Source organism: Melopsittacus undulatus, chromosome 6, assembly GCF_012275295.1.
Source record: "Melopsittacus undulatus isolate bMelUnd1 chromosome 6, bMelUnd1.mat.Z, whole genome shotgun sequence".
Classification (NCBI taxonomy): domain Eukaryota; kingdom Metazoa; phylum Chordata; class Aves; order Psittaciformes; family Psittaculidae; genus Melopsittacus; species Melopsittacus undulatus.
Genome location: NC_047532.1, coordinates 73,727,413 through 73,797,291, shown reverse-complemented (window position 1 = coordinate 73,797,291; position 69,879 = coordinate 73,727,413). Strand labels below are relative to the sequence as shown.

The following is a 69,879-nucleotide window of genomic DNA, read 5'->3' as shown; positions in this document are numbered from 1 at the left end:
CAGATCTTAGAGCTGGTTGCAAAAGCTGCCTGCTGAGACAAATCCCTCTGTTATCAGCTCAGTTTCCTACATGTTAGAGTCCCTATTACAACAACAAAGCTGCACACAGCAGCATCAGGATACACAACAGAATACATACTTGACCAGAACTCACAGGAATCTAAACGACTTGTGAATATGCTCTGGCACCGGAAAAAAAGTGAAGGATGAGGTCTCTGGAGCAGCTTTATTGAGGCTTTACAAATAGTTTGCGTGGACCCCAGGCTTTCTGGTTGATCAGGACACTGCACATATACCTCTGGGGTAATTTTAGGAAACAGCAAAGTAGCATCACTGAATCTTCACCCAGTGAAGGTTCAGCAGGCTACAGTGATTCTGTTCTTACACTTTGTCTACAGTAACTTATAATCATTTAGTCATTCTACTAGTACAAAGAAAAGGAAACTAACAATCTTAATTGTTTTTTGTTGTTTTTTTTCAAACCCAAAAAAAGCCTTAGTTTTCCCTTGAAATAAATGCCTTAAGGAAAAAGGAAAACCACAAACCCAACTTTGTATCACATTTATCCCTGAAACTTCATACTTTACAACAGAACCCTTACTCCCAGGACTGCCCTTTGCCAGTTCTTCAATAGCACAGAAATCACAATTTAACAGAAAATTAGACTTCAGTTCACGTAGTAGCCAACCAACTTTCACTGACCAAGGCAGCCTGAACGCTAGCTTCTTCCCCGACTCGAGAGAAAGCGGGAAGGAGCTTGTTCCTTACATGCTGCGCGGGCCGACACGGGATCTGCCGGCGGCTACAGCCGAAGGCAGCCCCGGCGGCGGAACCTCCCGGAGTGAGACTGCACCGACGCCAGAGCGTACAAAGTCCGTACCGTCAGCAGGCGCTACCTCGCCTCCGCCTGAGCTCCGCCCGTCCCCCGCGCGAACCGGGCCACCACACTGTGCACCTGCGGGCTGCGCCCCGGTCGCACCTGCAGCTGGCCCCGCCGCGCTCCACCGGCACACACGGAGTCAGAACGGCAGGATCCCACCAGACCTCCACCCCACCACAGCGCGCCCCTGCCCGTCCCACCCAGCACCGGTGCCCCGCAGTCTACCCCGGCCGGGTGGGGGCTCAGCCTCCCGGTGTGCCGAGCCCCGGGAGCGTGGGGGTCGGGGCAGGGAGGCTGCACGTACCTGCTAGGCGGGACAGGCTAGCCCGGGACACAGCCCCACCAGCGATCCCTCCCCAGGGACGCCTCAGGCGAGGCAAGGCCCTTTAAAGGAGCCCGCGGAGTCACGTGGCCGTCCCTCACCCCCCCCCCCCCCCCCCCCCGGGAGCAAAACAAGTCACGCTGTTAGGAGCCGGGCGGTGCTAGAGAGGGGGCGGGGCTTGCAGGAGATCACCAATGAGCGAGCTCCCTGGGTCGCGGGCAACGCCTCTCGTGGCGTCACGGCCGCTGTTGGCCGCTCCGCCCTCCCCGGCCCGTTGCACGAGTGCGCTGCCCGGCCTGAGAATGCGGGAAGGGTTGGCGCTGCCTGGCGGCCCCGGCGCTGCCCCGGGCCCCGGCTTCGCTCCGGTACCCGGGTTCCTGGCCAAGCTCTGGGCGCTGGTAGAGGACCCGCAAAGCGACGACGTCATCGGTTGGAGCAGGGTGAGGGGCGGCCCGCGGGGCCTTGGCCCGGCCGGACACCGCCACCGCCATCCGCGGGGCGGAGAGGAGAGGGGAGCAGAGGGGTTGGGGCGGCACGAAGCGGGTGGCGAGCCAGGGCCAGGATCGGGAAGGCACCCTGGGGAGGCTGCTGGGAGCCCCGGAGCGTTTGGGATGGAAGCGCTGGGGCGGCGCTGCGGGGCTCTGCGGGCGCGGCGGAAATGGTGGCTCCGCCGCGGGGAGTGGGACTGGCCAGGAGGCGGGGCCGGGAGGGGCAGGAGCGGTGGCTGGGAGGGCACCAGGCCTCTGGGAAGCTGGCGGGTCTGGAGTCCTTCGGCCGCCCCGGGCAGCAGCGGGGTGTGACGGCGTGGGCTGACGCTTCAGCGGGGGGGGGGAACTTGTGGCGGGCGGAACCTGTGGGTTGAGGGGCCGGACGCGACCCCGCGGCGGGGGGCGGGCTCTGCCTGTACAGACGCCACGGGGGGATCGGGTCCCGGTGCCAGCATTCCAAATGGCCCTCCCCCAGCGCAGAGCCGTGACGTTCCGTGGGAAACGCACTTTAAGAAGTAATTAACTTGTAACTTTCCCTTCCTGCCATAGGAAGGTTGGGCCGCCTTAGCCTGAGCGCCTTCGGGCGCTGTACGCCTGAGATCTGGTACAGGCATGGCGTTATTTTTACATCCCTTGGAATTTCTCCATTTGTTTTTCCCCAGAGATTCAGCCATTACAAAGGCAAAGAAGAAAATAACCATTTTTGCTCTTTTTGCGACCAACATAAAACTGCCACAAGAGACCTGCCGGGTTTCAGGAAGTTTGAGTTTGAGAATAAGCAAAATCTGAAGCTGCTTCTGTCGTAGTTACACTTCCTCACCGCTGGGCTGTGTGGTCTGAACTTTCTGTAGCTCAGCAACGCTCCTTGATTGTTTTGACTGGTGACATAGTCTTTACAATGGAAGAATCTTGTCAAGGTCTGAGCAAACTGACCGAGGAGATAAAAGCTCTCTAGTGGCATGACTTCCATTGTGCTGGAGCAATAGTTACGTTTCCTGTGGGCAAAGAGAGTGACAGATACACGGGGGTTTCAGAAGGATTTTACTATGGCCTAAGACAAAACTTCAGGGGCTTTAAAACTTCAGGTTTTAAAAAATGCCCATTCAGTAGAAATATTCCTTGTAACTGTCTTTTTGGATCCAACTTTTTTAGTACAGTCCCAGGTACTCCAAAGTGCTCACACAGACTGTTTTGCTCTGCCGTCCCTGTTGATTTATGGTCTTGACACCTTAGAAATATTGTGTCTGTTCTCTGTTACTTCCTAGAATGGTGAGAATTTCTGCATTCTGGATGAGCAGAAGTTTGCCAAGGAGCTACTCCCCAAGTACTTCAAACACAACAATATCTCCAGCTTTATACGACAACTTAACATGTGTAAGCATCAGCTGTTCTTATGCTTCCTTTCTGCCAAGTTCATTGCTATGTGGTATTGATTTGAAATTCTTTAAACAAAACAACTGATTTGGCAGGTCCCTGAAAACCTGAATTCTGGTCTTAAGTTTGCTTTGCAAAAGAAAAGACCAGTAAAGCCTGGCTTAGTTTTTGCTTTCTGTGTTTTGAGCAGTGACTGTAAAAATGTTTAATGTGGTGGTACCTAAAACTTGGATAGTTTTCTGGGCTCCAGTGATAGTGTTAATGGTACCTAGAGGAGCAGAGACTATATCTACACCCATGTATTTAGAATATATTTAAAACAAAAAATAATTGCCTAGATCATGCTGTTGCCTGCATTGCTGTGTTGAAACAGTATTAGTGACGCTGATGGATTAAGCTGGACCGAGTTTCTCATTATGTTTTCTGTGCTCTACATCTGAGCAACATGTAGCATCCCATTACATGTGTACAACTTGTACAGGCAAAGAGCTGGAGGGAGGAGGTGATTTAAAGATGCAGTACAATGTACAGGGCTGCCACACAGCAGGAATAATTTTTTTACAGCAAATAGCCTATGGGCTGAGTGAAGGTACAAACTGCATAGAAGATGGCCATCTTGCTTAGATATTCCATGTGGAGTAAGGGACAGGAACTCTCTGTTCTTACCCAGTAGGTTTGCATGGCTCTCTGACTGATGCCTGTTTAGATTTTGGCTGACGTGAGAAAGCTTACCTTTAGCCTCTTGACACAAGGTGGATGTTGCTGTTTGTGTTAAGTGTTAAGCCTTCATCATTTAGGTGTCAAAGGATAATGCAAACAAGCAGCTGTCAGTTGCCTTGCAGCAAGGGCAAATGCTAGAATGAAAATATTACTGTGAATACATGCAGTGTGATGGCAGCCTCCTTTTCCTGCTGGACCTATTTTAGCTTCAAGTAAAGTTTTCTTATGGTAGTCCTGTTGGGGCACAGTGAAACAGAAATACTTTAACTACGTTAAAATCTTGAACGAGAAGAGATAGAAATTGGTCTGTCAACCGTATTTTGTGTCTACCCTGTGGTACTCGAAACAGGGTTGCAGTGATGGGAATATAGCTGACAATGTCTTTATTTCGTGCAGGCAGTCTGGTATAGAGAAGGTACTCTGTGTGCATGTGTTGCATAGGTGGAGAACTGATTTTTCCTTTTTACTTTATTCTGTAGACCCTGGTGGTACATGACAGCATTTGTTTTGATTTGCAGTTGTTTGGGATTATAGGCATGAAAAGAAAGTTGCACTGTTCCACTGCACCCACTGGGGCAAGATTTTATTCAAGATGTCCTTATAACTGATCTGTAGCTCACTTCTGTGGTTACTAGGACATCACTGTCTTGCTGCAGACACTAGCTGGCCTCTGCCATGCATGCTGTTTGTACGACCTGTGAGGTCATTTGATGGTATTGTAGACATGTTCTCTAGCTGTGAAGACTGGAGCAGTCAAATCACTGAGCACCAAAGAAAAGCTATTTTGGCTTGTTTCCATAGTTCCTGCTCCCACTGACTCTAGTGCTTCAGGTGTTTCAGTAGCCTTGGGTTTTTTTTTAGCTGTATGCTATTACATTCAGCTTTGCACTGGAAGAAATGACTTTGATATGTATCCACAGATGGGTTCAGGAAGGTGATTGCCCTGGAGAATGGTATGATTACAGCAGAGAAAAGCTCAGTCATTGAGTTCCAGCACCCTTTCTTCAAGCAAGGGAAGGCACATTTGCTGGAAAACATCAAGCGCAAGGTATAATCTAAGCATGTATTTACTTCACTTTGCTATGAAAAGTAGCTGTTAAAGAGCATGTCTGGAGCCTTCAAATACTTTACAGCCAACAAATTCCATGGGAACCAAGGTTGTGCATCATGATGCAAGACTTTGTAACTCCATCCTGAATGCCAGGCTTGGCTTAGCCTCCTTATGCCAGCATTTAGACAAAACACACCCTACAATTGGCAGTGCTCTGGAGTAATGCCACATCTTCATAGCTGTCATTCTAGAACCCCTTTTCCACAGAGAATTCGTATACCCACTTACGGCTTAGCATGGTCTTCAATTCTGCCATCATAGAGCTGGTGTCACTAAGTGAAAGAAGCAAAAGAAAATACAACCCTATTTGGGGCTTCTTATTGAAAATTAGCAGGGCATCAGTAATCAGTTCATTTGTGTGACTTTGCATAAATTGCATTATTTCTCCAAAACTGTATTGCCACTAAGCTACACCTTTATTAGTACTTTCCAGTTTTATCTTGTACATTCAGGCCTTGTCTGACCTGTTCGAGCACAGATATTTATCCTCTGTTGGCACTTTAGGGCGCGTAATATCTTCCCTGCCAGAGAAAGAGAGTATCGTGATACATCACATTGACATTTGAACTGCAGAATCTTTTCTTTAGAATGTCATAATATGGTAGCTACATTGCCCAAGTTAATAAAAGCAGAAGATAGGCTTGAGAGTCACAATTGTGTTTTGATTGATTCTCCACTGTGCTGTCTCTGAATGGATTCACAGTGGATTAAATATAGTTGCACAGTTGCTTCTCTGACTCAGGCCTGTGCTTTCCCCAGATGCTGTAACCACTAACTTGGCTTGCACACGTCTCTTGCTGGTATGTTGGGGCTGTCAGCTGATGGTGTTCTGTATGGCACCATGTATTCTAGGTGTGTTGCATTGGGTGGAGTATTCTAGATGGAAAGACAAAAGCTCTAGTTAGTTCCAAGGACATTCATATGAAACTACTGAATAGGTTGGTGAAACATATTCTTTGTTGAACAGGAAATGTTAGTGATTTTTTGCAAAACATCCATTAATTTTCTTGTTCTTTTACTGTCTGAAATGGAGCCAGATTTCAGTACTTGCTCTAAAATGGACTTAAAGCTTCTAACAGGAATGAAAGTTTGAATGCAGGGCTTCCTTTACTCACTCCCTTTTATTGTCAGTTCTGCTGAAATGCTTCAGTCTTGACACCCTTATGTTTAGGTCAGGACTCTAAAGAGAACAATCCCTTACACTTGGGCAGAATGTTTTAGTTTGGCTGTTTTATGGAGGCAGGCTGACAGCATTTGGAATTTCTACCTGTCTCCATCTTTTGGGTGTGTTCCTCATGGAGAGGTGGTATCCTGAAGAGAAATCGGCCATGAATTTCATTGGGGATACAGCTCAATGTACTTTAGTATAATGTATTACCCACAAGAATAGTGAAGCATCTAAAAAGGTAGATGGAGAGGACTGTCAGGCCACTCAGTCAATCCTTTGTTACAAGGATTATGTTAAGAATGTATTTGGCTATTTCTGTGGAGTAGTAACTACATAGCAATTATATTCTGTTTCATCATGAAGCGATGGGATATTTTGTCACACTGGAGATCCATTTCTGACTATCCCATTCTCCTTTGGAAAAAAAGGGTCTGTGAGCCAGCCTGCATGGAAGTTACCTAGCACTTCAGCAGGCCAGTCCCAGATGCTTTCACACATGTCCCCCTCTTGAAATTCAATAGAATAGTAAGAAATACCAGTGTGCTGTAGGCGAGAAGAGACATCTGGTGGCTATCTGGTGCAACTCCATATGGTTCAGTTACAGTTAGCATTTAGCTAAATAATTTTTAAAATGCCCACAAAACCTAGACAGGTAATTCAGGTGTGTGATGCTCCAGACCTGTCTTTATCAAAATCCTGAATTGTGGGTTAGCCATCAGTGCCACCACCACAGAGAGAGATGCTGAAAGAACTGGAAAAGTTAGAGTATGGAAATGTGGGGAGGAGAGAGTGAGCTTTTTGCTTTCTGGTGCTGTGGGCAGAAGAGCAGAATCTGACTTTCTTGAGACAAGTCTCCAAAATTTTGGAATGCCATGAGCAGAGAGGCAGTAGAGCAAACACCAATGGGAATCTGCAATTCAGGTAGTGTGGGATGAATTTTCAAATTGAGTAAGATGTGTCTATTTAGACACCTTTCTCTCCTACCAGGAACTTAACTGAAATGTGTTAGTCCTGTCCTGGCATATTTACCTGCACCTAAAAGGAATATGATTGTCTTGTTCTTACTCCACTATGAATTATGTTTTGTTTTTATTTGGGGTCTTACTCTTTGACACTAGAGAGCAATCTGGCAACAGACCTGTAAGAGCAAACACCCTAGGGAAGGGTATTTTCAGTCAGTGGTAGGTTTTCATCATGAGTGACAAAGGTGAGCCCTCTGTCTACATGTACAAAGTGCTAATCTAATGTTTTCATTGACAACTTTTTTTTTTTGCATACAGTGTAGACTGTCCAAACAACTGTCACCTATAGTAATTGTAATTAAGTGTTACCTAATCTTTTAATGGAGTTTACAGACTAACTACACTGTTCTATAAAGGGAGTATGCAAAGCACTATTTATAGTAAAACGTGTAACCTGGTCCTGTTTTAGGTATCTGCAGTAAGAACTGAGGATCTCAAGGTCTGTGCAGAGGATTTGCACAAAGTGCTTGCTGAAGTCCAAGAAATGAGAGAGCAGCAGAACAACATGGATGTCAGACTGGCTAACATGAAGAGGTAGACTCGTCTGTTTCAGAGGCACTTATGTGTTGAGTGTTGCTTAGGTCTAATGGAGCTTGACTTGAAATGTGGGGTTCATTTAACCTGGAAACGGGTAAAGCTGTATTTTTTCTAAGAATCCCCATTCCATCCCACACAACATTCTGTACCTTGTTTCATTTTATAATTCAGTTGCAGACCAGAGATGAAGACTGGGAATTTTTTACCTGTTTTGAGATTTCATTTTGGTTGCCATCACCTGTAGTAGTTTTCTAGGACATCAAAGAACTTCCTTTTCAAAACAAAAATAACCCAGGATTAAATGAGGTTTGGGAGAATTAGCTTTTGGTTTTCTTTCTAACTGGAAGTGACTTTGCATGTCCTAATCAGATTCTTTTTGTACAGGCACTGGTAATTCATTCAGGTCATTGGTATGCACGCAGGTGTCAACTAATGTTCAGGAGGTACCTTCACTCCCTCTATTCTTTGAAACCAACCAACCAGACAAACAAAACCCATCAAAGGCTAACTTTGAAACTGTTCTCAGATGGTCTCTGTTACACTCAGCCTGTTTTCAAACACTGAGTTTTATTCTAAGGTTTTAAGGCTTTGAAGGAATACTGCAGATCAGGATTATTGATGGAGCAGAAGAGATTGAGAATGTCCTTACTAGTGAGAGTTTGGTTCTGCCTGATGGAAAATTGAGCCAATTTAACACAGAGTTTGTACTAGTGGATTGGATTAACTGATTGTTAGTTATCCATGGAAGGAATGTCGCCATTGGTCCTGCAAGGTACTGCGAAAGTTTGAAAGCTGTAAAACTAGAGCATATAAAGTAAACTCTGTTCATCCTCTGTCTTCTGATTTATTCTGCATTGCAGAGAAAATAAGGCCCTGTGGAGAGAAGTGGCAGTTCTAAGGCAGAAGCACAGTCAACAACAGAAGCTGCTGTCTAAGGTACCATTGCAGCATCTTCAGTGCTACCATCCTTATTCCTGCCTCTATGATACTTCATGGCATTCTTTGCTTATGTAGAATGACAAATGACACAGAGCTGAACAGGCTGTATTAATACAGCATAAAGAAAATGTTCACAGTTCTTGAGTGTCCCAGAAGTAGCACAGCAAAGAACCACAAGCAAAACATTAAGGAAAAGTTGTAGGAAAAAAGGATTTGCTTGTGTTTGAAATCTCAGTGATTTTCGTTTGGAGAGAAATCAGTAAATCAAGCTGACCTGGGGTAAACTTGAGGCTGGAGGCAGCGCATGGTAACAGGAACCTAAAACAAGAGATTGCAGGCACATGGAATGGAGTCTGTGAAAGATCTTGGACCAAGACAAAATTAGCCCATTTAAGAAGTCAACTTCCATCACAGAAAGTATAGGAGCTTCTGCACTGAAACAGATTTTCTCTGGTTTATCCCTCAGCTCTTTCTGGTCTGGAATCCTCTAGTGATTTGTGGTATTATATTACATTTAGGAAAAAAAAAAAAGCCAAAACTGTCCAAGTGGGGTATTTTTTCAGTGCCATCGGTAACTGTTGTTTTGGGTTTTAAGACACAAACAGAAAGGGATTTGTAATTTGCCTACTAATTTCAATCACATAACTACATAATTTTGTAGTAAAATCTGAATTAAGTTAACATTAGGATTGCTGTGCTGACTACTTGGTTTTTGTTTGTATGTTTTTCCTTTTTAGATTCTTCAATTTATACTAAGTTTGATGCAAGGAAATTATATTGTTGGGGTCAAAAGAAAAAGGTAATTACTGGATAGTTCAAAAACCAGTTTAAGATATGAATTATAGGGACAAATCAGCTTCTAGGAGCAAGATACTTAAAGTTTTTTTTTTTTGAAGTGATATTTTAATCATTTGTATATTCAAACTTGCATAAAGCATCAAATTAAGATTTCCACTTCTTTGTCACTAAGAAAATTGCTGGGAAGAGACTATACATCTTGAATTCTGAAGGGCAGAGTTGTGAAAAATAGCACTCTTTCAAAATGTAACAAAAAGTTTGTTTAGAGTGCAGCCACCAGCAGTACACTTGGTAAAAAGCATTTCTAAAGGCCAGCTATCTTAGAAGTGGAAAAATGATTGTTCTTACCATTACTGCATGTATTTGTTATTGCTACAGCTTTTTACTGCGGGACTGTATACTAAAGCCATGTTTTGTCTCAGGTCTCTAACAGATGCTGCAGGTGCTTCACCTTCGAAATACAGTCGTCAGTATGTTCGCATACCTGTTGAAAGTGGCCAAGCAGTAAGTTTTCCCAGGGAAGGAGTCGATGGGTTGGACAGGATGATACACAGTAGTCTCAAAGTATTTCTTGTAACTCTTAATATCCTAGTCTTACATTCAGATGCACTCCATTTTGAAATGGGCAAGTTTAAAGCATTGCTATCATGGAGGTCAGTACAACTAGTAAAAGATGAACTCTGAGCAGGACAGAGAATGTGCAAAAAGAAAGAAAGAAAAAAAAAGACCTTAAAGACCCTTTTGTTTTACTCATTCTACTCATTCTATTTGCTGTATCCTGCAGATGGCTTTTTCTGAACATAGTGCAGATGACGAGGATGGAAATGGTACAGGTCTCATCATTCGAGATATCACCGATACTGTGGAAAATGCCACCAGTGTTCTCCCTGCTGTGGCACACACAAGTGGCAGAGCCAGGTACGTTTAAAGGATGTGGAAGTATTTATGCCTAGGTTGTTACTAGGTAGTTATGTTTGTGTAAGTGATCCATATGAATTCTGGGAAGCAGCTTCTCTGAATTTTTACTCCATTTGTGCATGATAGGCCTGTTGGTATGCTGCCTTTTTTACCACATGTAGCATTGGTCATGGAGAGCAAAGATTTTTAGGAGCTCATGTCTCTTCAGGAGTACCTGAAAGGCTGTCAAGCTGATTGTGCTTGAAGTTTAATTTTCTGATGCTTTTCTGTCTATTCAACAAATAAGCACATACTAACTTTTTGACTGAATAAGGACATGAATGCATATATTGATTAGAAATAAACAATACAAAATGTATCTAAATTAGTAATTTCTCCTGTGTGTTGTTTCTCTTTGGGTCGTATTTTAGAGAGCCACAGGCCCCTGTGGATCCTGGCTTACCTATTTGTCAAGTATCACAGCCAAATGTGTTAAATTGTGCAGAATCTGTCCCACCAGTTCATATAAATGATGTCAACAAACTTGGTGAAATAGGAAATGTTGCTGTGGAACTCCATACTGCACAACCTAATACTCCAGAAGACCCCGTATCAGTGATTGACTCCATCTTGAATGAGAGTAACTCTGGAAACCAAAATGATCCTTTGCTGGACAGGTATTAACTTGTTTCTGGAAATTGTTATGCCGTTATCATCTTGTGGGATCTTGTCAAAGTTCCAGGGGATGTGTTTAGCAGAACATTGTGATTTAGGTCTTTAAATGTTGTTGAACTGAATTGTTTTCTCCTTTGTTGGTAGGTCTTTAAAAAGACAAGTGTTAGCGTTGCACACTAAAAGCAGGGCACATTCATCTGTCATGTCTCTGATAATGAGTATGCCTGATTTCTGTATCAACCTGTCACTGTGCACACACCTGACAGTCACTACAATTAAAACCTTAGTAACATTCTTTATGAGTTTCAGGTGTAAGTTTTGGTCCCAAGCTGGTACGCCAGTTACCGCATAAGTCCAAATTATGACTGATGCAATTTCATACGTAAGGGTCCTGAAAGTTCAATCCACGATGTCTTCTCTGGCTCTGGTGCTTTCATTATTCTTGAATAATGTATCAAAGCAGGTCGTTCCTTTATCTTCACTGCTGTGAGGGTGGTCAATGGTATCTGGTACAGTCCGCTCCACTTTTCCTGTAGAGGATCTCCTGAAAAATTCTTAACATAAACCCAGTCTCCAGATCTGAAAGGGTGAATTGGATAATCCAAACCTCTTGCTCTTGTCCCTGATACTCTCTTATTTATCTCTTCTGGTTGTTTTCCCAGATTGATCAGAAACTGTCAGAGATAGCTTTCTTCCACTTCCTGAAGACTTTCTCCTTTAAACTGGGACTGATACAGTCTTCCATATAAAACTTCAAATGGGCTAACCTCTTATTTCGACCGAGGTTTAGTTCAAATTCTTAATAGAACCAGTGGTAAAGCTTGATACTAATATAAATTTGTTTCCTGACATATTTTACTAATCTGTTGTTTAATCAAATGGTTCATCTTTTCTACTTGTCCACTGGCTTGAGGCCTGTAAGGAACATGTAGTTGCCAATCAATTTCCAACTTTTGCTAATTTCTTGTAACAATTTTGCACTAAAGTGTGAGCCTCAGAAGAAATTGCAGCTAGTACTCCAAAACGAGGTATTATCTCGTTTCATAATGTTTTAATCAGTTGTCTTGAATTATTTATCCTACAAGGGAATGCTTCTGGCCAGCCAGAAAAAGTATCTGTTAACACCAACAAATATCAATAACCCTCTTTTCTCAGTAATTCAGAAAAATCTATTTAGCACTGCTGTCCCGGATAACTTCCCCTCCCAGTTGTACCAATTTGATTTCTATTTTCAGTTTTAGGATTATTCTTAAGACAGAGCTGACATTGTTTTGTCACTAATTGAACTATGGTGTATAGATTCCTTCCTACAATTTGTTTAAGTATTAATAGAAAGAGTTTATTATGTTCCTCCTGAGCTAACTTCCAGAATTAGTTATAGGGGATTATAATTCGCCCATCAGGTATCTGAGCCCAGCCCTCTTTGTTTTCCTGTCCTTTTAGATCTTCAAACAATTTTCTATCCTGTTTTGAATACCTAGGTTTAGATTTCTCAATTGTTAGTTTGCTATCAGGGATTAAGGACATGATTTTACATTGTTCAGCTGCTCATTTGTCTTCAGAATTGGCCAGATTATTTCCAATTTTGTGATCAGTCACCTTGTTGATGCCCTCCACAATACATAACAGCTACTTCTTCAGGTAGCTGAACAGCTTCCAGTAATTGTAGAATTTCTGTAGCATGTTTAATCTGTTTCCCTTGTGTGTTCACAAGTCCTCGTTCTTTCTGGGTAGCACCGTGTGCATGTACCATACGAAATGCATATTTAGAATCAGTCCAAATATTTATCCTTTTGTCTTCAGCCAGTTCCAGGGCTCTCATTAATGCTATTATTTCTGCCTTCTGGGCAGAAGTGTTCACAGGTAAATGTTTAGCTTCTGTTACCTGTGAAGTGGTGGTAACAGCATATCCTGCCTTTCCTTCACCATTTTTCATGAAGCTACTACCATCAGTAAACCAAGAATCAGCATCTTCCAGAGGTTTTTCTTTCAAGTCTGGTCGGCTTGAGTATACAGTCTCTATAGTGATGAAGCAGTCATGTGGTGGTGGTTCTGTCAGTTGTTCCTGCAAAAAGGATGCAGAACACCATAACAGTGGATCCAAAGTCTGCACCATTCAATCATTCTCAGGAATGTCTGGAGCTCCTTGACGGTCAACCATCATGGAGTCTGACAAACAGCTTGTTTTCTAGCAGCTCCAAGTTCTCTCTCTCTTGTTATTTCATATCCTAGGTAGAAAACTCAGGTTTGGATTAGTTGAGCCTTTTGCTTGAATACCTGATAACCATTCAGTCCCAGAAAATTTAACGATTCCACCATCCACTGGATATATTCTTCGTTTGTTTCAGTAGGAATTAATAGGTCATCCTAATATTGTAATAGAGTCCCCATCTGAGTAGGTGGCTTCTGTAATTCTAGTTCTCATGCTAACTGATTTCCAAAAATGGTTGGACTGTTTTTAAACCCCTGAGGTAATACTGTCCAAGTGAATTGAGTTTTTCTTCTTGTGTCAGGATTTTCCCATTCGAAAGCAAATAATTTTGGCTTTCTTTGGCTCATGGTAAGCAAAGGAAAGAGTCATTTAAATCCAGGATGGCAAACCATTTCTGATTTAATTTTAGTTTGGTCTATAAGGTATATGGATTAGCCACTACAGGGTGGATGTCCTCTACTATTTTATTTATTGCCCTTAAATCTTGAACTAGCCTATAGCTTTTCCCATCTGCTTTCTTTAATGGTAAAATGGGGGCGTTACATTCTGATTCACATTCCACTAATTAAAAATTTATCAATTATTTCTTTAATTCCCCTTCTATCTTGTATCCTTAAAGGGTACTGTTTTATTCAAACCGGGCAGGCCTCCCTTTTTATTTTGATTTTAATAGGCAAAGCATTCTTCAGCTTACCTGGAATTTCTGATGCCCAAACTCCTGGGTATACCTGATTGAGGATTTCTTCTACTTTGGGGGAATTGGACTTCCTGATTTCCTGTTGAATTAATGACACACTCAAAGCTTCACACACTAGCCCTAATACTGCAAATTACTGGCACTGCCAAGTGCTGCCAAACAGTGGATCAAGAGTAGTGATTTCAGGAGACCACCATGTGCTGCTTTGTCTCTGAGAACTGGGTATGGATTTGTGTTTATGATAGTCTGATGTTTCACTTTCTTTGCCCCTCATTTTTGCAAAGGTTAATTTCCTTTGTGCGTTGTCAGGTCAGATTCGCCTCAGGATCAAAATCATGCAGGCTGTGGTTTCATGTGCAGCAGCATGTTTAAGCAGTTCCCAGCTCTGCACAGCCCCTAAGCTTTATCAGTGCTGTCATTTGTATGACTGCAGGGTGAGGTGGGTTAAGGAACAAACATTAGTTCTTTCTCCTGACAGCTTTTCTACTGTGGTTAACTTCAGGTAAGAAGTGCTGAGATGATGTGTCACAGCACTTGCTGAGACCTGAAGGCCTTTTAATGTCTCATCTCATTGGCATTGCAGCATGGGGTGATGCATTGGAACTGTCTGCTGCTGGTAGTTAAGTATTCCAGTGAAGGAGGTAGCTTGCAGCACAGCAAAGAGTTCAGTACTGGTGCTGTGCGTGCAGCTCCCTTTCCACTTCATTCAGTGTCCCTTGTATCATGCTCTGTCCATGGAAATGCATACGATTTGGCAACAATCTGATGTTTCAGTATAGGAAAATAGGTAGTGTTCCTTCAGATCCAGATTGTTTCCAGCTCTTTGTTATAATTTGTTGTCCCCAGGTGAAAGCCATCGGACCTTATTTTAAACAGATGTTGGTCTATAGTCTGGGATCCAAGAACATTCAAAAGATATTAAAATGAAGGAGGAAGTAGGTATGGAAGGAGGAACTGCCTTTTGATATGGTAGCTGTTATTGTACTTGCAGTTCAGATAGTCTTCCCTGTACCTGTCCTTCAAAGAGCTGAACCGTGAAAAGTGATAAAGGAATGTGGTTTCATTAATTTGGCAATAAGCTGTTCTAGAATGTGAGCAACCTGCCTGTCATGTACAAGAAGGTCCTAACAACTGTTTCTTACAGCACTATATAATTTTGTCTTTTTAGAGAAGAAATTCAGGATTTTCTTAATTGCATCGATGCCAACCTTGAAGAGCTTCAGGCAATGTTATCTGGGAAGCAGTATAACTTTGGTTCTGAAGCTTTCAATGATGTGAGTGTCTTTGCACTTTTTATGATTTCTGAAAAATACTGATGAGGATGCATCATGAAATTTTACTGGTTTATTCCATGTTGTAGTGGGCAAGGGGAGGGGGAAATTCTGAAAAGCAAGTAGCTATGAATAGAATGTGACATAGGCATTCTAAGAGTCTTTAACATGGTACAAGGTAACATTGAGAGCCTTTTTCAGTTCATACAGTACATCTGTTACACAGAACTCAAGGAGGGGGGGAAATGGAAAAAATTGAACTCCTCCTTCTCAAGCCTTCGCCACTTATCGCATCCTGATTATGTGGTTATGCATTTATAATATGGAATGAAACTCAGCCATACACCTGGAATCGCTGGGCAACATAGTGTCCTTCTCTTCTGTGACCTCAGTTTACCATCACAGGGTAAAAGGATATTGCTGTCAGCCTGTGAGGGAGCTACCTTCCTTGTGTAGATGGTGTGCTCTTTATCATGCTTTCCTTTCAGGACCTGTCTGAAGTTTGTTTTAAGGGCCTTATTATATGATGTATGGTCTGGTTTTGGTTTGGGTTTTTTTTTCAGACACTTAATCCTGAGCTGCCAGCCCTGGATATGAACTTGATGGAAACTTCCTCTGGTATGGAAAATGTAAGAGTAAGTTTTTCTTCGATGATGGGGAGGGTTAAAATGATGTTGAGAGCTAAAATTTCACTGATGCAGTTTGAGGATAGGCACTGAATTAATAGCACGATATGAAACTACAATTTTATCTTGTCCTGCTGACTTAATGTTTTCAGTTACATATATTAATTCAGTTGTCATATATGAATTTAAGCGGGTTCTCAAGATAATTTCAAATGTTATGTTCCTAGCTGTATTAATACAGTCAGTGGGCTGACTTAAACTGCCACTTTGCTTTGAATAACCTGTTCTTTGCTTTCTGAACACACGTGGGAACATAAGGAAGAGGGAAACAAACTGGTGTGTGTTGAATTAGCTGCCTATATTGAGGAATTTTTTATTCTTATCTATTACTTCTGTACCTTCTGTTTAGAATTAGAAGGCTAGAAAATCATCTCTTTTTGATCAGTGTATTGAGAGCACTTTCTTGGTTTATTTTTCTAGCCTCAGGGATTCCCATGGTGTCTTTTAGCCAAGTAATAACTAGATCTGGGGTTATAATTTAGATGGGATTGTGTCTTCAGTCTGCCTGAAGACTGAATGAAAAGTACTAAATGAAAAATATAATGCAATATACTGTATTTATTCTCATCATGGCTATATGAAATTTCCTCAGAGGATGTACAAAAGTTCAGTGTCAATTTACTTATCTTGGTTCAGTTCCTAGAATCGACTCATGTTAGAAAAAAAAGACAAAACCCTTGCAAGTGTCATTTATTTTGTAGTTCTAAAATAATATTTAGTCTAATAATAATATTTAATCTTAGGACTTCCTAGTCGTAAGAGTTTAGACTACAACGGCAAAATGCAGCTGTATTCAAGCAGTGCTTGCAAGATTTAATTATATTTATGAAATCGTGTTTAACAGCACTATTTCCTCAAGATGGACAATAATAAAACTTCTGATTTGGAAGTTAAATAAATGTTTGCTAGTCAGAAACTTGTTTGGCTTTAGTAAGTTGTTTGTCTGTATTTGTCCATGCCCTCTCCTGAGAGCTCCTGCTTGCTGGCCCTCATGTCAACAATGGGCTCATTGATCAAGTGTCCCAGTTCTCTTCCCTCCTCCTTTCACCTCTAATTTTGTTAACCAGTCAGTGGAGATTTTGATTTTGGTTTTGTTATTTTTGTTGTTTTCAGTATTCTTACTCTATCCATTTTGTTCAGATTGTAAACTTGGCAGAGAGCACTGAAGACCTGGGATCAAGTGAGACAGAAACAGCAGGAAGCAAAGGTGGGCAGGAAGGAACGCTGGGAGCTGTGTCAGCTCCAAACTCTTACAAAACTCTGTATTGAAATGAAATCTTTGTAGCGAGTATTGTCATTTATCTCCTTTTTGGTCTGGGCTTAAAATTTTTATAACACTAGGATGTTTCATTGATCATGATGAAGCTGCACTTCAGTCTTAAGAGCCCCCATCCTGTGCCCCGTGTTGGAGTTTACCATTTCTTTTTCTTATACATGACACAGTGCCACAATAGAGAGTAGAACTGCAAACATCCTTGTGGAAGTATCTCTTACACGGGCTATAGCCCCCACAAATGCACTCATTTTTCTACTTCTGTGCTGCCATTGCATGCCATATGCAGTAGGGGGCTTGGAGTTCACTTCAGATTCTCAACAGACACAGGAGCCTTAGCTCCACTCTTGCAGCTGTGCGTTTAGTCTATCAGACCTCAGCTGTATGCGTTTTCTCTAGTGAACCAAATTTTGAAGCAGCCTCTCCAATTTTCCTGGTCTTTCCTTGCCACTTACATGACACAGGAGCCTGGAGTTTAAACTGTTTGTTTTCCCTCAGATATGCAGCTGATACAGTACAGGGCCAATCCTCTGCTTTCATTATTTGAAGAACTACCTTCAGGTGAAGCTGCAGGGAAGATAGATGACCCAAAAGACCTTCTACTGCCTCCACTGGAGGAGAAACCTGCTCTTCATCCTCCATCGGGTAGTGGAACTGTCTTGCCGCTAGCAGCTCCAGCAAGCCAAGCTGAGCATCTGGATGCTCTGGGAATGGGTGACCCACCTCTCCTCTCAGAAGATGGAAATGGAGAGTATAAACTGTTTCCACTCTTGCTCCTTAGTCCTGTTGCTAACTTCATAGAAGAGGCCTCTGAAATAGAAACTTCCTGAACTCACATCGCACCTGTAACTGGCTTAGCAATGAGAAATAGATAGCAAAGTGGATCAGCAAGAAGTTTGACCTTTCTCCTCGCCTGCTTCCTGGGTGTCATATTCTATATGGACAAATTAAAGTTCTCTTCAAGCAAAGAGCACATCTAGAAAAACTGAAAACGAGGTCAAAGCAAGAGCTGGTGGGAGTGAAGGCACTGGGGGGGGGGGGGGAAGAGAAAAGCCTTCTTATAAGCATACCACAACATATTCCATAACTTTTTATCCAGTATCTTTATTGCAAGAGGAGATTTGTTTGTATCCTGTTTGTAAAATTTGGCTGGTTTTTCTTTTTTTTTTTCTTTTTGGAAGGGGGGGATGTGTTGGTTGGTTTTGTTTTATTAGCTGAATAGTAATGTGTGTAATATTTTAAACATGGGTTTTACTCTTCCTGAGAGCCTGTTTATTTCTGTATTTTTAATTTTGTTTTCAATTTGAGATATCTTTTTTTGATAGTTTATGGCTATAGTTGTTTGCATCTGCTTACATCACTTCCGTACTCCTAGATTTGCTCCTAGGTACAGGGAACATTTTTCCTATGGAAAATTACATTTTAACGGTGGAATATTACTTTTTAACATGCTAGCACACATCCATTGCCACGGATTGTAGGTATTGTGGTAGGAAGTGCTCGCCACCCTGCATAGCGTTGATTTCTCATGCACATTGCATGGCAGTTCTTCTAGGATAGCTTGCGCCTAGCTCACAGGTCATGTGTCCTCAGAAATTTTGAGTAGAACTGATTCATGTCTAGTAAAGTCCAGCAGCTTCCCTTAAATGGGGGAATTAAAAACAAAAAAAGGATTCATGGGGTAACTTGCATTGACATAGGTCATTCATTACATTAAGGTTTCTCTTCTGCTTGTGGTAACTGCTTGTTTACCTGACCCTACATGAGCACTGGACTTTTTTTGCTTGTGGAACCTTTAAGCTAAATTAACCAGCTGCATTTGAGTCCTTGGACAGCAAATTACAAAAACTAGTGTCTGCTTAATCAAAAACATCTTTCCCCAAAATTCCTTTCTGCGCTGTGTTCCTAACTTCTTTGAGCAGCTGTAATGCAGACATCAGCCCCTAGTGTCAGTGAAGTAGAAAATTTTTCACTGATACCAGGTTTGTAGCAGTCTACCGCTAGCCCACGCAAACCTGAAATTTGCTGTGGTGATACCAAACTGATGGGGCTAGAAGAGCCTGGAGACAGGTAAAAAACCTGTTGTATAATTTCATGTGATGTTTCCTACCAGCACAATTACTTGAAATTTATTTCAGTTTTAGGAATTCAGGCTACCTACAGGCTTTATTCTCTCCAGAGTTTCTGAACTTGTAAGTTTTGAGTTCTTTTATATTCAAGAACCCAATTTGATATTCTGAAGCCTAGTAGATAATGCATGATGTCTATGCTGGGCTTAATTGGATTTGTGCTTCATTGTCAAATCTTTTGGTGCAGAGGAGGATCTTGCTACTGAGTGTGTGTATGTGTGTAATGCTTTTACAGTGTCATTTTATTCTCATGCTTCTGTAACTGTTCCTTACCTCATGCCCTCTCACGTTTGTATCTTTTAAATTGCCTTTTGTCAAGTTCATCTTATTCTAGCCTTTTTCAGTCTTTCATTTGCTTACTTCTTGAGACAAAGGGCTGAATAGTTTCAAGTTTTCATGAGCTAAAGGGAGAGAGGAAATGGGTGAAATGCATTTCTGTCTTGGGTTCAGGTTTGCTTTTATTGTTTTGGGGTTTTTATTTCTTCCCAAAGGTCTCATTTCTGCCAAGAGTTGAAGCAGTAAAAAGTAGGCTTTTCTTCTGTGCTGTTTTGACAGCACTGTGCAGACAACCACATTCTTTGAGAGGCTGATCTTCTGACTTCCTGAACAGGTTAGACTGAAATGTAGTTCCTGTTATGGATTACTGTCATGTTCTTCCATCACAGAGTCCTCTGATCTCAGTGTATCTCACCATCAGATATTTGATCTGGTTGCATATAAGTTTTTTAATGCACTTTGTCTCTTAAGAAACCAAAGCTTAAGAAAACTGCAAATACAAACTTGTGTGTCTGTGTCTGGTTTATGTAGTGGTCTAGGAAAAGTGTTTGTTTATGCAAGTTTCCTAAAAAAATAAAAATAAAAATATGATAATGGAAAGGGGAAGGCTGAGTAGAAAGAAAAATCCACATCCTGAAATAATTAAATGCAAGAATTGCAAAACCATTACTGTGTTTCTTGTACATTTGTTCTGTTTGTTCCTCTGTGTGTGCTAATACTTCCCAAACTGGTTTACTGAATTTTCTAGAAAGGAGAGCTGTAGTGCTCTCCAGAGTATCTTACTAGGCTGGCTCAAAAGTAACTGACATGCTAAGCATAGCCTGACACCTGTTTGCAGAGGTGTCAGCCTGAGAAAGGAAGAAAGATAAGGTTTATTATTAATTTATATTCAACATACCATAGAATTAAAGCTTGTGGGAATGGGATTGACCACCACTGACAGTGAAGGGCCAGGCTGGCTTTGGGCATTTTGGCATTGCCTACAAATGGTGGGAGCTTACTGGGAGCCAGCCTCAACATCTGACACAGATTTAACAGGTGGTGATGTGAAAGCTCAGTGGGAGTCTGCGAAAGTCCTGGAGGATGAAATGGCATTATTTGGTAAGAGTCCAGAAACTTTTGGGATACTTGGTCCCTCTGTTACCTGCTTTATAAAAAAAGATTAACAAAAGCTTTCAATTTGTTATCTTTGTTCACAGAGCTGGAATATTTTCCTTGACAGGAGCACACAATACACACCTCCCTCTCCACACTCCCATTTCCCCATCTCCATCTATTCTATAATAAACAAAGTTTACATTTTTGCTTAAATCAGCATTTGGTATGTTTAGGCATAGGCACCATCATCTCTTCCCTTAAAAAGAAGGTATTAGCACCTTAAGATCATGTATTGTACAACGTTAACTTAGATTCACTATATTACTATATCTCCTTAGTAACTCTCTGCCTGGTCAGAACTTCCCAGTAGTCTTTGGAAAGCATGTTAGTAACAACCAAATACAATGTAAATTTTGCTGGCCTTTTTTTAATTATTTTTATTTTACAACCCTTTTTTTCCTTTTGGAGACAGGTTAGTGTTTCAGCTGGGATGGGACACCCAGATTACTCTTTCCCAGTTTGCCAGCTCACACTGTGGTTGCTCAGCCCAAGGGCTGCACAAGCATCCTCCATAGTCAGGCACCCACACCAACCTTGCCTCTCTACCCTTTCCTGAAGAGCCATTTCTCTCTGGGGCTCTGCCAGGTACACCAGATGTAGTGCACCAGTGCAAGTGAGCTTAATGGATTCCAGTGAGAAGCCCTCAGCTCCATTAGGTGTGCATTAAAACAACATTTACTGGAGATAACATGAGAAGGAAATGGGAAACAGCATAGGTGATCTTAACATCAGGCAGACCTCAGGCCCAGGCACAGTGCAGAGCCCATGCTGAGGTTAACTGGCACTGTGGACTTTACAGTTTCTGTAGGATATTCCTAGAAGAACTCTATTCATCATTACCACTGCCAAGAAAAAGGATGCTTCAAGGAAAATGAGCTGCTCCGCTTCAAGGGCACAGGCACAGCAGTGGCAGTATCACTGGGATACAGACAGACTCCCCTGTTACGAGGAGGTACCCAAGCCTCTCTGCCTTCCACAGTGGGTGGATGACAGAGGATCACTAGCCCCTCTATGCACAACAGCATGCTGGTTGGGACTGCAACTTGATGTGTAACAACTTGGTGTTACCAGTGACCACAGCTGCTTCATTATAATGCAAGTTTCCTTCCTCTGGTGTCATCACCCAGAGCTTCTGCTTCTACTTCTTGATTTTAGTGCCCTGTGGCTGGGAAGGAAAGGTTGGTTTTCCTTGACTTCCATTTGCTGAGAATTTACGGAACACATACATGGCAAGCACAGCATGAGAAAGTGAAAAGTGCCCCTCAGAGGCTCCTTTTATATTTATCATTTGTATTGTCCCAGACTAGCACTCAGCACACAGACCATGTCAGCAAAGCCTTGCATTTATTATCGCATATTGCTGTGTGCTTGCTAACACAGAGCTTTCCAGAACATGAGCCTGTCTCTCATGGACTGTATGATGCTGCCTCATCCAGTCCCTGCTCAAAATGATTTTCTGTCTCCTAAAACAAAATTGCTGTTTTGAAAAGTAATTATCTGTTATCCCAGTTTCCCAAAGCAGAAGCAAGAGATTACTACGAAGGGTCATCTGACTGTGCAGGTGTCTGTACTTGCATCATATAAAGGGCAAGAGATCCTTCCTGTTAGTGTCCCTCCCAGCCAAACAGGTAAATATAAATAGAAATATATAAATAAATATCTACACATCCTGATTTTGTCAGCAGTTTGAGTTTTAGGTTCCTGGTTTGTACATACCCTGCTGGTGGTAGGTTCCCTTATGACAGTCTGAGTCATTTGATGCTTCTGCCCTCCTGTCCAGCCAACCATGGTCCCCAGAAAGCAATTTTGTTAATTTGAACTTAACATACTATTTTCTCATCCTTTTATGAACCAAGAAGTATGTGAACACTGCAACCCATGCAGGCTTTTCTTGCTTCTCTTCATCCCAGTGACTGCAAGTTGGAGTTGCATCTCATGGAAGATTTCTGAGGAATTATAATGGATGGGAACCTAGCTGAGTGTTGATACCCTCTCATGACTGAGAGACATAACAAGGAATAGGGATTTTTGGTCGAAGTGTATTCAGTAGATTATATTTATTTATGTTCATTGTGACTGTCTGAAAGAGGCAGGAAAACAGTGGTGTGCAGCTGTTCTGTGACCTTTATATGTGGCCACAATAGGGTGCCTGGACAATGCTCTCAGCATAGACAAAAGTGAAATTATTAGAAGGTGCATGGCCCCACAGGCAAACAATTAGAGAGCTGGCATAAAACCAGTTGTTTTTAAAGGGTATAAAAGCAGGAGCCTCTTGTGGCCAAATCCAAGGCCCTACCTATGGGTGGACACACGGCATAGAAATTTTTCCAACTAGCTGGGACTGCTGGTACTGGCTGCAATGGGGCTTCCCAGTTTAGAGTGTGGGTCTGGATGATGATTTGGTGGTATCTAGTGATGCATTTTTTCTTAATGATTTGATGCATTGCTGGTTTTCCTCTGTACATGTATAGATCTCTGATTTGCTGCATTGGACTCATTTACTATATGTATATAGAGAGAGGTATATCCCATTCATGTTAGTGTGCTTGTTTGCTTTAGTGTTCTTATTCACTTCAGTGCGCTTGTTTAATAAACCGTGTATATTATACTGCTAGGGTGTGGTCATTTTGTGGCATACCCTGGCTGACAACAGAACAGGAAGGAATAAATGGCACAAGGGAGAAGCATGTGAAATCAGGTCCCAAAATCACCTGAATCTCTGAAGAACCTTTTTCTCTGCTTTATTAAGTAGCATATTTTCAGAAGCATTTAGACCTTAAGCTGGTTAGATGTCTTTTAATTATAACTGCAAATATAGTGGATGGTAAGAAATTAATTAAACAGATGATACTTTAGGTTGTGACTGATAACAACCACAAGGATATAAAGATTTTTTAACCAAATAAAGGCATGAAAATTGTGTGTAGTAAAATCACCAGGTTCAGGGAAAAAAAGATCAGAATGTTATAACCTGATAAGAACCAAATTAAAACCCATACCCATATCATTGTTATCATTAAATCAATATTAATAACAAATAGTAAAAAAAATAAATAATCACAATTCTATATGCATATATACTTTTAAGCACCTTTTTTTTGCGGAATGAACTATCAATTACTCCAAGGTAAGAATATATGTAAAAGCAAGCAACCACAATGAAAGTGATGACCTTGAAAGAAAAGGAAGAAGATAGTATCAGAGCTCCCAGGACTGCATACACAAATCTCCTGATTTTAATGTTAAATTACATGACAACCTAATGAATCTGCCTACAAATGACAATGTAGGTGGAGCTGTCTTTAAGCCATATCTAGTTCATGCGAAATACTTTTTTCCCCACACCACCACTACTTCAGGATCAGGTATGCAACACTGATTGCTCTGTTACCCTGTACTGTGCTGCTATGGGTGCAAACATGGTCTCACCATTATTAAAGGAGGATTGTACTTCAGAACACAGTCTAGGATTTTGCTGACTGCATCTATTTGTTCTAGGTACTTGCATTTTGAGGACTGGATGTTGAATTTGAATGTAACAATAGCAAAATGCTTATATTGATTTGGCTGAATACAATGAAGCAGCAGATTTCTGTCATTGGAACGTAAGAGAAAATAAGAGCTGCAGAAGACAGCATAAGGCATGTAGAATCTCTTGAAGATAATGTTTCAGTAGAGAATAGATACTTTTCCTGTGCAGGTCTAGTGCTCAGTCACTTAATGCAGATTAACTACAACTAATATTACTTTTAATTAATAATAACACATCTCATTGCAGTTAAGAAGACACTATTATATAGTCTCTAAGATTTTCTACTTTGGTAAGTTCCCTTTTTTTTTCCTGTCTAGGGATATAACTATTTACCTGTTTCCAAAGGAGTCTACAGGGAAATGCAGGTGGCCCTAATGCAGGTTTTTAGTTGAATACAATTAATTCATTCAATCATGCAACTAAATTACTAAATACTAAATAATAAATGGAATATTATGATACAGAATAGAATAGTTGGAAGACACCTACAGCAATCATGTGTTTCATGCCGGTAATGTAAAGATTTAGGTTGTTTTGTGAATTTTGATGTAAAGCAGTGCTGACCTTAACAGAAAAGCTAGTATGAGTTGTAAGGACCCTGGTTGTTTAGCTCCTTAAGGGTGCTCTTGCATGTACCCGCATTGTTGGTAACATGCATATTAAAGCTTATTATTTAGTAATCAATGCAAAGAGAAAAAAGAGAAGAAACATGAAACTTTTTTAAAATGGAGCTAAAAAACAGAAGGAGAAGAATGCATACTCAGCAGGAAATGCGAAATAGGGTAGAAGTAACTTCAGCTTTCTTCTTTCCACCCTCCCTTAGGACTTCTGTTCTGCTCACACCTCCACGGGTCATTACTGAGATGCTCTTTTTTTTTAAAGAGGAAGGAAAAACCATCAGCAGCTGTTTGTTCTACTTGAGAAGGAGAAACTGCAGTTTTGGGGGGATGGAAATGCTGGTGAGAGCAGCTGTGTTTTTGAGTCCTTTTCTGTTCTGCAACGGTGAGTCTATGGAAAGGTCTCCTGTTCAGGATGTTCCTTCCCTGGTACTGGTGTGTCTGTGTGTGTTTGTGCAGGGGTGGTTCTGTCTGGGGAGTAGAAATATGGAAAAAAGGCCAATATCTTTGTGTGCTGCTGGCTTGGTGTTCTCTTGTTTCAAATCCAGTGGCTGCAGGGCACAACAGTGCATGATGGCTTTGGAAATGCTGCCTATGTGCTTAGGGTACACAGATCCCATATATGTTGTGATGGTTATTTCCCAGAACACAGTGAGTAGCCCAGGACAAAGAGTTTGGGTAGTGCATGTTCCCAGGAAAAGGGGAGAGGTTTGCAAACCAGGGGAAAAAGGTAAAGAAGTGTCTATGGAAGCACAGGTTCAAACCCAAAAGTGATAAAAATGTACTAGAACAAAGGCAATGGGCCTCATAGGAGAATTTAACAAGTTTTAGACTTCTTTGAACCTTTTCTTAAGTTTCTTGTATTCAGCTTAGTCTGAAAAAGCAGAGTCTTTCAGGAGAATAAATGCACAGTGGAGGAGGGAAAGCCATCAAAGCTGTGGTTTGCTCTTAACATGTGGTGCTTCCCAGAAGAGCCCAAAAAGTGATGTTGGGTGGTGGGTGCAGATACCAGCTGTGACCTTGAGCTGGGAAACTAGGGTGTGAGACAAGCGTCTTCCTTCAGGCCCAAGACTTTTGCTAATTCTGATCCTGTTCACTTGCCTCCAGGTGTTTGCTTGCTTGCCGGTAAGCACCAGGCAGAGCATGAGGCAAACTACATGCTTGGCATGACTTCATGTCCCCATCTGCTTTCCTCATGCCATGCTGCTTTTTGTTAGCCCATCATTTACACTGGCTGCCCATCCTTTTGATTTGGTGGGTTCCACTTGCTGATGCTCTCACTATTGCTTCATCACCCAGGAGCTGCTTTCATGTTGATTGCTTTTTTTCTTTAAATGTTTCTTCTCCATTCTTCCTGCAGCTTTTCTGAACCTGACTGGCCACCCTGAGATTGAGGGTGTATGGAAGGAATCTACCACCTTGCCGTGTGTCTATGTGCCTGTGAAGGACTTGGTACAGAACATACTCAAGTGGATGGTGGTCCGTGACCAGAGTTCTGTCACCATCTTTCGGAGGGATGACTCTGGCGACCATGTTCTCCTGTCTGACTACAGGGGCAGGGTCAGTGTAGTGAAGGATGCAGCAGGGAATATGTCTCTCCACATCCTGAACCTGGAGGTCTCTGACAAGGGAACCTACATTTGCCAGGTCACCTGGAGGGACAGCAGTGACAACCTGATAGTAAGAGAGATCACCACTGAACTGAAGATTGTTAAAGGTAAACCCTAGAAAGAAGGTGTGCAAGAGTGGAAAGCTTGGCTCAGAAAGGCTGTTAGGAATTAGACCAGGTGGGCAGTGACCACCCACTTTGATGCAGGAGCATTTTCCTGAGCAGTGTTAAACTCTGGCAAGAAGCAGCAAATAGGTCAGAGAGAGGAATTTTGCCCAAGATGTGGCACCCTGCAGTTTGGAGGCTGGGGGAGGATTTGTGGCTTCTCGTGTACCGATTTGCCCCTAGCTCTACCTGTATCCAGCAGTGCAATGCTTCCAAGGATGTGCACCAAAGGGGAACTTTCTGGAATATTGCATTGCTTTTCTTTGACTAAACTTCATCTCACGTGACTGATCTCCCTTTGCCTGGGCAGTGATGATTTACAGAGGAAGGGGGATGTCATCAACATCCACAACATCCCAGCAAATGTGTGTAGAAGGTGCAATGGGTGATATAGCTGGTACAGTCACAGCTAAATCAAGCTTAACCTGTGCAGATAGGTGACATGAAAGCAGTGCCCCTCTTCCTCCTGGGAAAGCACCCAAAGCCAGAGAACTGCCATGGCAAGAGGACCTTCCCCACCACAACTAGGGCCAGTGTGACCTGGATCCCATCTGCTTTGTCTTCCAGTGGCAGCAACCAAGCCCATCATCAGGGCCGGCAAACTGGGGCTGACAGTACCCACAGGAGCCAGGACCAGTCTGACCTGTGTGGCCAGCGGGTCCCCCCCCATCAGCTACCGCTGGTTCAGGGGCACCCCAGGACAGAAAGCCCTGCTGCTGAGCAGGCAGGCTGAGCTGGTGTGGGACAGCCTGCAGCCCTCCGACACTGGGAAGTACTACTGTGAGGCGGAAAACAGGGCTGGGGCCGGGGCTGTGCAGCAGAGTGACGCTGTTGAGCTCACAGTGACAGGTGAGTCCCAGAGTCACAGCTGAATGGAAAGCATCTGTATTCCTTCCAGAATGGAACAACATTCCTACTTCCCTTCCCTGAAAAAGGAAAATATGAAAAGTGTTAGACTTCTGAGCTCTGAAGCACTTTGCATCATTGGCTCCAGCTTTCTATCCTTGTTTATTTTCTGTATTTGATTTCCCCCCTCATCTTCAGAGGAGCTTCTCTTTTCTGATGCATGGAAGGTTGTGTCTCTGCCTAAGAGACTCTATGTGTCTTAGTGCATGAACATAGTAGAAATTTCCTGTCTTTTAGATCAATATGGAATGTTCTGGGTTTTGCCCTCTTTTTAAAGGGCTTCTTTACTTGCTTCCTGGTCTAGAATGAAAGCTGCTACAGTGGGAAGCAGAGCTATTATCTCTAGTGGCATATCCAAGTTATGCAAAAGCTGCTTCAGACCTCACTGGGAACAATCTACCTTACTACAGTAGGTCTGCTTCTGGAAACTTTGTTTTGGGTTTATGTTTCATTTGAATTTATAGTGCCCGACCATTTACACAGCAGTGACCAGAAGCTAAGGGAAGATGCTGACAGTTGCTGACTGTTCTTGCAGGAAAAAAACCCAAATGAAGATGGTGATCAGGAGCATCTCAGTAATCTCTTAGACTCCACCACTAATACATGGGGTAGTGAGGCACTGCCAAAAGAAGTGAATGTTGCATCCCTGGCCATGTTCAAGGCCACGTTGGACAAAGCCTTGGGTGACATGGTCTATTGTGAGGCAACTCTGTCCATGGGGTGATCTTGAGATCCTCTCCAACCCTAACTATTTTATGATTCTATGTATACCTAGTATGTATATATATATATAGTCTGTGTATACATCGTATATATAGTGTACATAGTATCCATCCAATGAGTATATGTAGTACCATACATACTCTCTCAATATTACAATGTATATATTGCACTCATTTCTAGAGTTTGCCTATTTTCACCACCTTGTAAATGCGATGGAGACATTCTCTTTTGATCCTATAACTATAACTCCAGATCTTCTGGTGCTAAAATTAGGATTGGAAATACACTGTGAACCTTTCACTCCTGTTTGTTTTGCAGAACCTCCCGTGACAGTAGTGACTTCAGAGAATGATGTGGGATATCCAGAAAAGAATTATACAACTCAGAGTAAGTGGAGAGCAAAACAAACCTAAGAATGAGATTAGGGACCCAAATAGTCCATACCTCAAGCCTCAAAATTAGTGTTCTGCTTTTTGGCTGCAAATTGTATTAACAGCTGTTCTCAAGGGACCTAGATGATTCATGGCTCATGATGCATGATTCACTCTTTTGAAGACTGAAGTTTTTAAGGCCAGAAGGAAGCTTTTATAGTTGAAGCAGAGTTGTTGCTGTGCTCCCAAACAGTAGTTCATTTCAATCTTTCCTTTGAGTGTCAAAACTGGAACAGCAGAAAAGCCTCAGTGTGCAACTCAAGCGTATTTTTTATACATCCTCAACTTTGCTGTGACATGGCAGGTTTAGACATGTTCAAACGCAACTGAACAGTATGCTTGAATGAAAAGCTGAGACCCTTTATTTCGTGACATGTAGAGCAACTATTCTGCTCGGTGCACAGTCTCGGTGAACATCTGCTGGCTGTCTTTATGCTCACAGTCTCTGAGAGATGCATGTACAGTGAGTTGGACTGGTTCAGCCACACCAATTTAGAGCCACAAGAGCAAGATGCTGTCAGGATGCAAACAAGTAAGGACAGGCATATGCATACAACCCCACGTGTTCATGATGGGGCTGGCTGCTGTTGGCCTTGGGAAAGTGGTCAGCATCATGTAACTGCTTCTACTACCATGACCCAGGAGGTCTTCTCTGTTTGAAAGTCTTCTGCTGTATTGCTCTAGATGTCCAAGGGACTCGCCTGTCCCTGTTCCTCATCATTCTGATTGTGGTGGTGTGTGCTGCTGCGGTTTTGCTTGTCATCTTTCTTATCATTTGCATGAGGAAGCCCAAAGGTGGTGAGTAGAATGTTCTGGAAAACTTGACTGTATTGTGTATGCCCAGCTTGATTTTACCTATAAATGTTTTTCTGGGGCTGGGACTGGTACTGTGCTCACTGCTTCCAGTGGCAGCTCTGGCATCTGCTCATACAGGCAGTCAGTCAAATTGTGCATGGATCAAAATAGGTGGTGGAAGCTCTAAAGAGGTGGAGTAGTCCCTTTTCCTCAGAGAAAAGCAGTTGCTGCAGTTGAGGGAGGTCTGCCAGGCACTAGCTGGAGAGGAGCCCAGAAAGGCAGCATTGCCCTGGTGCTCCCACACCACTGGGTGCTGTGGGAAGGGCTGGCATGGTGATGAAGCAGCCTCTGCCACATTCATCCCATGCTGGTTCTGGGAGGGGTCTCGGTCTCTACACCCTTGGGCCATCCTGCAGTGCTCACCTTCTCTGCCATGCTGCCCTCTACTCTGCCTTGGTTACTTTGGGATGATTCCTTCCCTTTGGTCCCCACAGATATCCCATGACTCTCAAACCAACCTGCTGGATTGAGTATGTTGATCAGATCTTTTAAGGTATCTGGTAGCAAGTTAATCTTGTCTTGCTACTTTAAAATACCTGTTTGCACCAGCTGCTGTTCAGTATTTCCCTTAGTACCTGGAGGGAAAGAGCTCATCATTAATTCTCCCTATTCAACAGCAGTTCATTTCCTTTCTAGTCTTCAAATGTTGGATATATTTACTGAATAATTCTGTCTTTTCTGTGCTAATGCTAGAAATCTCCTGACCACTTGCTGAGAGTCCCCTTGCTCGCTGAAGCTCTCAGCAGTGTACAGAGAACACACTGGAGTTTTGGTTTGGGTTTTTTTAATACTGATGGCCATAGTTTTCTCCTTATCCATTTGTGTCTTTAATTGCCTTTCTACAGCTCCATGGTACCTATTAATAATAATTATTATCAAATACTCTTTTTTTGCCTTTTTTAAGGAATCTCGAATAACCTCTTCCCAAATTGTTCTTTACTGAACAATTCTTACAGCGAAATTGTGGGAACTGGGAACTTTCAGTTTAACTTTCAGTTTCTAAACTTTAACCCTGGTTTCAGTTATTTTGACCCAGTTGTGCTACACCTGGGATATGGGTTGTTTTTGTTTTCTTGAACTGCATCCTGGGAATAGGAGTCATCTCCCACCTAGCACTATCTCTAAGGTTCCTATTTTTATTCTGTCTTCAGAGGCTGCTTTCTCGTATCAAGAAAAGACAGTAGAATTTATTTTTGAGAATATAATTGCAAATTATTGACACACATTTCTGATTATTCTTTTCTAGCTCAGACCTATGAAGTAAAATTGTGAGTATAACCCTTTATCTGACATATTGGTGAGTCTTTGGGGACTCTATCAGAAAAGGGGGGGGGAGGGAAGGTGCTGCTTAGCTGTCAAGATTAAAAGTCTCTTAAGCAGTACGGATTAAGACATTCAAAGTTAGTCTGTAGTACACTGTACAGATGATCTGTAGACTTTCCGTGTCAACAAATAATGTCAGAAGAAAGATCTTCTCCTTTGCAATATTAGAATCACAAAAACTAGCAAGAGCTGTTTATTAACTCTTCAGCCCAATAAGGCCCATTAAAGATCACAGCCAAGGATAAATTCCCAGTGTTTTTCCAAATGCAAAGGACAGGAATTCCCCTTCTAGAAAGCTAAGGCTCTGGATGCGCAGAATATACTTTGATTTATCCTTGATATATCCTTGACTGAATCTGCCTTTTTTAATTGCAGCTGTGGCAGGAAGTTATAGCTATTTCTAAACTCATGTTTCAGCATTCTGATCTATTCATAACCCATGGAAGCTATTCTGAAAAGTTTAATAATCCAGTGAAAACAAGCAATGAGAACCAATTATCCAGATATAAACTGAATTGCTAATGATTAGAGTGCCATGGGAGAACCTGCCAGCAGTACTTACCCAAGATTTTGTTCTTACCCAGCATTTTAAGTAACAGTTGAACCCTGAGCAACTGAACAAGTGGGTGATGGCATTTCTCCTCAGAGGATTTACCACTATTTTAAAGATATTGGTTATCATAAGCTACATGGTGGATATGGGCTACATTCAGTTCCTCAGCTACAATCTTGAGGGTTGGGAGATGCTTCAACTACTCTGGTTGCAACTCTTCTTTCCTACTGTATTTTGATTTTAGCCATAACTCAAGGGCAGCAGCTGCTTCAAGGTGTGAAAGTGCAGGTTACTATGAGGAACCCATCTCCACTGAAAACAAGTATGTGATGGAGCCCATGAAAGATAAAAGATCTGAAGAAATAAATATGAAAAAGAATGAATATGACTGTGCTGGAAACACCATGGAATCTGAATATGAAGTAACGGACACTGCGTGAGAACCAACTTATTGCTACACGTAGCAGTCCTGAAGAGCACTTTCATTCAGGCGAAATGTATCTTCCTATTCACCTTAACCTCTCTAAAAATAGGTTGGACAAGCAGTTTTTGCTCCTTCATGACTTGTGGAACCTTAACAATCTCTTAAATGAAAACACAAAGCTCTTTGAGATGTTCTCTTACAAACTGCTGTATAGATCTTCTGATTTTTCCATTTTTGGTTTCCTTCCACCCCCTCTGTAGAAGAAAGTCCTTTAAAAGCCAGGGTATGCAGATCCCAGATCAAGAGCACTGTACTAAACTCAGTGCTTTGCGATACCAAAAGGATCTGCATTCACAGCCTTCATGTAGTAGGGGTAGAACCAACAGTAGGAGGGGCTCAACATCCTCATCATCTTTGAGTAAGAAGTGCAGAATGAGTCTGGCCTGGGAATTGGCATTTCTCCTCCCACACGCCTGAGTGTTGCATGTGTGGTAGAATGTCTTAAATGTAAGATAGCCCTTAAAGAAACACTGAAAGACAGATTAAGGACAGGATAAAACCAAGAACTCTACCACCCTAGGAGTACAAAAAGCACTGTTCTGTGCTCAATTCACCTTTCTGCACGATATGCAGTAAGATGCAGGCACACTTTCTATAGTTTTGGCACTGGACAGCTTGTCTGGCTCTGAAACTGCAAAAGGTACATTCTGAGTCCACTTTCTCTGTTCTCTTTTTTAATGCATGTGTAATATTTAAAAGGAAATAGATGCTTTTCCTAAGTTTGTGGGTAAGACTGTTTACACACTCCAAAAGTATTTTGATATGAATATTTTTGTGTGCCAGCAAGCACTCCTCAAAAGTTGCTCATGAAATACTTTCATCCTGGCTTAGGAAGGAAAGGACAAGTAGGGAGCTGAAAAGTTTTGTTGCTCATAATTTCTACTATCCTAAGTAAATCTATAACATGGATACAGCAGATCTATGGGAGAACCTTTTTATAATAATTGGGCAGTACCATGTCAGATTAAAAGCCATGCAGGCAGATGTAAAACGAAATGAGCAAACTGAGGGGCAAGGGACATATTGGTGATAATCCTGGATACAGGATTAGTGGGCTCTCAGATTTGCTGTTCACACTTGGGAAAGGTGTGCAATTCTCTGAAAGCATCAGCTCAAAATTCACTAGCAGTCCAAGAAAGTATTAGATGCTATTAGGAAAAGCATTACAACACAATAGAAAACAGAAATAGAAACAGGATTGTGATAATGGGCTCATGGAATGCTTCCATCTTTTATGTGTGTAGGTGTCTCATCTTGAAAGGGTTTAACAGAGCTAGAAAAGTTACTGAGAAAGATAATTAAGGCTCAGTAGTGGCATGAAAACACTTCTGTGCAAATGCATTATACTTTATCAGCTTTCTGAACCAGAAAAAAAGAGAAGAATGAGGCAAAATGTGGAGAAGATGAATATGGAGTATTCGTTTATGGTTTCTCCAAAGATAAAAGGAAGCAAATTTCCTGAATTTCCTGTACCAGTTTTATTTCTCTTTAAGAATGTGCTTAAAAAACAAGAGCTGGGAAACCCTGATTTCAAAATGGAGAGGGAACAAACAGCAACTTTTGCTAGTGATGATGTCTTGGAAAAAAATTGTCAAGATGTACATACAACTTGTTGTAGATATGGAGAAGCAAATGAAAACCATTAAACTTCATGACTGTAAAGTCAGTAGATTTTGTTACACTTCTCTTTATTTTGGCAGGAAGAGTGAATGTGCATGAACATCTGTGTGTGCCCAGGAGCATATTAGGTCCCTCTACTTGAAAGAGTCACTGCTAGTCCTATTTGAGGTTCAGAGCAGGTGAAATGAGATGTTTTGGATGTGAAAAAAAGTTACTTCCATTATGAAGTGTGTAAAAAGCCAGTGAAGTCTGACAGTCTCTCTTTCTAAGGAGAAAGGTGAGCAGGGGAGGAAAACTATTGCAATATGACTGCAAGGCACACAGTTATCAATAAAAGAGTTTTCCAGAGAACAACAAATCACGACTGGATAGTGTGCTAATGTCATGACAAAACAACAGTGTTGAAACATCCCAGGAAACTAATGTTTTCTACTCTTCCAGTTCTAGATGAGGTTGCAGCTCTTGGAGCCCTTCAGTAATGGTATCATTCTTTAAAAAGGGGGGTTTAAAATGTGTGTGTGTGTGCACGTGTTTGGTAGGGAGGGGTTCAGAAGGGAATGCCTCTGTTACTGGAAAGTAGCCCACCTGTCCATCCCTGAAACAAACTTACTGAAGGGGGAATATGGGGCTTCAGCGCTATATGAAGCAACTGGGAAGCAGAAAAGAACCTGCTCCTGCAAGTTTTATGGTTGCAATAAGCAAAGCTCTGAAGTCAAGCAACAGGGTGAACATCTGAGCAGAGAGGTAGACGTGTCATGTACTGCTTGAGGAATGAGGAGAAGAGTTTGCTATTTCTGTAAGTGCTGGGGTTGGTACAGCCATCCCGACCAGTGGATTTGGCTTTTCAGGAGAGGGTGGCATTTTGTATGAGCAAAGAACGGCAATGCAGCTGGTGTCATGAATTCTTTCCTCTTCTGTTTAGTCAGATCTGTGAGCTAGCCTTGGCTGGACCAAATAAGAATGTCTCAAGACTTGCAGTAAAAATTGCCTTCTTTTTCTGAGTGCAGATGGCTCTTTTTGAAGAGAGCTATACGACATTTCTTCTTCAATTACTTAAATATAAGTTGTTTGCTCAAAGCTTGGTACTGAGCTTCACCCTCTTGAAGGCTAAAAGTTTCATTTCATCACCAGGAAACCTGTAGCAAACTTCTCTAGCCTCTGGCATACTTTGTCAAAACACAAGTGTAAGCTCTGCAGAGCTGGTCCCTAAGAGTAGTGTCTGCAGTCCCATCTGCACTCATTTTTGGGGAAATGGGGACTTTACTGTGCCACCTCTAATTAGCCTGAGATGTAGCAGCAGAAGTTGAAGAACAAAGAGTCATAATGGTCACTTTGCCCAAGTTGTGATGCTTGGAAGTGTGTCATGTCCAGTATTGTGAAAGGAAGGTGGGTCCTGCAGGGGGAGGAGCTAAAGAGTAAAAGCAGCAGATTCAATCAGAAGCAGAGACATACTTTATTATAATAAACCAGGTAACTAACCATACTATCTGATATATTAAAGGCTTTTTCTTCTCATGTTCATGAGGACCCCTCTGGTAAGAAAGAAATGGGCTGAGAGGAGAAAACTAGCAGCCACATCTCTGTACTAAGGAGAGAAAGATGTCATGTACATCATGTTTGAGGAACTACAGTTCTTCATGTTTGTTTTAGCTAAGTAGTGGTTTTTTTGTTGTTTTTTTTTTTTTAATCCGTCAGACTTACCGCTTCAGGAAGCCTTGCATGTCCGGTTCACAAACTAGTCATATCAGCAGTTTCAGCTTGGGTTTTCAGCTTGTTCCAGGGCGTGTTCCCCAAAATTCAGCTTCTTTTAAAGTCTTTTATGTAGAAATAGTTTGTTGGGACAAGCTTCCATCACCAGTCATGGCCAGGGTGCGTAAAAGATTAGTTTTATATCCTCTCTCTGAAAATAGACCATTCTGTCAGTGGCATCAATTTTAACAAGTGCAGTTTTGTTCATTTGCTTTTAGGCAGGACTCAAACATAGCTAATGGCTTCTTGTTGGCAGATGGGTACAGACAGTATGAACAGGTACCACTGGTAGCTTCAACAAAATAGCCAAGAAGAAAAGGCAGCAAAAATAAGTTTCCACTGTATCAGCAAGGACACGCTCTGCAGGAATGGGTTGTGCAGTTGCCTCCGTTGTATTCCTCAGCAGGATGGCAACTGGTGATAGCTCTTAGCCTGGAACAATGGATTTGTTTCACTAGGTCTTGCCACAGGACATTCAGCTTTTTGCTCCGGGCTGTCCAGGGATATCTGTCATGATGCGATGCAGCTGTGGCAAAACTGCAGCAATTACCTTTCCCTCCCACCTCCAACCAAAAATGTCTCCTGTATTTTGGGTGCATCTGCCTCCTGCTCAAAGATAATATTCTTCTGGTGCAGTTGTTAAAACTATATGCTAAAGTACATCCGCTGAATAAATGCCAAATATCTGCTTTAATGAATGATTAAAAGCCTATAACAGAATTCACTATGTCAGTCTACTCACTTTTTTACATGTTTCTTATCTTCTGTAATTCCTTCTCTTTTTGGTATTAATTATCAGACTCATTAATCCTGTGCTTTGATAACTTTTGCATGTACCTTTAAAGGTACACCTATAGAGCATACCCAGAATGTCTCTTGGATTAAAGTTCCTCTGCCAGTAGTCATGTTGCCCAAAGAAGCTGTGGCTGACCCATCTCTGGAAGTGTTCAAGCCCAGGCTGAACGGGGCTTTGAGCAAGCTGGTCTAGTGGAAGGTGTCTCTGCTTGTGGCACAGGGTTGGAACTAGAGAAACTTTAAAGTTCTTTCCAACCCAAAACCATACCATGATTCTATGAAGAATAATAAAAAGGATTACTCATCAAAAAAAAAATCAGGAGAATGGTAAGAGGAGTGGATGGGGACATGGGAATATGAAATGGAACTGTATAGGTCCTTATAGTTTTTGTCTATCCTCTACCCTTCACCTAATCAGCACTGAAATGGACTCGTGATACTTCAGAAAGAGGATCCTAGATGACAAATGACAGAAGAAAGGGAAGTGTTCTTCACTTGCATTCTGTCCCAGGAGTGTGGGGTCTCTCACAAAGCACAAGGAAAAGCAGACAGACCTGTGGTTCTGGGAGAATGGGAGAACCTGTGCAAATAATGGTGTTTGTGATGGCTTTCGTCACCTGCAACGGTGAGTACATGCTTCAATGTGTAAGAACAAAAGTCAGAGACCCAACAAGGTAGGAATCTGAATTACAGTTTCTTAATTTTTAAAAATTATTAACTGTGGAAAGTTGTTAGTTTCTTGTATAAAGAACAGAGCCTGAGAATTCACAAGAGTTTCCTTTAGCATCAGATACAACAAGGTGCTTTTAAGAGTAGACCAATGGGGTGGTATTGGGCAAAAGTTCAGCTCCCGTGCCTCAAAACAAGAACAAAACAGGATTGTTCAGGAGCCTTGGACAGGACCAGATTTAGTGCATGAGCTTCCAAAGCAGTCTTTTGAAAGCTGGAATGTGTATTCTCCTATAATTTAATAACGCATTATGGTTGTTCTGCTATCATGGTCCTGGGAAGAAGAGCTGTCATTGTGACACTAGGTGTGGGCACATGTGTTTCTTCTCTGATAATCTCCTGATCTTCTGCTCTTTAAGTGCATTAGACGAGGTGATACCAGAATCCTTCCTTTGATACATATGCCCACGAGGCACATATGGCACTGGCACCAGCAGAGGATGGTTTCAGGAAACAGGAGAAAGGTGCTTGAATAAGTTGTGCACAGAAGCACAGAACTGCTCCTGACCTTTAGAAAAACAGGTTGAAGTATGTTCCTTATTTTGTCATAAAAGAAAACAGCAGATTTCTGGGATCTGCCTCTCAAGTGACTTACTGTGAGCTAATGCATCTGAACATAACCAGTGCCTTTTTGGGGAGGAGGGGAAAGGGGGAGCAGGACAAGAAGGTATGGGTAGAGATGAGCCAAGCCCAGCAAATTCAGGTACTTTGCTGCTTAAAAGGGGCAATTCCCAGAAGAGCTGTGGTCTCAGTGGGCAGACAGCTGGAATGGTTGGGTGAATGAGCCAAAACTTACCACCCTCTTTTTCTGTGCCCACTTGAGTTCTTGGCAGGGTGCTTGTTTGGGTGAAGCAGATAGGAGCCAAGAAATCCACGTCACACCTGAAGTTCTCTAAGGCTAAAGCAAAAAGGGTGGGTTTGGTCCACCATTCTTGTTCCAGGTCTAGTACTTCAGAGGAGAGCCCTAAAGGCTCCTGTCTGCAGAATTCTATGCTATCAGGACACTGGTGCTGTCAGGCTGGGAAGGAAGATGCTCAATTGTTCTAGAAAATGGGACAGAATTTGATTTCAGGGTTGGTTGTTTTTTTTTTTCCCATTATCATGCTTTATAGATGATATGAATCTCTCTGGTCAGTCTTCTAATTTTCATCACAGCCCTTTAGTTTTTTTTTCTGGTCCAGCTCCGAATCTGGAATATTGTGTCCAGTTCTGGGCCCCCCAGTTCAAGAAGGACAGGGAATTGCTTGAAAGAGTTCAGCGCAGAGCCACAAAGATGATGAAGGGAGTGGAACACCTCCCTTATGAGGAGAGGCTGAGGGAGCTGGGTCTCTTTAGCTTGGAGAGGAAGAGACTGAGGGGTGACCTCATCAGTGTTTACAAATATGTAAAGGGTGGGTGTCAGGATGATGGAATTAGGGTTTTTTCAGTGATATCCAGTGGTAGGACAAGGGGCAATGGGTGTAAACTGGAGCATAGGAGGTTCCATGTTAACATCAGGAAGAACTTCTTTACTGTGAGAGTGACAGAGCACTGGAACAGGTTGCCCAGGGGGGTTGTGGAGTCTCCTACGTTGGAGATATTCAAGGCCCGCCTGGACAAGTTCCTGTGTGATGTACTCTAGGTTACCCTGCTCTTGCAGGGGGGTTGGACTAGATGATCTTTCGAGGTCCCTTCCAACCCTTGGGATTCTGTGATTCTGTGATTTCCCTCTTTTGGGAGACTTGACATTGTCTGGAAGAGGACATCCCAGTTTAAGAAGTGTCACTGGGAGGATTTACATTTAAAGGTGTTGCCTCAGGGATTTATGTTTTGCTGAGTTTCTCCCATTCCTTCTGTCGTGGTTTAAAACTCAACCACAGTCTCTCTCTCTCCCTCCCTCTCCCCCCCCCCCCCCCCCCCCCCCCCCCCCCCCCCAGTCTTTCTTTCATTCCCCTCCCCCCCACTCCAGGAGGGATGGGGAGGAGAATCAAAAGAATTTAACTCCCATGGGTTGAGATAAGAACAGTCCAGTAACTAGGGTATAACAAAAATTACTACTGCTACCACCAATAATAGTAATAATGATAAAGGAAATAACAAGGGAAGAGAATATGACACCTCACCACCTGCCAACCGATAACTCAACCCCACCCCACCTGACTGATCACTGACCCATACCTCCTCCAACCAGCCACAGAGAACTAGCCCTTCCAGGTAACTCTCCATTACACCCTGGGCATGACGTGCTACGGTATGGAATACCTCTTTGGCTAGTTTGGGTTAGGTGTCCTGTCTCTGCTTCCTCCCATCTTCCACTCCTCCCTGGCAGAGCATGAGGCTCAGAAAGTCCTTGAACAAACCAAACATTTGAGCAGTAACTAAAAACATCGGTGCTATCAGCACCGTTTCCAGGCTGAAAGTCAAAACACAGCACTGCACCAGCTACCAAGGAGAAAAAATGACTGCTACTGCTGAACCCAGGACACCTTCCAATAAGCTTTCTTTTGGAGTCATCCCTGCTAATGTTGAAACTGATCATATACAGAGTGCAGCTGCTCCACACGGTATCAGTGGGTGCTGGCAGCAATTTCATGGCACATAGCAATGCAAACAGCACCGGAGAGATGTTTAGACAGAATTGTGTCCAGATGAATATACTGAATAGCAAACATACTTGAACTTGAGTGCCTCAAATGCCTTGAAGTTACTTTTGAGCAGCTTTCTCAACAGCTTACACCCTTCTTAGTTTCTCTTGATGGAAGTTTGTGAAAAGAGGAAGAAGAGAAATGGGAGATCTTTAAAAACTGATACATCAAGGAATTGTTTTTGTCTGGAATGTGACATTTGAAGGACAGAGCTGTGCTTATCCTCTCTAAGTCATCTGGTAAAGGAATACCAAAGCTCCTTGTCAGAAACAAAGTGCCAACATGCTCAGCCCCAGCAATTCCCTTTCCTGTCCCCATGGACACAGATCCACAGATCTTATCTTCCTCTAGCTGGCAGCTCCTGTCAGCTCTGGGACAGGCTGCTGCTCAGAGAACTGCTTCTCCTTGCACAGCTATACTGCTGGGTACTGGAAGCATCAGGGAAGTTGTATAAAAAATAGTGCTGTTAATGAATGCAAAAATGTTGCATTCGTTGTTAACTGCAGTAAAGCAATGAAGTTGCTTTGTTCATCCTTCCTCCCATACAGAAGGTAGAAGTCAGCATTGAAAGTGGTGGTGTCAGATCTTCCCATGTCAGGGAGGGGGAGTTCTTGCTCTTTGACTTGTCATGTGCAAGTGTAAGCAGAAAGCCAAGCAGCAGAGGCAAGGTGCAAAGGCTGAAGCTAGAGAGCAGGAATAAGAGATGTTCATTATGGTCTTGTGAAGACTGTAGCTGTGATGCTGCCACTAGGGGCTGGATTTGTGCTTCTCAGAATTACTTCTCAGAATTATTCCAAGAAGGAACTGAGAACAGGCAAGCATCCAGAGGGAAACAATAGAAATAGCTATGAGGTCAAAGCAACTGTTCACTTCCCTATGCTCAGTGAAGTCGGGACAGGCCCTGTTTTGGCTGGCTGTGGTCTACAGCCATGAACTCATGCTAGCTTCCACCCCCTGGTGATTCCCATCTAATTTGAAGGATGATCTCCTCTTCTGCTGCATTCTTACTTCTTCCCTTCAACTCTTATTGCCTGCAGCCCTCCTGGATCTCACTGGTGTCCACCAGGTCCAGGGCACATGGATGGGATCTGTCACTTTACCATGTACCTACATGCCCTCAGATGGTTTCACACAGCAAACGCTAATCTGGAGCATGGAGAGAGACCACAGCACCTCCACCATCTTTAGGAGGGACTATTCCGGTGACCACATCCTGCTGTCTCAATTCCGAAACCGGGTCAATGTCCCAAAGCACAGCCCAGGAGATGCCTCACTCTTAATTGAGAACCTTGAAATCCCTGATAGTGGACACTACACCTGTCAAGTCATCTGGAGGACTAAAAATAACAGCATGATCACAAGGGAGGTGACCACTACGGTTAAAGTTGTCAAAGGTAAGTCCAGCACTAAAGCCCTGCTCTTGTGTAGCCAATCTAATCCACAGAGCATGAAGGTGAAGCAGCAGCTGGTAGGAATAATATTTCACACCATCTGCTTTGTCTTCCAGTGGCAGCAACCAAGCCCATCATCAGGGCCGGAAAACTGGGGCTGACAGTACCCACAGGAGCCAGGACCAGTCTGACCTGTGTGGCCAGCGGGTCCCCCCCCATCAGCTACCGCTGGTTCAGGGGCACCCCGGGACAGAAAGCCCTGCTGCTGAGCAGGCAGGCTGAGCTGGTGTGGGACAGCCTGCAGCCCTCCGACACTGGGAAGTACTACTGTGAGGCAGAAAACAGGGCTGGGGCCGGGGCTGTGCAGCAGAGTGACGCTGTTGAGCTCACAGTGACAGGTGAGTCCCCAGGATAGAGTTCCTCATCTTTGCTGCAGAAGACTGAGACAGGGAGCTTCTTCTTTCATAGTAGGATCAGCTATGTAATGCTAAACATGAATTGTGTCCTCATTGCTTTCCCAGAGAGGAAACCACAGATTGACACTCCTCCTGTTTTGGAGTGTGCCTGATTATAGCAGGGCTTAAGACAATGTCCTTCTGTTGGGACCAGAACTGTGCAGGATAGGAGTCTGGCTCCTACCCCTGGCATGTCTTACTCTTACCTGCCTTGTACTGCTAAGAGAGAGCAGGGGACATGGCCAGTTTATCAGTCTCTCCCACAGGGTCCCCAGTCACACAGCTGCCCACCCCTGGGACAGGCCAACACACCAGATCCCTGTTCACCCCTCAAGGCAATGTGTCCCAGCCAGTGACCACAGGTAAGTGACGTGGGCTGCAGAGGAAAGGCTGTTTTCGTCCTGGCACTCTGTGAGTGACAGAGAAGGTGAGTGTGACAAATCATAGAATCATAGGATAGTTAGGGTTGGAAAGGACCTTAAGATCATCTAGTTCCAACCCCCCTGCTATGGGCAGGGACACCTCAAACTAAACCATATCACCCAAGGCTTCATCCAAATTGGCCTTGAACACTGACAGGGATGGAGCATTCACAACCTCCCTGGGCAACCCATTCCAGTACCTCACCACCCTAACAGTAAAGAATTTCTTCCTTAGATCCAATCTAAACCTCTGCTGTTTAAGTTTCAACCTGTTACCCCTTGTCCTATCACTACATGTCACAGAATCACAGAACCATTAAAGTTGGAAGGGACCTCTGGAGATCACCTAGTCCAACCCCTCTGCCAAGGCAGGGCCACCTAGACCAGGTTACACAGGAATGCATCCAGGTGGGTTTTGAATGTCTCCAGAGAGGGACTCCAGCAGTGTTACCCACTGCTTTCCCCAGGCGTGGGTGCTCAGCTGCAGGTAGGTGGGTTGGAGCCCCCCAGGACAGCAGCTGAGCCAGAGCTAGAGTGGCCCAGGAAAACCGGGAGGTTGCACAACTTCAGCAGGATGTCACCTGGGGCAAGAAACCTGATTTGGGGCTCCAGGAAGCCTTTGGGTGTAGCTGCCAGTGGTAACCTCCCTCACACCAGCCAGGGAATCACCCTAAGAGAGATGAAGTGAGAAAGTCTTGTGGAAACCCAGATGTAGGGTGATGCCAAAGCATTCCCTGACCATGCTATAGCCAGCCACAAGCCTGGTACCTAGATCTGCACCATGCTGGTCAGGGCTACCAGGGACCCCAGGGGTGATGGCTGAGGGGAACACGTGTGTTCAGCATGCTTCTTGCATATCTGCTGGCAGAACATACACAGGATGACATGTCAAGAATAAAAATCTGCCTTGTTGCTCTGAGAGCAGGTTCAGTGGGTGTTTCGGGTGTTTTCATTCCATGCACTTCAGACATGTTAGCCTGAGAGAATCAACAGTGCTCATCGAAATGGGGCAGCAGTTACATCCACGTGGAGCTGTGCTGGTGACCCCATGGAGGCCACTGCCAGCCCTGCTGCTGCTTTCCCAAGCAAACCCAGCTCTCCCAGCAGGGTCACAACGCGTTCCTCCCTCCTTACAGGTCTGACCGCAGTGAAGCAGCTCTCCGAAGGGGGTTCAGAGGAACCTCCCTTTGCCACTGGTGAGTGGAGTCCCGTGATGGGAAATGAGAGGTTTGCACCGAGAGGGCAGGCTATAACTGCACGGCAAACACCAGGATTTCGCTAGGCGGGAGCCACCCGCCCCTGGCGCTGCCGAAGGGCTTTTGCCCCCCGAAGTTCGCTCTGAGGTTCTGCCTGGAAAGGGCTGTCAGCGCTAACGCTGCCCACAGCCCGGCGCTTGCCGCTTGCTTTAGGGCACTTGAAAAGAGCGTTTCGCCTCGAGGTCCGGTTCCCCCGGCGTGGTCACACCACTCTTCTTCCCCGTCCGCAGGTCACTCCGCACCCCGATACGCGCTGGCGGCCGCGCTGGTGGTGGTGCTGGGCCTAGCCGTGCTTGGAGTGCTCCTGACAGCACGTCGGTGCCGGCGGCGGAATGCGGAAGGTGAGAGAGGAGAGCAGGGCGGGGGGGGCACGGGACGGGACGGGCGGCAGAGGGCTGCCCTGCACCGAGAGGACGGGAGGGCGGGACAGCGCGGCGCTTGCCATGGCTCCATCCGCGTCCTCATCATCCCCAGCCCCTGCTGGTCCATTCTAGGAAGGGGCAGGGTGGAAGGCTTATTCCAGAAGATGGGAATGCATGGAAGCGGGAGGGGTTTTTGTTTGGTTTGGGGTTGTTCGGGTGGATTTTATGTTTCCTGTGACACCTGTAAAACCTGTTGATGCACAGCTTCGGTTCTCCTTTTTTTTTTTTTTTTTTTTTTTTTTCTAGAACTTCTCTATGAAGTTGCTTTGTGAGTACTGGACATCAAGAAGATTTTGGGGCATCACACTGATGTCTCTTTCCAGAAAGCCTCTTTATTTGCTCAGTGGAAAGCCGGACAGTTCTTTGACTCACAGGGGGAGGATCTGAATGACTTGACAGTCAGTTTAGCATGAGGACATCGACATCTTAGGGCAGGAGGCAGCAGGAGTCTGTTCTTTATTATGTTAGAATGAGAGAAAGATATTCTGGATCTGTCACTATCCCTTGCAGGTACCATGAGAAAACTATTCTCTGCAGTAAATTCCCACCATCATTCCACAAAGCAGAAATTCTCAGCTTTTCCTCTGAGATAAGTTCCTTCTTCTATAGATGTCTTTCTCTTTAAGAAGTATGACCCAGTGCTTACCCAAGTACTATTTTGTGCGATTCCTATTTACTTACAATTGCACAAATGTATTTTCTGCCCTGTCCTAATGTCAATGTTGGATCCCTTCATAATACTTTCCTGTTTAGAGACATACCTTAGCTATCTGTTAGATTCACACATTGCTACTTTTCCTAGTTAACTACTGGTAGTTATGTTCTAAAGGCTAGACTATCTAATGGGAACTATATTGTGCATAATATGATAATGCAATGAGAGTTTATGTTCCCAATGTTAACTGCTTATTGCTTCTTCTTGTGTAATTCTTTCAGTCTTACTTTCTAGTGCCTTCCAGAACCTCCCAGGTCCTCATTAGATCAATATAAACTTTGCTGTTCCACAGATTATGTGGTGGATACTGTCTTGGACCAAGATGTAAATCAAATGATTTCTTGTCTAGTCATCCCTCTCAGTAATGTCTCCCTGTTGTTTCAGCCACAGCACTGCAGATGTCACCAGACTGGAGGCAGAAGTGGAAGTACCTGTTAAGTGCCCACACAAAGATACAAATTCGAAGACTGAAACATCCAATGACACTTTCACTGTGAAAGACAATGGCCTTGACAGCATCCACATGAGGAAAAATCCTGAGTATGAGAACCTTATGAATGCAATGGAATCGGAATATGAAACAGAAAGAATTTAGCAGAGTACCATCTTTTGCATATGAGTGGTTGTGCAGGCTGCAGATATTGAATGGTAAACTTCACCAAAGGAAACTCGTCTTCTTGTCTACCTCCTGCTCTGACAAATATACCAGTCTCCCTTTAACCTAGCTCACTAACTTCCTTTAACCCAGAGGAACTTTCCTGGGCTTTGGCAAATGAGGCCTGCCCGTTGGTGCAGAAACCCTCCACCAAGTGGTTCTCTACCTGGTTCTGTAGAGCAAATAATTTCTCAGCAGCCTGAAGGTCCAAGATGAGGAAGATTGGATCTGAAGGAGTAGAAACACAAACGTCTTTAGCCTGGTGTAGCTGAGTGCAACAGTGCCAATAACACTAGCAAGGTGTACTCTCAAGGGCATATTCCCCTGTTTGTACATCCCAGACTGCAAGGAGCCATGAACTGTGCTGGAAATGGTTGTCCTCTAGCTTTACAACTCAACAAATATTGGTTGTACATCCTCTTTGTCCTTAGGTCTTTTTTGTTAGAGCATGGCAAACAGACCACATAGCACGCGTTGATGTTCTAGGATTGTCATTTTTCCTATCAGACCAGAGCTCATTGCTTAGACGAAGAGGGAATGGCCCTGTAAGCGATGAGCTGCCTAGCTGCCACCCTCTGTTTTTTTCCTGGAAAAGCAGAATTTGTCTTGAAGGAAATGCTAGCATTTTATTTTTACAATGTGGGGTCCAGAGGCATAGTGAAATAGAGAGAAATTGGAAGCATTTCTAATGACGATTAAGCAAGGGACCTCCCTGGACACAACAGAGTGACACTGATTCACTCTGTGGGATATGAGTCAATCAGATTACAACAGAGATATTGTGGCCTATGTTATGGAGATGCTGTAAGTGCTCATGTTTCTAAAATGCCTTGAAAAGTGCTATATTAGCACAGTGTATTTTCTTTCCCATGCCAAATACAAAAGGCTTCAAAGGATTTTTTTCTTTTTTTTTGCATATGGATTCTGACTTCCTTGGTTTTTTGACACCCAGTGCCATCATTTTTCTGTTGCTTGCAAATTTATGTTTTTCTTCTAATCTAATTCTGCAGAACAGGCAGGGGTACAGTCATGGTCACAGTTTGACTGAGGTGGTTCCTGAGTTACAGGGTTCATTTTGTTTTGCAATTCCTATTTACTTACAATTACACAAATGTGTCTTCTGCCCTGTCCTAATGTCAATGTTGAATCCCTTTATGCTACTTTCCTGTTAGAGACATACTTTAGCTATCTGTTAGCTTTACACTTTGCTACTTTTCCTAGTTCCTACTGGTAGTTACATTCTAAAGGCTAGTCTGTCTAATGGGAACTATACTGTGCATAAAATGATAATGCCGTGAGAGTTTATGTTCCCAATGTTAACTGCTTATTGCTTCTTCTTGTGTGTGTAATTCTTACAATGTTACTTTCTAATGCCTTCTAGAGCCTTCCAGGGTGCTCCTGTGGTCTGCCTTTCCTGTCTGCCAGACAGCATCCTGCTTGCCTACAGGCTTGGTAGGCAGGTCAGGGACAGGGAGAGGGGATGCCACTGTCTTTAGCAAAGCAAATTTGTAGGAAGAGTTACTGGCTTTTATCAAACCAGTCAGTTCAGACTGGGGTGGGGCATGGGGAAGCAAATGAGCTCTGGGTCAAGTAGGCCCTCCTTCTTGGCACTTAGACCCACAAAGCTTTGGTCTGCTACCATGGATCTTCCCTTCCCAAGTTGGAAGCCTAATACCAGGTCACATAGCTTTTTATGGCCTAAGCATGAGAAAGAGGAGCCCCACAGTAACACTTCTTCAGGACAGTGAAGGTAAGATCAATGAGAAAAGCCTCCTATCTGTATTATGAAGGCTTTAAAACAAAGTAAGGAGCATGTAGGGATGGCTGTGCTGCAGTATCAGGCTGCTGTGCTTCCCAGGTGACCTGCCTGTCTTTGCAGGGACCGTGCCAATGCCCCACTCTAAGCACTGATCTCAGCTTGTATATTGGTGGCCAGAACTGGCAAGCTCCCCCTGTCCCAGCTGGAGAGGAGAGCTGTGCCCTGACCAAAGGCAAGCAGTGCAGGAACCATTCCAAATGTGTGTGAGGGTGTTCTGTGCTTTGCACCTGGGGTGAGGTAATTTACTTGCTGTAGCTGGCACAAGCATTCCCAGAAGCCAGCCTAGGAGACATCAGGCTGAAGCAGCAGCTTCTGGTGTCAGCAGTATCAGGGGGGTGCAGAACAAAACAAATCAGGGGAAGGTGTGGCTGTCCTTGTACTCACACAGGGCAGTGTGGTGTGAGGTTGATGCTGCATGGGAAGGGAACTGAAAACTCAGCTTCCCCATCCTCACCTCTGCAAATCCAAGCCCAAAACACAAGACATGGCACCCCTCTTCCTATCTCCACCCTCTGCCAAGCGCCATCTTTGTTCATTTTCAGTTATCCTAATGTTTTATGTATTTTTGTTCATTTATTGTAATTTCAAGCTCCCAGCTCCTTCACTAACTATCTAACACCATGATTTTTCCAACTTCTGATTCCTCCTAGTGGTGATCTGCTCTGAGGAGGTCAGGGAAGCTTCCTCAGGAGACGAGAATGCTGCAGAGGAAGAAGGCAATAGGATTTAAGAAAGGAGCAGCAGATGCTCCAGCTGGAACAGATTCTAAGCACTTCATGTTGCCACTGTCTCTAGTTTGGGCAGCAAAACAGCTTTGGTCATAAATAGAACAGTGAAAACACAAAAAGTCTCTTGCCAGTACCAGGGTTGTTGTTTCTCCCTGTACGGCATGTGTGTGGGGTTTTTATTATATTTTTTGCATGTTTGGTTGTAAAAGTCATTGGAAACAGAATATTTTTCTTCAGAAAGTCACAGAGGGCTTGGCTGTATTGAGTCACTGTCAAACAAGAGAACTTCTCCTTTCCTTGCTCTGGTCACTCAACTGCTGGGCGCCAGTTTTACAGAACGGAAACCTCAGCTTCCACTCTGAAACTACAATGCCTCCAAAAATTGCACTATTTCTAGTGGCCAACAAAATATCATGAGACTTGCAGCTCCCCTTGCTTCAGAGCAGCTGAAGTGCATGTACAACAAAAGGGACCTGTTGGCTTTTACACTTTCAGGTTTGCCCCGGCCTTCAGAGCCCTTCTGAACCTGCTATTCTCAGAGTGAGAAAGGGAGAGGAAGTCTCAGATAAAGTTGTCCCACCAACTGGTATTTGTTCGTATAAAAGAGGAAGGGATTAACTTTTCTGTCATTTCCCCCAGCCATCTAGAAAGAGCTAGGGCTGGGGGAGTCATCTAAAGAGCAAAGGGATAAAGTCTACTGAGAGCAAAACTGGAAATGCACAAGAAAATGATGAATAGCATAAATGAACACTTGGTTAGCTGTGGTGCAGAAGAGTTTAGGTCTGTTGAAAGCTTGAGGGCTGTGATGACTGAAAGGGTTGGGGTTGATACAGTTGTCTGATACCTTAAGGATTCACCAGGACAAAACAAACACTGAATAATAGACTTCATTCTCCTTTGAAGCTGACCCCAATGATAAAGATGAGGGTGATGTCTGTGAGTCACAAGTAGGTGCCTGAAAGAGACCACGGGAGGGTGAGTCATACCAAGTAGGACCATGTTTTTCCGGAAGTGCACAATAAGCCCTACTGACAGGACCTGTTCAAAAAGCAGAACACAATTTGCTTAGGCAATGATATACATTCATTGGTCCCAGCTTTGTACAAACTCCAACTTCTTCAAAATATTTAGTTAGAAATAGTTGCAACAAAAAGCCCAAAAGCTTAACATTAAAATTTACCAATATTCTCAAATATTGCAAAATTAGCTGGTGGTACTGTCCTAAAACAAGTTTGTAGGGTCTTGGGATTTTCTTAGTTCCCAAGTTTTCAATGTTGAATGCTTTCAGAGAGTTTGATTTGTCATGCTATCATTCCTCCCACCCTGAGACAACCCTAGCTGGACATCTGATTTGCTGCAAGTCAGTTAATAAAAATGTTTACCAATCATTAGACCTTCAAGAGGGAATTACTTTAACTAAACAGAAGAAATGGAAGGGAAAAAAAAAAGCAATAGGCAATCTTGCTACAAGTGCTGTTTAGGAATAACAATTAAAAAAAAAGGAGTCTTCTGCAAACAGCAATGATTCAAGAAGTGATGGATTGCATGGTCTAACTTAAAAACAGATTGCACGAACATGCTTTTCACTGGCTAATGGGATAAAATGAAGTTAACCAGCAGTCTCATTAGTTTGTACTCCAACTGCAAATAAAATAAGATTCCTTCATGTCCAAATAAAAGATTCTGTATCATGGATAACCCTGCCCTTACCCATGATGTTGTGATTAGAATTGCCAGAATCCTTGTTAACTGATCAGGATTGTAAATTAGCAGCTGGCTAGTTAATGCTGTGGAAGAGAACAGCACTGGTTTTGGCTGCAAAGAAGGACCCAGGGCCCAATTCTCTCCCTTCGCAGTGTGGAGGAACTGTACCAGCACCACTTCTGTTGATGGTACAGATTTGCTGTTAGAAGGAGTATCCCAATAGGCACTTCCAAAACTGGAGTGGAAGGGAAACCTGACCGCTCAGGATCAGAGTCAAGCATTCAGTAACGATGGGATGGGTTGTTCGGTACCTCGCTGGGTATCTGCTGCCAGTCACCTTGGTGTGCTGCTGCGTTGCTCAGCAAATGCCTCACTTGGGGTATTTGACAAACTGACACTCTGCACACTGAGTGTCGAACTCAGCTTGTCAAATACACGCAGTGCTGCACTGCACTCGGTGGGTGTTGCAGAGGTCTTCTCTGGGTGCCATCCTTGGCAAATGGAGAGGGAAAAGAAGGGCTGAAACTGCTGTTAACTTCAGAGAACTTTTCCAGTTAGCAAAAACCACCATTATCACTCATGTATTTCCCCCTCTAACGTTTTCCTTTGTGTGAGAGAAAACTACACAAATAGACACTGCCTTCAGCTGAGGAAAACATCCACTATATTAATGCAAAGGCTGAAGCTCTGTGGAGCTGAAAACAATGCTGAGAGCTCCAGAGTAACCTTCTCCTTTAACTATATGGCTATACTGGAAGCTTGAAATATTGACAAAATGCCCATGGCAAAAACTCAGCCATGCCTTTTGGATACAACATCATGAAGACCAATGTCTCTCTAGACACACAAATTCTAGACAAAGACCCAGAGAACATACTGAGGGGGAACAGTTTTGCATTGGCCAGAGATAAGGGCATGATAATTTAGCAGACTTTTCACAGCTTCTATTTTAACCTCCTAAATTTAAACAAGTTGTTCAGGCTTCTCACTTTTCATTCCTCCTTTTTGGTCCCTGTCGTAATTTTGCATTTAAGCAGTCACACATGCCTGAGTGTCCTTGTATTGTAAGGTACGTCAGCTAAATGCCTAATTCTAGATATGTGAATATTTCAGTTGTAACACAAATTCCAATGAACGTGGGAAGGAGCCTCTGTATCTGACACAGGTCGGTGGCTCCTTATATGCCAAAGACAAAATTTCTATTGGCAAGAATAGGCTCAGGGGTTTACCTCTTACTGTAGCACTGATAGTTAAAAATCAATATTTTTAACTACATATAAGATCTGAAGAGACACGTCTTCAAGCCTTTCTAAAAAGGAGGTACAACTCTGAACCCCTACATGTATACCGGCTGTGCCATTGACTCTGTTAGAGGCAAGGTCAGCCACCACCACTGTGTCAAAGCCCAGTGCCATGTGTGCTCAGTTTTGCAAGGAAAAGCACGCATAGCAGCCTGCTGTCCCCACAAATTTCAGTCCCCATCTCTGCCTGCCAGCAGGAAGCTCATCTGTCAGGCAGAACCCCTGTATGGATTGTGATGCTAAATCAAAACTAAACTCCACGTAGAGAAACAATGAACTTCAGGAATGAAGTGAAACTTTTTCTTCTGTTGTCAAACTACCCCCCTTCTGATTCATTTCCAGCAGACAGAAAAAGGCTCTTTTGCAGTAAGTGGAACTTTCCACTCCCATACACCGGCATAATCCAGACTTTAAGGGTGAGCATACACACACACACTATTGTTTTGCACAAGGACCAAAAGATGCCATTCGTTGGCCTATTCTTCTAATGTCAATGTGCATTAGTGCAGAAATGCACTAAAAGAAAATTAAATAACAAAAGATACATAAGAGAAGATTTTGCTAAGTTTTGGTATTCTCTGTGTCCTTCTCAGATGTTGACCATTCAGAATTTCAGTTTAAAGGGATAAAATACTTTTTTCTGATCTGAGACCATAAAGCTCTCCCTGAAAAGTTAATCATGGCTCCTAAACCACACCTTCATAACACTATTTTAATGTCACTCCTGTTCTCTGAAGCTGGGCCCAAACACAGCTGAATTTTAAGCTTTTAGCTTCCTTCCCAGGCACCTCGTTTTAATTTCACATGACCAGCAGCACCAGTTTGTGAGAAAGCAGCTGGGCTATTTTTAGTTTCAAAGTGAAAACCTAAGAGTGACATGTTAACTATATTTTGGAAAGTAGTCTGTTAAAGACACAAAGGTAGAATTCAGCTGAAATGTATTAACAGCATCATACAGTGGGCAATTTATTAACCTTTTTCTATCTCTAAGTTCTGGGACACTATTTTACAAAGATTATCACAGGATCTGATTTAATATTTCATGAAAGATACCTTTCCAGGTATCGAATTAAAAGCACAAATTAAAAAATGGTAATGTCAAATATGTACTATTTATACCTGCTCTGAAACCAGCAGAGTGAAGTAAGATTTAACAGCAAGGGAACAACTACAGCTTTAAAGATAAAATCAGTTTCTAGCCCAGGTTACTACAAAGGCTTTGCAATTCTTACATTCCCCCTGCCTTCCACCTTAGGCCTTTAGTGAGATGTAGATAGTGAATAGTTCTTTGTTCTGGCCTCTAATTCAGAGTGAATTTCAATCATGGTAGATAAAAGTATGTTGCAATGTGTGTATTTCATGAGCATTAGAAAACACTGTTAACAAGCTGATTTAGGATCAGCTTAGCAAAAGACATACTGATTTAAGCACAATTAGACCAAATTTCTGTTATCCCTCTCAACCTCTTGCACCACTTGTGAAACTCAGAAGTATGAAGCAGCACAGTAGGGGTGCTAAGCTGTTTTCAGGGACCTGGGCCTTCCCAGCATTTTGTCATCCTTGTACAAATGTTTTAATGTAGATAAGGCTATGGGTTAACATTTCTTAATCCAAAATACTCTCATTTGTGGGGTTTAGCAACAGGCCAGTCATAAAGATGCCTGGGTCCTAGTCTCAAGTCAGTCTGTCAGTGCAGTTGGTCAAATAACTCCTTCCGCATCAAATGCTGCTGTACCATGAAAAGTAAAAGCTTTTTTTAACAGGCCCTGACTGGTTTGTATCATTGTTGCTGATGTTAATAAAGCAGGGATGCACTTTCTCTACCTGGAAAAGATTTTCAGTGAGAGTTAGACACTGCACATCAATGAGAACACAGTCATAAAAGCAAAATGAACCTGTCATCCCCCAAAAGACTCTCGGCCATATCAAAGTGTGATGGGAGGCCACATGAAGAAAGACCAAGTGGGCTCTTCAGCAAGGATCAGTGACCAGACTCCCTGCAACTTCATTGCTGAATTCTAACAGCAGAATATCTGGTCTTGAGGGGGAGGGGTAGGGGCGGTGTGGTGGTGTAGGGAAGAAAAGAGCATTGCTTATGCAATTGCAGCTTAAAATAATCCCCCACTGTGGCTTTCTGAGGGGGAAACCAGCCACTTGAAATGTTGCTGTGAGTGACAGATAAGAGTACACAGCAGAGATAATTCTATCAGCAGATGGGAATGGAGCTTGTTACCCCACCTCATAATGATAGTATCTGATCTGAATGGATTTGTCACTGTCAGGTCTTCTGGTTTCAAGCTGAAGTGGGTATTTCCAAGTAAAAACTCAGTGCTATAAAACAGACTGAGCAATCAATTCATACTCTGAGGGGAAAACAGAAAGAGTTCTTCCTGCATTCTTCAGTCAAGCCCTTATCGAAATCACAAAAAGTTCCCCTCCAAGCTGCATGTCATCTTCCAGGTATTTTCACAGGGCTGTCAGACTGCTCTGCAACTTGTGAAGAAAATAAATGAAAAGTAAAATTATTGGACAGGCCTGACTCTAAACCTGATAACAGCATGCATACAAATGTGGCTGGATGTTTTCACATCCTGAGTAGCAGCACCCCAAGATGCAGGCTGCAGCTGCTTCAAGACATGCACCTATTATGCATGACTGAATTGGAATCAAGGGCATCTTTTCCACTTAGTGAAACCCAAATTGCAGCTTGTGTTGAAAGCAAGAATACCCACAGATCTGTGGGCAACAGGGTCTGCTGAGCCCCTGGCCACCAGTAACCTTGGGGTATGCTTCTCCTAGGAGCTGGAAGCCTTTGTTATAACAAAGTCAAACTCAAAGGAGGCTTTGCTTATGGCAGACTTCCACTGGATGCCATCCTGTTCCATATAGGTCCTTCCTATGCTCCCAGACCTTCAGGTGACACTGCTGGGAGTTTTGCCTGACAAACACTGAAATATTTGGCTCAGTAAGGTTGATCTCATCTATCAGGCAGGCTCCAGCAAAGCCTGGAGCTGCAGCCCAAAGGGCTTGCTTCATCTCAGGCAAGCCAGGCCATATACCCAAGAACAGTTCCCTGTAGTACCTCTGCTGACTTGGATGAGACAGTTAACAATACAAAAACAGAGCAAGAGGACAAATGGCGCAGCCAGTTAATGAATAACTCCTGCTCCTCAGTGGCAGGTGCCAAAACTGCTCTGTGGCTGTATGCTCTGCTGCAGGGAGCAACTCCAGGCTAAGAGTGCTATTGCTGCCAATGAGGCCATGCTCCGTGTTCCAAGAGGTCTTATGTTCAAAGAGGGAGCCTTATCAGTGGCACACAAATTACTTATTCCTTGTTACCTGTGCAACAGCAGCACAGGGCAATAGCTTTTCCAACACCCTTGTCTCTGCCCAGGAGGTGCCAGGCAGGAGGTGATGCCCTCTCTCTCCCATTCTAGAGTAACTTGGAGGTGTCTTGCACCTCAGCCTGGTCTTCCAGCTGTCTTTGGGCAGCAGTTACTGGATGGTGTGGTGAGCAGCTTCCATGTTGTAAGGAAAGCTCCTGGAAACTGTATGACAGGTACTGCAGTTGTCCCAGCTTTGGAGAGGATCTAAGTGAGACAGACCCTGAAGTAATGCAGTGAGGACTGTCTCCAAGCAACTACAGGAAGAATAAAACCAGCATGTGTTCCCACCACCACCATCCATGCCACCCTGTCATGCCAACAACTCTGCAGCCCTCTGTACTGTGATTTTCTCCTTGCTTTTGTCATATAACTGAAAGAAAGCCCTTCTTGCTCAGCCCAAGCTGGACATCCCCCTGCCTACCCCTGCTTCATTGAAAACTTCTACTCCATCTTGTTCTATGAGTCCCAGCTTCTTCTTCAAAGCTACTCCAAAAAGTGAGAAATGTAATTCAGCACTTTCCTTCACAGAGAAATGTGTCCTGCTTCTAACAAGAAACCATGCAGTTTCATACCTCATACCTTGACATCCTTCCCCTTCCCGCTGCTGGCACCTCAGTGTCATTTGCACCCCTCACCTGCATGTCCAAATGCTCCCAGGAGCAGCCAAATGCTACCCTTCTCTCCATCCTGCACCAAAAGAAAACACCATGCATGTGTCCTTATTTCATGCAGTCTCCAGAGGCACACTGCTGGCACCAAGGGAGCTGCTCCCCTCCTGACACTGGGCTCAGGCCCCAAATCCTGGGGGGATTTTCCTGCAGCACCAGGAGCTGCAATGGCTGTAGGAATAGTGCACAAAGATGTGAACCAGAAATACTTCAACCAGCACCTCATGGCTCACCCAAGAGCACATACAAAGGGCCCAATAAACCCTCTGTAACCTGGAGGTCACCAGTCGCAAGCCCCCCCGTAGGTCCTGCACTCACCTGAATGCAGCACACTGGACTCTGCCCCCATGGCTGCTCATGCCCCTGACATGCAAAGAGGGGAAGAGGGGTGTGTGGTAAACCTTCATCCACTGTCCTGAAGCCATCAGGACAGCAAGAAAAGGAGATGAAGAGCACGATTGTGTCCTTCTGGGGCACTGTGTCTCCCTGGTCAAACCCTCCTCCATTCCGTAACTTCCCGTGCTCTTTGTGCCACTTCATCTGTGACTAAATTTAGATCAAAATCTCCCTACTGCCAGCAACTCATCTGCAGCATGTGCGTGCATGTGAGCAGGTGGAGCACATACGTGCATCCCAGTACCAATTAGGGTTTCAAACACATCACTATTAATTATAATTAATCTCATCAATGAATCACGGTCTGGAGGGCAGCACTCCCTGGCTGGGACCGTCCGCATTCACAACCCCTATCCTACCCTTAACAAAGTACACCCAGACCAACACCACTGCTTTTCCCCGAAGGGACATACCAAAAAGATCTGGTTCAGGCAGACATACTCCAAATGACAAGGAGAGGCAGTCCAAACCTGAGCTGGCTTCAGTACTCCCAACTGTCGAGGTATAATTTGGGATACAAGGACAGCTTTCTGCAATGCCAGGGCTATGGACACCCCACAGGTTTTGGTGTCCCAACCTCCATGGTCCTTTGGGACCTTCTGCAGGAGAAACAGGAGGTCACCCCCAAAGGACTGATCCTCCCCCATCCCCAGCCACCCCTTCCATCATGGGAGCTGGCACCTACCGTGCTGAGCCAGCTTGGCCCAATGTGGACATAGCCAGGGGCATGGGGACATGCAGGGCTGGCACCAGGGCTGTGCAGGAGAAGCGTGGTGGGGGCACAGCCCAGGCACACAGCTCACTTTTGAAGGGGCCACTCCTCCTTCAAGAGGAAGCTGTGAATGGGGAAGATAAGGCTGAGGTTAGATAACAGGAAATGTCTGGATGTGAGTGACAACACTCACAGGTTGTGAAAGCAGCAGCTCTCCCCATCCTGCCGTAGGGGTGCAAAGCCCATGAGTGGGGCAAGAGACAAATGGGGAGGGCAAGCACTTTGCACCTTCACACTGTGCAACCATGTCAGCTCAGCAGGCCTGGGCTGCACGGAGCTGCCCAGATGAAGGCAGACCGAGGCAGGTCACCAGGGAAGCTGTGCAAGCAGCCACGCTAGCTATCCCATGTCTGGCCACCTCACTACCACACAGCCTGGGGTGGAGACTGACAGAAAGCTTTGGTTTGGGAGACAGGCTCATGCCCATGCTTTGCCCAGAGGGATCTCTTACCCCTCCAGCAGTGTAAAGAGCAGGGAAGCAGGGCTCTGCTCACAGGGGAGAGCAGACTCTCCAGCCATTGCAGGTGGTTTTACTCCAAGACTCCCTGCAGGGCTCAACTCCCTTTTGAACACAGGACTGCAGGCTGCAGTGCTTCTGTCCCCTGGCACTCTCATGAGCAGACAGGCTTCACTTTCCTGGTTGCAGTGCCTGATGGAGCCTCACTGGTCCTTGGCTCCTGCCACTGCCAGTCTCTCCACACACCAGCACCAGCTGAGGACCCTGTCTCAGGAGCAGCTCAACATCCACAGAGCCCGTGCAGGAAAGTAAACACCAGTATTTTTTTTAGAGTTATAACCAAAGCAAGTTCCACTGTTTCTCATGTTCTGCACCCTCCTAAACAGCCTGCAATACAAGGTGCAATTAGGTATGCATCCCAGCATCTCAGTGCTGTTTTCATTTGACCTGGCTGTGAGCAAGACTAGTCAATACAGCTCTGGAAACAGAGGCCAAAACCCAAACCAATTTAAGCAAAATCATTAATTTTAGAGAGACATCTCTGGTCTCTCTAGGTCAGTAAGTTGTATAGCATATTTTGTAAGGTCAGGCCTCATTAAAAATGTATCAGTGTCTGTATTGTCCCAAGCATGTTTGCCATCAGATATCCATGCCAGTGTGATGGAGACTTTGGGATCTTTCTCATAGGATCACTTCCAGCACTCAACTGTTGTCCTTCCTTCCTTTCCAGTTTTTGCCTCTCAGGTTTTCCTTTCCTAGCCTCCCCACTGCTGCATGGCTCTTCAGACAAACCACATGGAGATCCTCTGGTGCTTGCTGCCTGGGCCTGCATTAATCCAGCAGCTTTCAGTTATGTTATCAGCATGTCTGAGCTGCAGCCACATATTTTATTATATTCTTGCAACTCTGTCCAAGCCCCTGATCTGGAAGATGCTTACTAATGCCTCCGAGTAACTATGCACACTAAGCTTCCTGGGAGTGCTCACAAGCTACTCCTGAGCTTGCATGCAGACACTAGTGAGGCCAACCCTTCTGCTAAAAGTAAAACCTGGCCCCTGTGCCTGAGGGATAGTTAGATAATGAGAAATACAGTTACTGTCCAGTTCCTCTTTCATCTGCCCTGTGTTTTAAAATACACAGTAAAAGAGGAATGGAAAGGTCTGAGTAAGTTTGTTTTGGTTTTAGTTTGATTTTAACCTTGGGAAAGAAGTAGGTTTGCTCATGTAGTTTGTGTAGTTTTTTCCTAGGCTTTCTTTTTCATTCTCTCTTTCTCCTACTTGTACCCAAACAGGTTTGAAATGGGTGAACTTCCAAGTCAAGGTCTATGGAAAGAGAAAAGGGCAGATGCTTTATTTCCATTCTTTGTGAAGATGCAGCACAAAGAAATTGCTGAAAACCAAAATGTTTTGTCACTCTCATTGGAACATAAGTCAATGCTGAACTAAAAGAAACAAAAACCAAACCATAAGTGACTAGGAACACCCAAAGCAAATACCACCACATTTTATAATTTCTGAAAGCTCAGACCTAAATTCAGATCCAAAACCCTCAGTCCACATCCATCTCTAGCCAAGATCTTTCCCAATTATCTTCTCCAACAGAAGCAGTTCACTATGCATCTCCATTTTCTGCTACATGAACAGAAGATCTGAAGTAACTACTCCTTCTTGCTAGTTTCTACATCACGTTTGCAGCATGACTGGTAAAATAGCATTATTTCTGACCTTGCTCACATGTCATTTACATTTGTGGGACTTCCTGCACTTTACTGGGACTAGTTCTGATGTATGACAGCATGGATCAGAATTGATTCAGGCCCCAAGGCAAAGAAACAAACAAACTCAGGACTACATATACATATGCAAAATGTACAGACTATTCAAATGCTTTCATTATGAGAACAAGAACACTGTTGACTTATTACTCCACCAGCTAAATAGCCAAGAACAAACTGCAGTGCACAGAGCAAGACTGGCTCCATCTTCAAAGCAAACATCCCCACACTGCTCTAAAGTTAACTGTCAAATTGTGCTGCATTTATTACTCACAAGGTCAGAGCAGTTAATCAGAATTATCTTTTCCAGCCACTGCATCTCAAAGATTAATTATTAAAAGCAGCAAACCTAGATGCCCAAACACAGGGTCTTAAATCTGTACATAGGCTGGCAGGTAAAAGCAGCCCTCTGGAAAAGGATGATGATCCCTTGCCTCCAAACTGCGGACTCCTGCAGAACAAGTCCTTTGGATCTCAGGAGTTTAGGACTTTTTATAACTGTGAGGGTTTTGGCCTGCTCATTTATGTGGCATCTGGCCACACCTGGGAGCAAGCAGTATGAATCTGGGATCTGAGTCATGTAGAAAAATGCTCTTTGGATATTCATGCTCCCTTGGGCGGTCACACAAAGCAATATTGATTTTACATGTCCAGGGCAAGAAACAGACTGAAAAAAAAACCCAAATCAAACAAACAAACACAAGGGAAACCAAACAAACAAAAAACCCCAAAACCAAACAAACCACCAAAACTAATGAAACTGAATTGGTGTGAAAAGAAGCAAGACCCTTGGACATTCAACCAAAAGGCTTAAGGACATGTCTGCAAACCTCCCACTAGAAGCTGAGATTCTTCACTGTTAACCTGCATTGAATCTCTTGCCTGCATTGCATGGCACTATCCAAACCAGCAAGCTTAAAGCTTGTTTATGTAAGCCAACATAGGTTTCAGTCAATGAAGACTTTCTAGCCAACATGCCACCACAAACCTGAGACTCATCAACTGACCAGGACACCCTGCTTTGCACTGCACTGAGTTGCTGCACGGTAGTATAGGTCAGTATTGATGTCCAGGGTGGATGTTTTACAGCAAAGCTTGTTTCTTCTGTAGTTTGCAAATGTCATCACACTACCCCACTCTGTGCAATAGCCCTGAAACTCCTCTCAGTGTTTCCTAATTAAGCTAGCCTTTTCAGTACATTTGCAGCATGCATTTCTGTGGCTTGCTCTGTGAGGAGGAAGAAGGGAGAACTAGAGCAGCTGAGGGGACTACAAACTGCCAACAAATGCTTCAGAGGTTTCTGCATACTGTTCTTAAAACTACAAAATTTTCTTAGAAACAATTCAGAAAAAAGTGGCTAAAATGAGTCACACAGTCCATTTGATTAGCATGCAGCTAGCTCTCTCACATTGTACTTTCAAGTTCTTGTACTTTTTATATGCCACGAGGGAAGGCAGGAAGGATTAGTGGGTTTGTACTGGACACAGACAAATTTGGACTCATTCTGCGTGGGTGCTGCATTGGTTAATCCATATCAGTTTAACCAAGGCTCGGTGAACACAGAGCTTGGTCCATCAGTCAGCATACCTTCACAGGACACCAGGAGACTTCTTCTTGCACAGATACCTTCAAAACCAACGTACTCCTCTTGATGAAGGAATTAAAGCTATATGTTACCAACCCAGTCCTGATTCCTGTAATCAGTGACTGTCTTTCATTGCTCAGTCAACCCAGTTTTGCCATCCAGCAGTGTTCAGAATTGAGGACTATTGGTTTTGAAGCCATGATATGAAGAGATACAAATACAAATTATTCATACATCAAACTCAAAAATATCAAACCACTCTCCCTCTGGTTCTCCTCACAGGTGAAGAATAGTATTTGTTCCTGCATTGGCTGGTTTATGTATAATTTTCAAGTTATTTTCCTCCATCCTTGGGTCTTGGTGAGCTTTCAGATTAAATCTTAAGCCAGTTGCTACCAGACTTTCTCCTGACCTGTCTCTGTGAACAGCAGTCACTGACATGCCCTGAATCATTGTGTCAATGCCCCAGGCTCTAAGGCAGCCAGAAGCAAATTATCCAGCAGTCAGCTCTAAACAGCACCCTTGGCAATTTGTACACATGCTGTTGAACTCTGACACTTCTCAGCATTACAGGTGTTGTTTGGTCAAAGCTGAGGGGTCCAGCATGAGCCTAGCATGAATGCACACAGGGGAAACACAGTGCGACCATACAGGAGCGACCATAGCAAAGTGAGAGGAGAAGCAGTCCTGAATCTTACATCTGGAAGCACTCATAGTGCTGGATTCTCCAGGGAGCAATATGAGATAACTGCTGTCACAGTTATTTCCTCCAGAAGATGGTTGACAAAGCCACAGCTTAGTTCTAGGCACTAAAAATCCTACAACGATGCAGGGAAATAATGACAACTGTTCCTTGAAGGCTGAGCTATGCATGATGGAGGAACTCACTGGGGACATCCTCCTGCAAGCCTGGCCTTTAACCTCTGCATCTGGGCACTGGGGAAGCTCTTCTCTTCAGCCAGCCAGCTAGGTCAGAGACATTGCATCCTCACCACCAGTCTGGCTGTGGGCAGAAGACTTCATCACTAGTCTGTCCTCCTCATAGCTCCTACAGCAAAATGCATGCTTGTCTGAGCTTTGCCTCACCTGAGCTCTGAGCTGTGTGAACACCTTGTTTCTGTTTCCATTCTTTTCCTCATTCAGAGAAGAAAATATAGATCAAATTTAAGTATTTACAGAAAATACATCACATGGACCTTCCAGCTTTGCTGTAAGTGGTATCTCCCTCCCTTCCTGCCTCTTTTCAGGCAGATGCACAGTGTTGAGAGTCAGAGGCCAGACTCCAGCAAACAGAGGATGTTTCTGTTCATGGTTGATTATGCATTTGTCACTTTTATTTTAGACCTCTGGTTAAGAAAAAAGAGAGAGTGAGAGAAAAAGACAGACCCAAACTAGGAGGTTTGAAGCTGTTTTTCAGATGGACACTGACAGATAAGAAAACCCAAGCAACTGTCACAGACTTTGAGTGACCCAAGAGACATCCTGTACAGCATAAACTATTAATAATAACGGTAGCAATGAATAATAGTAGTGTTAACACTGTAATTCTAAAGAAGCAATAAAATAGCACCAGCCAGAAGTCAAGTGGGTTCAGCTAGTTGGGGTGAGCAGAGGAAAACCAGACTTCCTTTTGTTTTCCCAAGACTGCCATCCCTGTTCAGTCAAGACCAGTTCTCTGTTCACAGGTGCTGAGTAAGAATCGCAACATTGCTCAGAGGTTTTGCCTCAAAATAAGCTCATATTGCAACCATCTATCTCCTTCATTCCATCACATCACTGAAAAATAAAGCTGTGTTTTCCCATATTTACTTCCCCAAAGGACTATCTTTTCTCTTACAGTAATCTTGTTATGTGGCTGGGCAAAGTGTAAAGTCTTACTCTGGGTGTGAAACATTGATAGACTTTATCTTTTAAAGAAATTAGGAGCTATGGAACTACACTTTGTTCACCGCTGATGTCAATAAGTTACACCATGTACATTATCCCCAAGAACATAATGGAATACTAGAAAGACAGCCATGGATTCACTTTTTTTTTAACTTAAATTTTCAGTAAGCATTTAAGTTGTCAAAGACAACTGTGTGGATTATTTTTCAGAGTCTGAAGGAAGATGCTAACTGTGCTTCTCATGCTAATTGTTCCTTTTACTGAACATGCTAAACTACTCTTCTCTGCATATTACTCTCAAAAACCATATATTAGCCAAATTTTTCTGCTGCCAGTTTCTGGACATCTTATCTAATGAACATCCTGGGTACAAAGCATAACTGACTCCTACATAGCAAAGGAAGCAAACGCTTATGTTAAACTCATATGCCCTTGCTCTGTGGCCACAGACTCTGAACTATACCAGGCTCCCTCCTGGTGTAGTTCCCCCATGCTATTCATGCATGGGAAGGCAGCAGGAAAAGCAGCTTTGCAGAGTGGTTTTATGAGTGGTGGTCTCAGACTACTCCCCTCCCATTACTCAAGGGGTCATTACTGGGAAAAGCAATTGGCAAAGTCAGAAAAATACATCAGGCCTTTTAAGTTCAGAGATACCACTTCTGAAAGGCTCCCAAGTCACAGATAACTGGAAACTGGGACTGTGCTAGAGAGATACCAGTTGTCCTGTTCTTCCATTCTTCCCTTGGCATCTGCTGCTGGTGAACCCCAAGTGATAGGGTGCTGGGCTGGCCAGCCCCTTGTCTAACCCTGGCCAGATATTCTGCTCTTCAGTTAAACCTCAGAAACAACTGCAGAAACAACATGGGACCAACAGTACCATGAATACCTATTATACCAAGATGGTGTGTTTATCAGTCCTGCACTCCTGTGGGCAGCCACTGCATCATCACACAGATGATAGCATTTGCCATGCTCAGATCCTTTGCTTTGGACTTCCAGGAGGAGGCATATGTGCAGCTTATCGCTCACCCCACTTTTAGCACACAGAGGGCATTTCAACACTGCTGCCTTTGCTTGCAAAGTCATTGTCATAGGGAAGTATGTGACCACTACACTCCAGCTCACAGCTAGTGTGCTGTGTTGCTCAACATTGACAGTTGGGTTTTCATCAGCCATCATCCTCTGTGGCAATGAAGTGTTTCCCCAAGACCAGAACTGCTCATCAGCTGCAGAAACTATTATAACAGGCCAAAAAGGGTTTTGCTGTACAGCGCATATCTGTCAGTCCATGAGGTATCACACTTCTGGGCCTCCCTGCAACCACTGAATCAAACCTCTCCTGCTTGGACACAAAAGATCTTTATAGCCATTGTCCCATAAACCACCTCTCCTGGCAGGATCACCTTCTTCATCAGACCCTTTGCAGTGGGACAAGAAAAGCCCAAACAAAATTGTGAGTGTTGGTATGATTGCTGACAAGTCTTGTAAATGGGAGCCCTGTTTTTCATAAGCATTGTCTCAGCAAGTCTGCCGATGACACCAAGCTGTGTGGTTCAGTTGATTCGCTGGAGGGAAGGAATGCCATCCAGAGGGACCTTGACACGCTTGTGAGGTGGGCTGATGCCAACCTCATGAAGTTTAACCATGACAAGTGCAAGGTCCTACACCCGGGTCGGAGCAATCCCAGGCACAGCTAAAGGCTGGGCAGAGAAGAGATTCAGAGCAGCCCTGCAGAGAAGGACTTAGGGGTGCTGGTTGATGAGAAAATGAACATGAGCCGGCTGCAGTGTGCATCTGCAGCCCAGAAAGCAACTGTATCCTGGGCTGCATCAAAAGGAGCGTGACCAGCAGGTCGAAGGAGGTGATCCTGCCCCTCTACTCTGCTCTCGTGAGACCTCACTTGGAGTATTGTGTGCAGTTCTGGTGTCCTCAACATAAAAAGGACATGGTGCTGTTAGAACAAGTCCAGAGGAGGCCACGAGGATGATCAGGGGACTGGAGCACCTCCCATATGAAGACAGGCTGAGAAAGTTGGGGCTGTTGAGCCTGGAGAAGAGAAGGCTGCATGGAGACCTCATAGCAGCCTTCCAGTATCTGAAGGGGGCCTACAGGGATGCTGGGGAGGGACTCTTCATTAGGGACTGTGGTGATAGGACAAGGGGTAACGGGTTGAAACTCAAACAGCAGAGGTTTAGACTGGATATAAGGAAGAAATTCTTTACTGTGAGGGTGGTGAGGTACTGGAATGGGTTGCCCAGGGAGGTTGTGAATGCTCCATCCCTGGCAGTGTTCAAGACCAGGTTGGATGAAGCCTTGGTTGATACGGTTTAGCGTGAGGTGTCCCTGCCCATATCGGGGGGGGTGGAACTAGATGATCTTGAGGTCCTTTCCAACCCTAACTATTCTATGATTCTATGAATCACAGAATGGTTTGGATTAGAAGGGACCTTAAAGCTCCTCCATTTCCAAGCCCCTGCCATGGGCAGGGACACCTTCAACTCAAGCAGCTTGCTCCAAGTCCCGTCCAGCCTGGCCTTTTATGGCATGATTTAGTGTGAGATGTCCCTGCCCATGGCAGGGGGGTTGGAACTAGATGATCTTAAGGTCCTTTCCAACACTAACTGTTCTATGAGACTGTGATTCTATGACTGCCTGCAATGTTTCTGACCCTTCCCAAGAGGAAAACTATACTTTGATTTGAAAGAAAAATGCAGTCCTCGTAAGCTGGGCAGCCCTTTGTCTTATTCTGAAACTCCTAAGAGAGTATTCATTAATCATTATGCCTCAACCCTATAGTAGAACTGGGACAGACCCACCAAACAGACCAGAATATCTTTAACACCCAGTATGTATTTCCAGTAGGTCTTCCCTCTTGTGATGAAGCTCTTGAGACATTTCAGAGCATCTTTCACACCAGTGGAGCTCCATCAGCACACCTCTTCCGATTGCAGTGCTTCACTCTTGGTACATCTGGTGCCTAGAGCACCAATGCAGGCTAAAATCCCAGCATGTAGCAATTGGGGATTTTGTCCCCTTCCCAGGGCCGCTGGGCTGCTTGACTTCTTTTACTCAGTCAGATATGAATCAAATACTCCTTCATGCAAGAGCATGGAAAAACAAGAAAGGGAAGACATTTTATTAAACCTCGCGGCTGAATCTTATCCCAGGATGTGAATGCCTACGAGCATTGAAAACCCTCAGTCAGTTCAAATATGTAAACAAACACCTCTTTTCAAAACACCTTAAAGAGCATTGCACATGTCCCACAAAACATGTAAGAAGTATATTTTAAGAAGCACCACAGTCCTATCCAGCCAGCGAACTTACAGTTGACACAGAGACAAGGAACTGCCCATCAGACCACATTGTTTGAGCAAGGTACTAGTGTCAGAGCACTGATAACACTGCTGAGATGGCTAAAATGCCAGCTAGCAAGGAGACAGGCCATACACAGGCTGCCTGCTGGGCAGGTTGGAGGTCTTGGTAAGGTCACGGTTGTTCTTGTGGCTTCCTGTCAAAGGGGGTGAACGTGAATCTTAAAATTGGAGCAGACAGGGTAACTTTGTGAGGCAGGCTAAGTCTTCCAAGTAGGTAAATTTGTAGACTAATGGGTAGGCATTGCACATGGGGCATTCTCAAGAAAGGACAAAGCTGCTCTCGCAGAGCTGTGTAGGGGAAACTTCCGCATAGAACTCGGCAGAGCCGAGAGGCAAGCAGGAGTATTTTTTAAACTGCTGCATATCACTTCTGTATGTTATATTAAGGTTTTACCTAAGGATTTACAACTTTTAGGTAGATAAGGAGACAAACTTAGGGTGGCTGATGCAAGGAAAGGAAAGAAACGTGGCAGGGAACATGCTCTGCACCCTAAGTCACTGTTCTGTGCTCTAGCCGCGCCTCCCCTAGGATTGTGTTTGCATTGTTCTCTTTCCCTTTCCACACCCAAAGCAACCTGCTCCCTGCACATCCAGGAAACAGCTTAGACCACACAGTGTCCTCCATAGCTCGTCTTTAGCTGCGACCTCCCTCTTAGGTGGTCAGTGGAAGCCTCGAGGGAAAAGCATGCACACTTTAACCAAGACTCCGGGTCTGGGGAAGCGGCCAGACCTGACCAGAGCCCACCGAACAGCCGAGAGAGGGGAGATCCAAGGCGACCCCATTTCTTCAAACCCAGAAGCGTCAGAAGGGCCTCCGCGCCCCGCTCCTTCAGGGCTCTGCCTTGCTCAGGCGCTGCCAGCGCGGCCGGGACAAACAGCTCCGTTTGCCGGAGGACAGGCTCATACCGGCAACTGAAACTGCAGAACCCGAGGGCTGTCGCTAGTCCTCCCTCCCGCCGCTGCCGGGTGTCGCTGCTGCTCCGCCGCACCGGTGTCCCAGAGCTGCTCCAGCTCCCCGGTCAGCCTGGGAAGCGTACGGAGGGAGCCCTGGTGGCCCCTGCTACTGCCCCAGGGTCCCATAGCTGGCAGAGCCCCGACTCGGTGAGCGCGGTGCTGTGGAAGCTGCATGGGAACATTCCTGGTGATCCTGGGCTTCAGGCTCCCCAGGGAGAGAGCTGCTGGTCAGGAAAATACAGTGATAACTTCTCAGTCGGGGGGCTGGATTTTATTATTAAGGTTCATGCAAAAATATTACAAATAAAGATCTGTGCCTGCTTGTGGGCCCAGAAGACAGGGTGGTGGAGTGGTAGCAGACACATTTTCCCAGGCAGCTTGGAGCAGCCCTGCTGAATAACTGCAACTTACATAAAAGAGCACTACTGAATTCTTTGTCCTAGGAATGGCCTTCCTGCCAGCTAAAATGTGACCTTTGGTATCATTATTAATGTCAGCTACAGCATTCTGCTAGGACCTGACTAAGAAAACAGTGAAGGGTCTGCCAATCACAGTAATCACAAGAACCTGGTTCTTGTTGACCTCCAAACCCAGCAATGATCAAAACCATCACAGCTGCTACCTGCCTCATCCCACTTCATCCCAGCACTTCTTCCTAAAGCACAATGTACTTTCAGAGACACCAAGAAAGCAAACTTTAGAAGTGAACTGTTTGCTCTTTTTTGTACAAGGGCTCTCTCTAGTACATGTTGGTAGGAATAATGCATTGCTTTTTTCCGAGTCTGGAGACATCAAAATTGGGAGGGCAGTAGGGAAGGAAACAGCATTTCTGCTGCTTCTAGAAAACGCACCAGAAAAGTCTGTTTACACAGGTAAACGTGGGCACTGCATCCAGGGAAAGTTACCAGAGGTGGTCTTGCCTTATCAGCTTCTTGCTAAAACGCTTCCATGCTGCTACCTTTGCTGTCCCTTATGGCATAAGGCCAGTGGGAGAGCCTCTCAGAGGTCCAGCAGGGAGTGTGCAAGAGAGAATACAAATACTGGGAGGTCAGGGCTTTCCTTAGCTCATTCCCCAGCCCTGTTTTCAGCCATGTCTCTTTGTACTGGCAATTGTAAGTGAAAAATCTCTCTGAAGCCTACAGCTGCCCACTGTACCCCAAATACTGAGAATACCTTCCCAAACAGGGCTGCAGCACCTTCTCCTGTGCATCCCTCTCCCAAACCTCAATCTGTTATGTTACCTGACTGAAGACAGGCAGTTTTAACTTTAATACTGTCACCGGACAGACCCATAATGTAGATTCATTGTCCTATTGAACTTTATAACTGGAAAACAATGCCTTCCACTTGCTCTTAGCAGTTCATCCATCTTGTGTTTCAGACTCCTCAGGGCAGGATAGTGTGAAGAAAATGACTTTTGATTCGTGTCAGTTATTTAGGGGTAAAAAGATTAATATGTGCTTATGCAAGATTGTAATAAGTCTTATGCTAACCTCAGATAGACAATGCCTGTGCAAGCTTAGCACTGCTGCAAAGATATGGTTTGCTGCTTAAAGGTCACGGAATGAGGAAGATTGAGGAACCTTCAAGAAGGCAGAATAAGACCCCTAGCAACAGGATGGCACAGACTCAAACGATACCATGAAAGGACACATATACAGGATGTGGACCGGATACAAGAATGTATAAAAGGACAGACCCCGGGAGGGAGGGTGTGTGTCATTGGGGGAGTGGAGACTCCCCTGCGCACCCAGCGCTGCTTTGCTTATTGTCTCTCAAATTATTACTCATTTGTAAATAAAGTTAATTTGGATAAAGCCCTGTTTATGGGAAATTTTTATAACAATAGTATTTATCATAATCATTCTGCTTTCAGGGGGAAGCAATCTGCCCCAGAGGACTTGCAGACTATGGAGCACAGACAAACTGACAAGGTGACAGTCACTGTGATTGAAGTACTGGGTGCAGGCTCACATGAGGATTCACGAGTTCAACCCCTGAACTGTTGATGAGAGCCCCAGGCCTCTGTGGCAACTTAGATCTTAAATAAAATTATAATTTTAAATTGCTCAGCTCCTAATTAACACACCTAAAATGTACTACTCCTACTTTTGGCAGGCACTTAATTTAACTTTCCAAACTAGCTCCCTCACTAGGCACATTATTGATATAGAAACATAGATCCTATCTTGTCTGGAAGTGCCTCTGGAAGGTGCACCATAACTGCTCCCCATCCAGAGCTGGCCTCTGGAAAGACCTTCATGGACCACAGACAATTAAGCCTTCCATCCTCAGCTCCACTGGAAATGCCTGTATTATGCAATTGTCGTGGTTTAAACCAAGTCCACACACACAGCTCGTTCACTCACTCCCCCCCCTTTGCTCCCCCAACTCCCGGAGAGTTAGGAAGGAGAATCCAAACAATGTAGCCCCCACGAGTTGAGATAAGCACAGTTTAATAGCTAAGGCACAATACAAATCACTACTGCCATCACTACTACAAATAATAATGATAAAGCAAATAACAAGTGAAGAGAATACAACACCTCACCAGCCACCGACCCATAACTCACCCCACCCTACCCTGCCGAGCACCGACCGATACCTCCTCCATCCCCCCAGAGCTCCAGCCCTTCTGAGTCTCTCCCAGTTACATCCTGGGTATGACGTGCTATGGTATGGAATACCTCTTTGGCTAGCCTGGGTCAGGTGTCCTGTCTCTCCTTCCTCCCGGCCTCCCTCCTTCCCTGGCAGCATGAGCTCAGAAAAGGCCTTGGACAAACCAAACATCTGAGCAGTAACTCAAAACATACTTGCTATCAGCAACCGTTCCCAGCCCCAAAGTCAAAACACAGCACTGCACCAGCTACCAAGAAGGAGAAAAAATGACTGCTACTGCTCAAACCATGACATTATCCACCCCTTATTCCATACCATTCACGTCATGCTCAGATCCCACATTTTCAATATACCATCACTTAAGTCCACCCGTCGATCATGAGTCAATCTCTCCTGAAGTATCTTGGCCCACCAGGCTCAAAATCATTCACCGTCCCCTTCAGCAGTTCTACAGCTTGCTGCTGGGGACTCCATACAGCTGCCTTCCACCTCCAATGCTTCCAAAGCACTGGAGGGGCCCAGTGGACCAGATACTTGCCCATACTGTCCCACATGCCCTGCCACTCATGACTGTCCAGCCTTGGGGAAAGCCTCCTGGTGCTCCTATATCCTTGTCTAACCCTAGACAAGACCCAAACCTGACTCTGCTTAACTTTTGGGATCAGACAAAATGGTTGTTGGTAGAACACACTCTGTGTGTGCCACCATGCTGATCCCTATTACAATCAGCAATATTTACCTAATACGTTCCAGTGCTGTTGTTACAAAGCCACCAAGCTTAACGTTACTTAGAAGTGAATGTACTTATTTACAAAGGATTCTATTTCATTTTGTACTTGCTTGTCTCAATTTACCACTTCTTTGGGCAACCTGTGACAGTGCCTCTGCCTTTCAAAGCAGAATCTCCTTCTGCTATTTCCCGCCCCTCTTTCTTGGCTGTACTAGCAGTTATGCTCTTGATTGGTGCTGCAATTGGTTGTTCCTCCCTCGTGGTGCCTTTTGCCTCCTCATCCCCCTGCAGAGCTGTGAAGTGGTTCTGGGTGGGGACACTGTGGTCTGGAGGAAACCCCTTGCTCTATATTTGTTCCCTTCCTCCCCTTCCTGTGTTGTTTCTGGCACCAAGACACCAAACCCCTGGATTAACGTCCTCTTTCCTTTCTGTTTGTTCTAGGGGAGACGCTTGTGGTCCCTGCACAGCTTGGGCTTGGAGCCAGCAGCTCAGCTCTCTCTCAGCTTTCCCACTGTCTCTCGTCTGTCAACAAGACCGATCCCTACTGGTGTCCCCCAGGTACTGAGGCCAGTGTTGATAATTTCTTCATTCGAACCATAGAAACACAGAATGAGATCATCGATGATCTGGATGAGGGGATGAAGTGCACCCTCAGTAAGTTTGTGGATGACACCAAGTTGAGTGGGAGTGTTGATCTGCTGTAGGGCAGGAAGCTCTGCAGAGGGATGTGGACAGGTTGCATCAATGAGCTGTGGCCAGTGGTATGAGGTTCAACAAGGCAAATTGCTGGGTCTTGAACTTGGCTGGGAGCATCCTGGCCTGTATCAGCACCGGTGTGGCCAGCAGGACCAGAGCAATGATTGCCCCCCTGGACTGGGCTGCCCCTCGAGCCCTGTGTTCAGACCTCGGCTCCCACTACAGGAGAGTCATTGAGGTGCTGGAGCGGGGCCAGAGAAGGTCAGTGGAGCTGGTGAAGGGCCTGGAGCACAGGTGTGATGAGGAAAGGCAGAAAGACCAGAGGAGGTTTAGTTTGGAGAAGAGAAGGCTCAAAAGGGACC

At 44.1% G+C, this 69,879-nt stretch overlaps 4 protein-coding genes across 8 annotated transcripts in view; 3 read left to right on the top strand and 1 right to left on the bottom strand.

Annotated features, from left to right (window-relative positions):
* LOC101881197 (hephaestin) overlaps positions 1-396 on the bottom strand; it is a 23,445-nt gene extending 23,049 nt beyond the window's left edge. Inside the window, exon 1 of one of the 2 annotated variants that reach the window (XM_034063704.1) lies at positions 1-396. This exon is cut by the window's left edge and continues 152 nt beyond it. The gene's annotated coding sequence lies outside the window, so the exon portion shown is untranslated. The other variant, XM_034063703.1, reaches the window with a different exon arrangement.
* A 1,108-nt stretch (positions 397-1,504) lies between these two features.
* On the top strand, positions 1,505-20,141 carry LOC101881417 (heat shock factor protein 3-like). Of its 2 annotated transcripts, XM_034063998.1 has the most exons (13): positions 1,505-1,642; positions 2,956-3,064; positions 4,705-4,832; positions 7,495-7,619; positions 8,483-8,558; positions 9,299-9,360; positions 9,782-9,863; positions 10,144-10,277; positions 10,688-10,933; positions 15,009-15,114; positions 15,675-15,740; positions 16,938-17,004; positions 17,569-20,141. In XM_034063998.1, exons 1-13 carry the CDS (start codon positions 1,505-1,507, stop codon positions 17,898-17,900), a joined length of 1,671 nt encoding a protein of 556 aa, XP_033919889.1. In that variant the 3' UTR covers positions 17,901-20,141. The 2 variants fall into 2 exon arrangements, with proteins under 2 accessions (XP_033919889.1, XP_033919890.1); XM_034063999.1 differs by lacking the exon at positions 4,705-4,832 and having other exon boundaries at positions 1,508-1,642.
* A 4,261-nt stretch (positions 20,142-24,402) lies between these two features.
* Positions 24,403-33,497, top strand: LOC117436312 (V-set and immunoglobulin domain-containing protein 4-like). Of its 2 annotated transcripts, none has more exons than XM_034064281.1 (8): positions 24,403-24,454; positions 25,048-25,167; positions 26,143-26,499; positions 27,124-27,405; positions 28,504-28,572; positions 29,301-29,414; positions 30,718-30,739; positions 31,592-33,497. In XM_034064281.1, the coding sequence occupies exons 2-8, from the start codon at positions 25,113-25,115 to the stop codon at positions 31,785-31,787; spliced, it is 1,095 nt and encodes a 364-aa protein (XP_033920172.1). In that variant the 5' UTR covers positions 24,403-24,454; positions 25,048-25,112; the 3' UTR covers positions 31,788-33,497. The 2 variants fall into 2 exon arrangements, with proteins under 2 accessions (XP_033920172.1, XP_033920173.1); XM_034064282.1 differs by having other exon boundaries at positions 30,718-30,768; positions 31,592-31,722.
* A 2,983-nt stretch (positions 33,498-36,480) lies between these two features.
* LOC101881753 (V-set and immunoglobulin domain-containing protein 4) lies at positions 36,481-45,079 on the top strand. 2 transcript variants are annotated; one of them, XM_031048275.2, is made up of 8 exons: positions 36,481-36,620; positions 40,386-40,742; positions 40,856-41,137; positions 41,461-41,556; positions 42,753-42,812; positions 43,103-43,213; positions 43,541-43,562; positions 44,394-45,079. In XM_031048275.2, the coding sequence occupies exons 1-8, from the start codon at positions 36,566-36,568 to the stop codon at positions 44,602-44,604; spliced, it is 1,194 nt and encodes a 397-aa protein (XP_030904135.1). In that variant the 5' UTR covers positions 36,481-36,565; the 3' UTR covers positions 44,605-45,079. The 2 variants fall into 2 exon arrangements, with proteins under 2 accessions (XP_030904135.1, XP_030904133.1); XM_031048273.2 differs by having other exon boundaries at positions 41,449-41,556.
* Positions 45,080-69,879: the final 24,800 nt, after the last annotated feature.

Excerpts from the sequence above, each read along its gene's own strand:
- LOC101881417 (XM_034063998.1), top strand. The coding sequence starts at position 1,505 with ATGCGGGAAGGGTTGGCGCTGCCTGGCGGCCCCGGCGCTGCCCCGGGC. Across the intron at positions 7,620-8,482 it reads AGACTGGCTAACATGAAGAG|AGAAAATAAGGCCCTGTGGA; the intron begins GTAGACTCGTCT and ends TCTGCATTGCAG. Across the intron at positions 10,278-10,687 it reads CACACAAGTGGCAGAGCCAG|AGAGCCACAGGCCCCTGTGG; the intron begins GTACGTTTAAAG and ends GTCGTATTTTAG.
- LOC117436312 (XM_034064281.1), top strand. The coding sequence starts at position 25,113 with ATGGAAATGCTGGTGAGAGCAGCTGTGTTTTTGAGTCCTTTTCTGTTC. Across the intron at positions 27,406-28,503 it reads TGTTGAGCTCACAGTGACAG|AACCTCCCGTGACAGTAGTG; the intron begins GTGAGTCCCAGA and ends TTTGTTTTGCAG. Across the intron at positions 28,573-29,300 it reads AAAGAATTATACAACTCAGA|ATGTCCAAGGGACTCGCCTG; the intron begins GTAAGTGGAGAG and ends GTATTGCTCTAG.
- LOC101881753 (XM_031048273.2), top strand. The coding sequence starts at position 36,566 with ATGGGAGAACCTGTGCAAATAATGGTGTTTGTGATGGCTTTCGTCACC. Across the intron at positions 36,621-40,385 it reads GGCTTTCGTCACCTGCAACG|CCCTCCTGGATCTCACTGGT; the intron begins GTGAGTACATGC and ends TATTGCCTGCAG. Across the intron at positions 40,743-40,855 it reads TACGGTTAAAGTTGTCAAAG|TGGCAGCAACCAAGCCCATC; the intron begins GTAAGTCCAGCA and ends TTTGTCTTCCAG.